The sequence below is a fragment of the Oncorhynchus keta genome, chromosome 27 (genome assembly GCF_023373465.1).
Source record: "Oncorhynchus keta strain PuntledgeMale-10-30-2019 chromosome 27, Oket_V2, whole genome shotgun sequence".
Taxonomy (NCBI): Eukaryota; Metazoa; Chordata; class Actinopteri; order Salmoniformes; family Salmonidae; genus Oncorhynchus; species Oncorhynchus keta.
Genome location: NC_068447.1, coordinates 40,269,941 through 40,342,029, shown reverse-complemented (window position 1 = coordinate 40,342,029; position 72,089 = coordinate 40,269,941). Strand labels below are relative to the sequence as shown.

The following is a 72,089-nucleotide window of genomic DNA, read 5'->3' as shown; positions in this document are numbered from 1 at the left end:
CCTACGTTTGACCTAGATCCATACGGCTCTTAGTCGCCCTAGGAAGACAGGTTGCCTCCCACGTTAACAATGTTTCTGACATTGCCCAAGGTCAAGGATTTCCAAGACTTTAGGGCGATTCCACGCCAGAGGGAGTGCACAATATTTTTGGATTGTTCTGGCAATTCTCACATGGGAACTTGCTCTAACATATGACGTATGTTTAGATTCTGAAATACAAATGTTCACATTCATATATTCAACACAAAAAATATGAATATCTCAAAACTAACTTTGAATTTTTGTAATTTTTAGACACATTGTTTGGAACAATATACTCTACAAGAAAATCAAATTTAGAGAGTGGGCTCTCTGCTAATTCTGAGTTTATGATACATTTTATGATTACCACCAATACAGTGAATGGTAAAGAGTCCAAGGGAACTCCCTCTGCTGGTGATTTGCTTAATGTGCAATCCTAAAGGAGGGATGTGATTGGTTAATGACCTATAATGTAAATGGACTTCTGACATACGCTAAATATTTCACTTTAAACATACCTTTTTGTAATGAATATCGCTTGAATTCCTGAGAGCTTCAACGTATTGTTGTTCAATTGTTTATTGGAGAGTGGTCGCTTGCTCTGACTGGCCGGAGTTCAAATCAGTGCCACATCTCTATTTATGCGCTGGTTGAAATTTACACTGCACAAATGTACAGTATGATTGTACATTTATTCAACAGCAGATTACTGTCATAGATTTTAATAGGTGTCTACAAAAAGCCAGGTTAGTCAATGAGAAGGTAGAAACCACAGCACACTGGTGATCTTGGTTGCGCCACAAACAATTTAATAGATCTCACAGTAGGTACAGTATATACACCTGTCCACTCTCCTTCCCCTCAAATACAACTGGAGAACACTGATGCTCAAACCCAAAACTTGTGACCAGCTGGCCCACATTGAGAAGCTCTTAGGAACCTGGTCAACCTGGTGATTGTTGTTGTACAGTTCATAACCTTTGGTCCTTTCCAGACAGCTCCAAGCCTCATTACCTCATCGCCTCATCCTAGCGGAAATCGCATACTGTCTCTTTCTCCATCTCTGTGGGAATTGAGGATGTCTCTCTCCAACAAAGCAAAATGGTGATGCATTGTCCTGGAGGGAAGGTTAGTGACCGGAGCACATGAGAAAACAAACTCAAGAGGCTCCTATTAAAATATTAAAAAATGACTGTTCAAAGGCGTAGCTCCAGGTTAACGGCTGACGTAAATGTACTTGACATTCTTTAATGTCTCATGGTCCTGTCAGTGTGAGCAGCATACACATCTTGGGTTCGGTCTGTTTATAACTTAATTCCCATATATCCACTGTTGATGTTTACAGTCCAGACTGCATGACAATTGTGTGAATAATTCCTATTTTTGACTGGCAACGTTTTTATCTGGCAACTCTGTCAGAAGCATCTAGCAATCTATTCATTCATAGTAACATAGTAATAACATATGCACATCTACAAATGCTTTCCTCAGAGCAATGAAGTGATGTGACCTTTGCAGCAACATTAACCAGCCTAATACACGACCTGTTATGCTAACAATGTCACGCCTTGGTCATTGTATTTTGTGTTTTCGTTATATTATTTGGTCAGGCCAGGGTGTGACATGGGTTTATGTTATTGTATTTTCGTATTGGGGTTTGTAGTATTTGGGATCGCGGCTGATTAGGGGTGTTGTATAGGCTTGGCTGCCTGAGGCGGTTCTCAATCAGAGTCAGGTGATTCTTGTTGTCTCTGATTGGGAACCGTATTTAGGTAGCCTGGTTTCGCTTTGTATTTCGTGGGTGATTGTTCCTGTCTCTGTGTAGTTTCACCAGATAGGCTGTAATAGGTTTCACGTTCCGTTTGTTGTTTTGTATTTTGTATATTACGTTATTTTCATGTATCGTCATTTCATTCATTAAAGTACATGAGTAACAACCACGCTGCATTTCGGTCCGACTCTCTTTTGACAAACGAAGAACGCCGTTACAAACGAGGAGTACAGATCTATTACAATACACAGTCACTCTTCCAGGACTCCATTTTAATTCCCATGCACCCCCAAAACAAACAAAATGCACATCCAAATCTTATTCAAAGCAAACAAAAGGCAGCCAGATTTGCAATTCAAATGTAATTTCATTGCGGGTGCCAGTGTTGTTGTTGATAGGGGACGGCATAGTGTTTCAGTTGGAGTACCTTTTTAATTGGGAATCTGGCTTTCAGAATAATTGAAACAAAGCAGTACTGATGGGATGATGTGATGAAGAAATACTGCTACCAACTAAAAGTATTCTACCTCAGAACAAATGTCACATGTGAAGATGTATGTTGTCCATTTAGGCTGGATATAATCATATTAGACAACTATAGATTATTTAAACACTTTTTTTTAAAGGTTTTTGATAACACTAAATGATTGACATAAAAAAAAACTCACGTGAAAAGAACGTATGTGGTTTTCAGACACGTGTGAAACTTTTTTCTTTCATTCTATTTTAACATGAGTCAGACACTTGTTTTTTTTGGACACGTTTTATGTTTCACAGTTGACATGTTTTTCCCTCATGAATAAAAAAAAATCCCCATATGTAAAAAAACAAATCCACAGATTTATTTCGACCACTTCCAGCTACATCTGGTGTCCCATCCAGGGACCGACCAGGACTGTTCCCGCGTAGCTTCAGACTGGAAACAAGGCAGTGAAGTAAAATGGCCTGGGTAACAATAATCAAAGATATGGAACATTCAACACATTATCACAGTTTATTGTGAAATAGACACAAATTACTTATTTGAAATTCATCACATGCACATGAAAAAGTCCATGTATGTTTATGTATGTTATACGATTTTCATCATAACACAGTTTGTGTGTATTGCACCATTTCTTTCTTCATAATGCATTTGTGTAAATGACACAAATTCCAATTTGTGTGGCTAACGTTAGCTTGGCTAGGTAGGTGGCTAACGTTAGCTAGGCTAGCTAGGTGGCTAACGTTAGCTAGGCTAGCTTGGTGGCTAACATTAGCTGTGAATTGTTAGATACTACTGCACCGTTGGAGATAGGAATACAAGCATTTTGCTACACCCGCAATAACATCCGCCAAATATGTGTATGTGACCAGTGTTCGTTTACATTTACTTAATTTAAAAACAAGCGATTATTTTGGGTTCTGATGAGGTACGACAGTTGAACTAAGCTCATGGGGCATTTATATGTTATATTCGTCATATAATTCATTTATAAGTCCAAAAATGTATGTAGCAACTAAGGATTTCCCCTGTAACAGGCAGTGCCCTTCATACAGTAGAACTATGTCCCCATTTGAACGTGATACATTAACCTGCCCCGCCCCCACCAAAGAAAATTGTCCACTGTTCCGTGAATGTCCCAAAAATTAATTCCCTTGTCCTGCATTTGGGCTTTTTAGATGTGGTCACACTAATTCTACCGGTGGAAACATTGCTACTGCAACATGTTAAAGGTAGACTCAGCGAAATGACGTTGCCACGAGCAGAAACGGCAGATATTGAGATGAGTGAGATGTAAGACTTCCCTCTCACACAGTATCTGTGCACGTACACTGGTTCACTTCACAATGTTACAGCGTGTTAGCCATGGGACCAAAACAGTGGAGAAGTTGAGCCTTGCGCAGTGGAGAAGTTGAACCTTGCACCTACTAAGTATGCTGTTGACTTTCTGCATCTACTGTACGTTATATTGCTGAGTCTACCTCTCATGTGCGTGCACTTCCACATGTAAAACTGCCTATCCAATTTTCACATGTGAACGTTCTTAACATGTGAAACTGAAAATGTCACCTGTGAAACTGCAATTCACATGTGAGGTGCAAACATGTTATTTTCGTCATGTAAAAAGATTGTGTTACCATGTGAACTCTAAATGTAATACATGTGAAAACATGGTTTCATTTTAGCTCAAATTGTGAAAACAGCTATTTCACATGTGTAGGGTATGAGTGTAGGATACTGTATGAGTGATGCCTGAGGAGGTTTTAGTATGTAGGCTATCTTTTGTCACAGTAGAGAAAATCCAGTACACATTTTGTACACTTTTCCTGAAGACATTTGTAGTCACATGGTACGTAAAACGCTTATTTTCCCTACCTTATAAATAGTGCCTTTGGGCACATGTTATCTAGACATTGTAAAGTCTTACAGAAGGTAAAATACAAATAAACAAGAACAATTCACTGGCAATTAAATCAATCCACCCCTAATTAGAGAACCCTTTCATGCTAACAAAAGAGATATAAATATATACTTTTTTAGTTTGAAGCAGTTTCTATGGATACCATATTGTTGCTATGTGACAGAGTTGAGACATGAAGTGGGGAGACTGTGTTTTCCATGTATGGTGTACATCTTGTATCTTTACAGTTGAGTAGGTTTCAATCAATTGACAATTTTTTATTGATTTCAATCAGAATCATGTGAATTTCAAGAACACTGTTTTGTTTTTTAAATGGTATAACATTTGCTGAATTTGCCATGCAAAAGCTACATGGAGGTTTTGATACAAGACTATCATTCACCATCACTGGCAAGTCAATTAATTTACCCATGTACTGATATAGGCTAATAGGTAGTGTGACGATAGGTACAAATCTACTATATATGCTGTGAACCACAACTAAAGACTATAGAGCCCCACTGTGGAGGTGTCATAATACCCCTGTCATAACAGGTAACTGGTTCCGATCATTTTTCCCATAGGAGATTTTAGAAACACTTAAAATAAGGGCTGTGTTTCATGTAGGCTTACTGGCGTGACGTTTTGATAACCATGTAATCTTTCTCGGACAAGGTGACTTTTATTAATACATTCAACTCTCATATTTGAAAATGCTTATTAGCATCAAACTATACTCCTGCACTACATCTCTAGCTGACACTTGAGCTAACAGAATTGTACATTTAAAGACATTTTGCCAATGTATTAATTACTACATTTAGCTAAAATTAGATAATTAATCCAAAGGTTCTTACCTTTGCCTCAATTCAGCAGTTTTGTCCAGATCATAGTGGCATTTGTAGTTCTGTAGGATAGCCGCATTAGCAGCTAATTTGCATTTAATTTGTCGGGGGTAAATACAGGCGAATATATTTATATATTTTATATACTTTTTCATGTGCATGTGATGAATATATTTGTCCGAGAGAGATTTGCATGGTTATCAAAACGTCACGCCAGGGTAAGCCTACACAAAACACATTTTAAGTGTTTCTAATCCCCTATGGGAAAAATGAATTGTGGAAGAACGATTGGAACCATTTCCCTGTTCGACCGCTGGGTTTCATGGGTATTATGACTCATTCTGTGGTACTCTATTTAGACATTACATACAATTATAGTAAGTTATTTGTCATGAAGTTAGTAACATTAGCTACGATGAAAGTAATTTTTCACAATATCTGAGACAAATCTATATAGATCGAAATACTTGAATATATGAATTTGTTACAATGAACCTGTCACGGTCGTCGTATGAAGCGGACCAAAGCGCAGCGTGGTATGTGTTCATGATGATTTTTTAATTAAAGAAAGCACTGAACACTGAATACAAACTCTACAAAACAATAAACAAATAATGACCGTGAAGCTATAATGAGAACTGTGCTGACACAAGCAACTAACCTAGACAATCACCCACCAACAAACAGTGAAACCCAGGCTACCTAAGTATGATTCTCAATCAGAGACAACTAATGACACCTGCCTCTGATTGAGAACCATACTAGGCCAAAACATAGAAATCCCAAAATCATAGAAAAACAAACAGACTCACACCCTGACCATACTAAATAATGACAAAAACAACAGAAATAAAGGTCAGAACGTGACAGAACCATTGGTTCAGTTAGAGTATATATGTAATATTTTCTGAGAATGGAGCTGGCATGGGTAAAACTCAGCAGTCATGTTGATTTCTATTATGTAAAATAGCATGTCCCTCCCCAAAGCAATCAATGCAAGTTTCTGGCCATGGAACATAATACAATCTTCGCTCCAAAATCATGTAGTAAATGTTTTATTGTGTTGAGGCTCAGTTCGTTTAGCTTCATTGACCTGCATGTTATGGTTCAAGGGACCATGGACCAGGATAATGGTAACATAGCAATCAATGAATCTATTTATGATACAGTGTAACATCTTACATTAATTTGATAAACTGGGTAATGTAAATGATAACGATCTCCAACAGAGAGTGAATTATTGGAGATTTGACTATGTTCTGTGGTTGATGGAATAACAGAAGCCATGGCCATCATTAAAACTTGATATACTGTATATCTCATGATGAGGAAGGTTATTCACACCATGCACATTCACACACTATCAGCAACAGCCAGTCTCTCACAGTGCAAATTGCATTTTTTGGGGCATGGAAGATGAAACCAAACAGGAGGCCTTTGGTGACTGGCTCCTTTCAACTCGGCACAAGTATGTTTTTATTTTTAATAAAGTCAGGATCAGAGAAAATATAGATTCTCAATGCAGAGCCACCTTGGCATTAGTCGTGGTTCATGTAAATGAGGAAAGCCCATTGAGTCAAAATATCAAGAATGTACAAACCAAAGAGAGAAAATGTGAAAATGCATGCAATAGTATCTGCTTTTTCACCTCAGGTGTTGCACTCAACTTAGAATTTAAATCTCTTGAGGGGAAAACATCTTGATTATTCAGTTTTCGAGCTGACAATTTCTTTAAGATGGCCATACTATAGATAATTTATCTACTTTATTTGGAATTTTAGTACCCCTTGAAGGAATAAAAAAATATATAAAAAAAAATAATTTGATAACATATTTATTTGGGCCTTTACTACCAAAGCCCAAAGAAACACATTGAATAACACATTCATAAATGGCAAAAATGACAGTTAATAAAATAAATCACACGAAACAAGGTTCTGTCTGTCCTAAATCTAGGAGATATATATATAAATATATATATATATACAGTACCAGTCAAACCTACAATACTCATTCAAGGGTTTCTGTCATTTTGCTATTTTCTACATGTAGAATAATGGTGGCTATTTTGAAGAATCTAAAATAATTTGTATCTGTTTAACACTTCCATATGTGTTATTTCATAGTTTTGATGTCTTCACTAGTATTCTACAATGTAGAAAATAGTAAAAAATAAAGAGTAACCCTTGAATGAGTAGCGGTGTCCAAAGTTTTGACTAGTACTATATATATATATATTTATTTATGCATTTTTACACATATTTAGGGCTAGGAAAAAACTGCCTTCACACTTCCATTTGCTTTTCAAACCGTAGAGAAAAACAGAGAACACCATCGTGTTCGTGGTAATCTTCCCTTTCCACAGTGGGGTCCCATTAGTTTGTGGCCCACCATTCTGACGCTACCAAACAGCAGTTGGCACATCGACGGTACCAACTTCAGACAAGTCTTCTGACACTTATGGTGGTTGTAGAGCAAAAATGTGTCTCCTCTTTACATAGAGCTGTGGTCATAATAGTTTTGTGGGTCAAAAATCCGTCTTCTTTTGTGAGAAGACCAATTTTTGGTGATGGCTCGTGGTCTGACAGACAACGCTCTAGCTCTTTCACCTTTCATCGCAGATGTGGAAGTGCAACACTGGCAGATGCGGTGGATTCAGACGCTTCCAACGCAAAAAAAATGAATTTCTCACTTAAAATTACGGATTTTGATGGGGATTTTTGGTTTTGTAACTTATATTGATGCACCAGTGTGTCAATCGACTCTACAGGGTTAAACTAATTACCTGCAACTCTATACATTAAGCCTTGGCTTATTACGTGTTCATTTGATATCTGGGGGTGGGCCTGACCTCTAGGGGATTGTGGGCCCCAGTAGGAAAACCAAAGGAAATGGAAATGTTGTCCCATTAGGCCTACATGGCGTTCTCTCACTAATTGGACAGCCAATAACACATTTGTCAACACATTTAATTTTGTTCAGAATCAGTCAAGTGAAAAATGAAAAATTGTCAAACCATCCGCTATCAACCACTAATGAATCTTCCTTTTTGGTGTTCAGCTAACAGCATCTGGGTATGCATATAAATTGTATATTTTAATAATGCATGGAGTTCAATATACTACATTGCATGGTGATTTCACAGAAAGGAGAAGAAGACTAAGTATGTGGGCGGTAGACAATGGCCATCATTACCGGTTAGCTGGGAAGCACGTGGCTGGAATAGAAGATACAGTCAGTCTCTGTTGTTGTCACCTTAATTTCCTGGACAGACTGACTTCTCCCTCCCACAGGCCTGAGTGCATCTGAAATCTGAGAGCCTGACAGGATGTGGCAAAGTTTATATAATGTAATACTGGGCACTTTGGGCTGTCACAGATGTAGGACCTTAATTTGATCACCCAGTTGCAGGAGACATTTCCTGCAATGCAACTTGAGGTTCAAAAATGTGTAATTTCCAATTAGAAATTTCAGACTTCATTTTCCATTATGAAAGATGTATCAACCCTTACAAAAATGTATATTAACTTTAATTGTCACACCCTGATTGTCACGCCATGTTTTGTTTTCTATGTTTCTTTATTTCTATGTTTTGGGCGGGTATGGTTCTCAATCAGGGACAGCTGTCTATTGTTGTCTCTGATTGGGAATCATACTTAGGTAGCCATTTTTCCCTCCTTTCAGTGTGGGCAGTTAACTTTGTTAGAGGCATCATAGCCCTGGTAAGCGTCACGGTAGTTTTGTATGGTTTCTGTTGGCGACATTCTAATAAAAAGGAAAATGTACGCTCACCACACTGCACTTTGGTCCACTTCTTACGACGCCCGTGACATTAATGCACATAATAATTCACATTTCCTGTTCATGCAGAATTATATTCTTGCTTAAGAATCTGGCTCAAATTAAGATCCCACATCTGTATTCATGCCGACGCCACTTTCCTTATTACAGTGCATGCCAGAATTACTGTGCACTACTTGGAGGATGACAAAACTCATTGGCAAACAGACACATTTATTCACCACACTTCCGTTTCCCCTGCACCGCCTCTATGGCATCTGGTAATCAATTACAAATATAATTTTAAAAAGCAACAAACTCAAGTAGCCACAAATATTTGCCGTGGGTCCTCAGATCCTCAAACGGTTCTACAGCTGCACCATCGAGAGCATCACTGGTTGCATCACTGCCTGGTATGGCAACTACTCGGCCTCCGACCGCAAGGCACTACAGAGGGTAGTGTGTACGGCCCAGTACATCACTGGACCAAGCTTCCTGCCATCCAGGACCTCTATACCAGGCGGTGTCAGAGGAAGGCCCTAAAAATTGTCAAAGACTCCAGCCACCCTAATCATAGACTGTTCTCTCTACTATCACATGGCAAGCAGTACCGGAGCGCCAAGTCTAGGTCCAAGAGGCTTCTAAACAGCTTCTACCCCCAAGCCATAAGACTCCTGAACATCTAATCAAATGGCCACCCAGACTATTTGCATTGCCCCCCCACCCCCCATTTACGCCGCTGGTACTCTCTGTTATTATCTATGCATAGTTACTTTAATAACTCAATCTACATGTACATATTACCTGAATTACCTCGACTAACCGGTGCCCCCGCACATTGACTCTGTACCGGTACCCCCTGTATATAGTCTCACTATTGTTATTTTACCTCTGCTCTTTAACTACTTGTTACTTTTATTTCTTATTCTTATTTGTATTTTTTAAACTGCATTGTTGGTTGGGGGCTTGTAAGTAAGTGTTTCACTGTAAAACCTGTTGTATTCAGCATATGTGATTAATAAAATTTGATTTACATTTACATTTACATTTAAGTCATTTAGCAGACGCTCTTATCCAGAGCGACTTACAAATTGGTGCATTCACCTTATGACATCGAGTGGAACAGCCACTTTACAATAGTGCATCTAAATATTTTAAGGGGGGTGAGAAGGATTACTTTAACCTATCCTAGGTATTCCTTAAAGAGGTGGGGTTTCAGGTGTCTCCGGAAGGTGGTGATTGACTCCGCTGTCCTGGCTTTCGTGAGGGAGTGTGTTCCACCATTGGGGAGCCAGAGCAGCGAACAGTTTTGACTGGGCTGAGCGGGAACTGTACTTCCTCAGTGGTAGGGAGGCGAGCAGGCCAGAGGTGGATGAACGCAGTGCCCTTGTTTGGGTGTAGGGCCTGATCAGAGCCTGGAGGTACTGAGGTGCCGTTCCCCTCACAGCTCCGTAGGCAAGCACCATGGTCTTGTAGCGGATGCGAGCTTCAACTGGAAGCCAGTGGAGAGAGCGGAGGAGCGGGGTGACGTGAGAGAACTTGGGAAGGTTGAACACCAGACGGGCTGCGGCATTCTGGATGAGTTGTAGGGGTTTAATGGCACAGGCAGGGAGCCCAGCCAACAGCGAGTTGCAGTAATCCAGACGGGAGATGACAAGTGCCTGGATTAGGACCTGCGCCGCTTCCTGTGTGAGGCAGGGTCGTACTCTGCGGATGTTGTAGAGCATGAACCTACAGGAACGGGCCACCGCCTTGATGTTAGTTGAGAACGACAGGGTGTTGTCCAGGATCACGCCAAGGTTCTTAGCGCTCTGGGAGGAGGACACAATGGAGTTGTCAACCGTGATGGCGAGATCATGGAATGGGCAGTCCTTCCCCGGGAGGAAGAGCAGCTCCGTCTTGCCGAGGTTCAGCTTGAGGTGGTGATCCGTCATCCACACTGATATGTCTGCCAGACATGCAGAGATGCGATTCGCCACCTGGTCATCAGAAGGGGGAAAGGAGAAGATTAATTGTGTGTCATCTGCATAGCAATGATAGGAGAGACCATGTGAGGTTATGACAGAGCCAAGTGACTTGGTGTATAGCGAGAATAGGAGAGGGCCTAGAACAGAGCCCTGGGGGACACCAGTGGTGAGAGCGCGTGGTGAGGAGACAGATTCTCGCCACGCCACCTGGTAGGAGCGACCTGTCAGGTAGGACGCAATCCAAGCGTGGGCCGCGCCGGAGATGCCCAACTCGGAGAGGGTGGAGAGGAGGATCTGATGGTTCACAGTATCGAAGGCAGCCGATAGGTCTAGAAGGATGAGAGCAGAGGAGAGAGAGTTAGCTTTAGCAGTGCGGAGCGCCTCCGTGATACAGAGAAGAGCAGTCTCAGTTGAATGACTAGTCTTGAAACCTGACTGATTTGGATCAAGAAGGTCATTCTGAGAGAGATAGGGGGAGAGCTGGCCGAGGACGGCACGTTCAAGAGTTTTGGAGAGAAAAGAAAGAAGGGATACTGGTCTGTAGTTGTTGACATCGGAGGGATCGAGTGTAGGTTTTTTCAGAAGGGGTGCAACTCTCGCTCTCTTGAAGACGGAAGGGACGTAGCCAGCAATCAGGGATGAGTTGATGAGCGAGGTGAGGTAAGGGAGAAGGTCTCCGGAAATGGTCTGGAGAAGAGAGGAGGGGATAGGGTCAAGCGGGCAGGTTGTTGGGCGGCCGGCCATCACAAGACGCAAGATTTCATCTGGAGAGAGAGGGGAGAAAGAGGTCAGAGCACAGGGTAGGGCAGTGTGAGCAGAACCAGCGGTGTCGTTTGACTTAGCAAACGAGGATCGGATGTCGTCGACCTTCTTTTCAAAATGGTTGACGAAGTCATCTGCAGAGAGGGAGGAGGGGGAGGGGGGGGAGGAGGATTCAGGAGGGAATTTGATTTGATACCAATCATTAGCTAGCAGCCAGCAGGGGAATAATACATCAGGCTTTGGTTTGCACTGTGTAGTAAAATCTAGCTGTGCTTTCTCTTCCTTTCTTGCTTTCTCATCCCTCTCTTCATCTCCGTTAGAAACCATATAGGTCATCTTCTCTGGTTAAAAGCCAACAGTCACAACTCATCCCTGACCACTGACTGCGTCTCCTCTGACTTCAAAATGTCCAGAGTCGCTCCATTCGTCAAGAAACCAACACTCGACTCATCTGACGTCAAAAACGATAGACCTGTACCCCTTCTTTCTTTTCTTTCCAAAACAATTGTGCATGCTGTCTCTGATCAACTCTCTCGTTATCTCTCTCAGAACGATCTTCTTGACCCTAACCAGTCAGGCTTCAAGACGGGTCACTCAACTGAGACTGCACTTCTCTGTGTCATGGAGGCTCTCCTTATTGCCAAAGCTGTCTCTCTCTCCTTTGTTCTCATCCTCCTAGATCTGTCCGAAGGCATTCAACACCGTGAACCATCAGACCCTCTTCTCCAGCCTCTCAGGACTGGGCATCTCAGGCTCTTGGACTGCACCCTACCTGGGAGGCCGCTCCTACCAAGTGACGTGGAGATCTGCTCCTTCCACAGTGTTGCCCTCCCACAGGGAAACATAATTTGTGTCATCCAACTGAGCACAGACGTCAGTCTCCCCCCGTATTTAATTCTGGATTAGAGCGTCTGCTAAATTAAAAAAATGTCAATGTTGTGTTTTCAGTGGACCCTATTACAAATTCCAAAAGGAGTGAGGGGCTAGAGAGCTGACATGCAACCGTGTGTTTTACTGCAGAGCAACATGCCCACAACAAACAGTGGAACCCAAGGAGTGTTAGACTGATACTCAGGAGGTATAGCATGAGTACTACTGATCTTAGTTGAGGGACCTATGGTACTGGGAGAATCATGTTATTATAGTTTATAGGGCTATATATTGCACCAGCGAGCTAAAAGGTCATCCCTTAAACTCACAAAAATAATCATTATCTCAAGGCAGAGCCGTGCTGTGAGACATTGTGCAGGAGAATCCATCTCTGGTGTATGATGTAGCTGACAAAATGATGTCATGAACAAAATGCTCAGTTTATTCTCATCGGCAATGGGTCTCAATCTGCTGGTCTTAATCTGCTGGAAATATTGTATTGTACATAAAACTACACACTGCAGGGAAAGGACCCTTGAAAACTGTAGCTTCTGAGATCTGAGAAGCATAACGCAACATTGAAATTCAATTGTTATAGCCGCATTTCCCACACTAAACAGCCAGAAAGTTCCAGTCTAACTGCTCCTAGGCCATTCAAGTGGCAGAAAAGTAGACTGCAGCAGTGCTATGAAGCATTATGTAAAACATGGAACTCTTAACTACAACAAGAGCAGGGGACTACAATATATAGATGACCTATCTCCAATTGAAGCTAGGTGGGCGGCAGGCATATTTACAGTGGGAGGACTATTGTTCCATCTGCGGCAATGAGGGAATGAGACTGAATGGTAATAATAATGAACCATTCTAACAGCATACATACCTGGTACAGCTGTAAACTGTGGCCATACTGTAGATAGACAAATGGAAGAGCACATGGGATAAATTGTGTGGCATTGTGCATTGTAGTTAGGCCTAGGCTACTCTTCCCACGTGTTAATTTCTGCATGTGGAGATTGCACATACAGTACAGTACTCTGAAGGATTGTTGTGTTTGAATAGGCCTACTTATTTTGACGAACAGATTATGCAGTGGAATTGTATGTTCTCATACAATCTTCATCATTTCTGTTGTCAAAATGTTCACGCTAATTGCATTTTGCAAATTGCAGAATTCAATTCAGACCGATAGAAGTGCTGGCACTATGCAAACAAAGACAAAACAAGACAAGAGAATATTACACTGAGACATGACACAAATAATGTCACCTGGTAATCCTTTTACTATGCTTATTCCATAGAAGTGAATGGCCTCTGTGCTGATAGCCATACTGCACAAGTTCACATTACCCTCAACTCAGCATGTTCCGAATAGGGTTCCTTTTTGCTCCTCCTTGTATTCTACACTAGTAGTCGCTGTAACACAGGGTATAATCACGCCACGCTACTCCCTTTGGAATTGCATTTGACTAGTCTGTCAGTGAAAAACAAAAATGTACTCTCACTTTTTATCTAGATTTATGGAAAGTTTCAGAGGCTATTTGTAGAAAAGGCATAATCTGCATTTGAAGGTTCCATTGAAGCAATATTCTACATGATGAATGTTAGAAGTCTTCTTAACCCTCAAGCTACCAACGTATTTTTACATACAGCACCAGTCAAAAGTTTGGACGCACCGACTCATTCAAGGGTTTATCTTTATTTTTTACTATTTTCTACATTGTAGAATAACAGTGAAGACACCAAATCTGTGAAATAACACATGGAATCATGTAGTAACCAAAGAAGTGTTAAACAAATCAAAATATATTTTATGTTTGATATTCTTGGAAGTTCCCACCCTTTGCTTTGATGACAGCTTTGCACTCTATTGACATATGTGTTATTTGAATGAGTAGGTGTGTCCGTACTGTACTTTTATTACCAACTATTGGAAAAAGCAACAATCAGAGCGAAATATCAACTTATTTCTTATCAAAATATCATTAGACATGTAATTAATGGTATCTGAAAAGAAATATCAAAATAGAAAATCTTCATTTTATTTGATATAATGTGCATTTGTTTTCTCTATGTTCAATAAACATTAGTATTAAAATCTAATTTACTATCATTTGATTATAGTATCATTTAGTTTTCAGAATTCTTCAGAAATAAAAAATGTTGTCATATTTATGTGGTAAAAACAACTGCCATTTAAAGGGGCAGTAGACCAGAATTTGAAATATGCTTAATTTCATTGACAAAAAGTGATTCAATTCACTTCAAAAAGTGAAACTGAGTTTTCTTTATTTACTTTCCCACAGCCAGCATTAGCATCACTGTTAGTGAAACAATGGGAGTGGTACTGTAGGGGCTATCCCACTGGGCTAAAACTGGTTGTTTCCACATAATTTCAACCCAAAAAATCTATTTGATGATGTTGAATCAATGGGGAAACCTGATTGGATTTGCAAAAAGTAATCAACGTAAGGTTATTTAGTCTTTTTTCACCCGACTTCTACCTACATTTTTTTGTTGATTTCACATTGAATTCACGTAAGTTGACAACTCAACCAATTGTAAATCCAAACTAGATGTTGAACTGACGTCTGTGCTCAGTGGGAAGACAGCATGTTTAAAAAGCATACCCAAATCCTTTAAGTTACAGTATATAACATTTTCAAGAATCTTTATGATAATACACAACAATACAGCACCATGTGTACATTCAGAGGGTAGCTGGTTTATGTACTACAGTTTTACCAAGTATTCATACCAATGACAGACTTTTATGAGCTGTTTTGACATTCACATATAGAGTGGGTTCCGAATTTATTGACACCCTTGATAAAAATGAGCAAAATTGACTGTACAAAATAAATATTTCAATACTGAGCTATGCTAAATGAAATGGGGAAATTATAATTTTTTATACTAATACAATTTCTCAGAGAAAGAGAGTTGTTTAAGAAGTAATATTATTTTTTCACAATTATTGACACCCCTGTTTACAACACCTTTCAATACCCTACCTTGCAGGAATAACAGCATTAAGTATATTTCTATAAGTTGAATAAATAAGTTGGAGAACACATTGGGAGGGTTCTTAAAGACCATTCCTCCATACATAATCATTCCAGATCCTTGATGTCCTTTGTCTGTACTTATGGACTGCCCTCTTCAATTTAAACCACAGGTTTTCAATGGGTTTCAAGTCCGTAGACTGAGATGGTCATTGCAAAAGTTGATTTTGTGGCCAATTTACAATTTCTTTGTAGATGTTGATGTGTGTTTGGGGTTATTGTCTTGCTGGAAGATCTACTTGCAGCCAAGTTTCAGTCTTTGGGCTATAAGCTATTATGACCCCATTCCTGAATGCTGGAACATGGTCATGTCTTCTGTTCCCCCTCTATGATGCTCACAGGACACGCAGGACACATTAGTAGGGAGTTTTCAGGAAGCTAACACAAGACTTTAAATCTCCAGCAAGTTTACTCATCAAAAGAGTGTGGACCTCGGGCCTCCTGAGAGGCGCAGTGGTCTAAGGCCACTAGAGGTCCTGGTTCGAGGCCAGACTCTGTTGCTGTGACCGGGAGACCAACTGGGCGGCGCCCAATTAGCCCAGCGTCGTCTGGGTTAGGGCAGGGCTTGGCTGACGGGGATGTTCCTGTCCCACTGTGCACTAGTGACTCCTGTGTTGGACCAGGTGCAATGCACGCTGACATGGATGCCAGGTTTCCTCCGACACATTTGTGCGGCTGGCTTCCGGGTTAAGTGGGCAGTGTGGCTTTGCTGGGTTCTGTTTTGGAGGATGCACGGCTCTCGACCTTCGCCTCTCTTAAGTCCGTAGTTGCAGCGATGGGACAAGACTGTAACTACCAATTAGATAGCACCAAAAACAGGGGGGAGTGTGGATGTCAGGTACATTTCAGCCTCCTTTGACCTTAAACTCTTACTCATACTCCAGACAATGTAGTTTTTCAGGTCTCTACATTGTCTGGCGCATAGCAGACCTGGGTAAGAAGTCCATGAGTCAAACTAACACATCTTCAGGTCTCAGGAAAGGTTGCTCATCACATGCATGGATCACCAAACCACCTCTGTTGCACTCTCATTAAATAGGGTGCACAAATCCTTCTGCTTCTGTTTGCCACAGAAAGTGTTGTTGTTGTGCAGTAGGCCTCAGAAGGGAACACCCATGTTCCAGAGAGTCCAAGCTTTCAGGAATGGGGTAATAATAGCTTGTAGCCCAAACGGTTCAAACGCTAGAGCCAAATTCATAGGAAGAAAATCAATTCAATACTGTATGCCACACTGGCTTCAGAAACTGCCAGAAAATGATTTAAGAAAGAGAGTGTTTGATTCTATCTGTACTTTTCTACCATTCCTTATTCAAAAAGTACCAGGATGTTGTCTCTGGTTTTGAATGTTGAATTTAGAATTTAGGGAACTGAATCTGAGAAGTTGAATATATGTGAACTTTGGTGAACTTGAAATGATCGTTTGTAAACTTGATACACAGACAATGAATCCAATATTTGCCATATTGAAATAAAATATATATAGATATTGAATTTGAATATTAAAACTGAATGCAATATTAATTCAATTCAGTTTCAAATGGTGAAATATAAGTGATTATGATTTCAATGATTCAATTTGTGTATTACAAATTCAATAATATTGAATTTAATTTCAATATCTTAATACAAATAAAACATGTTTTTATTCAAATACAGCTTCTGTTGGCACTGAAATTGCTCTATGCTATAACACTAAACAATGATTTAGATTGAAGAGGTTGATTGACAGTCATGAAATATGCCTCTGGCGTCAGAATGACCTCAGTCGGTAGCTTGAGGGTTAATAACGTTTTTAAAAATTAAACATGATTCGACATCCTATTGGTAAACTCTCATGGGATGTTCATTGATGGGCTGCCACGGAGACCTGACAGCAGACAATCCCATATTAAAATGTAAGTAAATAATTAATGAAAATGCATGAGATTTTGACATGACAATGTAGGCGAATGCATAAGGGATCATTTATGTATTTCTACATAAGCCTATGTCAATTAAATCAGATGTGGAGGCTAACTTACTTATCCACAGTTTAGTGTTGTATTTGTACACATCTTACCTACCTACATGTGTTACCTATGCCCGTAAGCCCTGCAGGAAACTAACATCTATGAATGAGAACACCATGCAGGTCTTTGAGAAGTGTGTCTGCTACTGGATAATTCCAACATTTTTCAACACCCACAGGCCATCACTGTTGGTAAAGGGCCCTGACATTTTTATAGAAGGAAATTCTGGCCTCTGAGTAGTAACATACCTGACCAGTCTCAAGCTCCGATAGGCACAGAAAAGGTACTATTGATGGCCAATGACAATCGTATAAATGTCTGTTTTACATGAGTTATCTTAATTACTTAAATTTAAATGAGATTTACTGTACACCCCCCAAAATTAAGGTTCTTAAATGGTTGTTTCTTAGCTCTTAAGGTTACTCGGAAAACTCATAACCGATAAAGAACCTTTGAGTTTACTGTGGGGTTTATGGTGTGGCATTTATGGTTCTTCAGAATGTTAAAAGGTTCTTGAAATGTATGGCAGCCTCCAGATGTGTCCCTTTCATAGCACACAACAAATTGGCCAGTGTTAATTAACTAGTGTTGATTTTTCAGTTTAACATTTCTAGTGTTGATTCAAGAGTTAAATTAACACTGTAATGAGTGGTGTAAAATAACCCAAGTGTTGGTGTTAATATTCAGAGTTTAACCAAAACCATACCCATTATTATCAGATTTCCTAGCGTGCTTTATTGCAGGTAGATTTTTAAAATGGTTTCAATATGGAGTGGCCGGTAGCCTAGTGGTTAGAGTGTTGGGCCAGTAATTGCCAGGTTGCTAGATCGAGTCCCTGACCTGACAAGGTAAACATCTGTCATTCTACCCCTCAACAAGGCAGTTAACCCACTGTTCATAGGCTGTCATTATAAATAAGAATTTGTTCTTAACTGACTTACCTGGTTAAATAAAAATATCAATGTTTTTGCATGTACATTGATTAATCTTATGCTACTCTAATATAAATTACATACATTTTTCTAAACTATTCCAATCTGTTACTTGGACTTATGGCACCCGTTACTGAAATGGTTGTTCGAGTTCAGATGTTTAATGTAGTCTCATAACTTAGTCTTCTCAACCCTAGCAGTCATGCAGGTTGCAGGTCAATAAAATTTCTAAATGTTAGATATCCCAACTCTGGCTAGATTCCAATAGGAATTACACATCACCTTGCAAGCCAGCATAATGTGACTTACAGGGCTGATGTGGCCTGTAAACTATGAGTTTCAGGCCACTGTATTAGAGTAAAACTAGGCCCTCCACAGGACTAGAAATGAATGAATGTAACAACCATGTCTCTGTCACAAGTAAACACAGACACGGGTGGTACTGGTAACTCTAAAATTAACTTGAAAGGCACCCTGGAAAATATGCAAATAAGGCTTGAAACACTACAGCAGGGCTATTCAATTACGCTCCTGGAGGCCCAAAACATTTCTGGTTTTGGATTTTTGTCAGGTTCTTCAAAGAACCATCCCATTTTTGGCTCTTCAGAGAACCTTAAATGGTTCCCCTATGGCATCACTCTCAAGAAACTTCTTTGGTTGCAATCAGGGACAGAGTTTTCTATTTGATTTGAACTGAACTGGACATTGATAATGGTTGTGTATTATCAATTTGGCATAACTAAGGCTAACCCAATACAGTCTGCTGAGTCTAGTGATGACATCAGAGTGTAATGAATGAAATTCCATTCGCATTAAGGCTCGTTATTTTGTTCTGGGTCAATCTCACACAGTCAATCAGTACTACAGCCGTCTGACCTCATTAGTACCTCATTTGGAGAGGAAGGGCACATGAGTCATGGGCCACAGCATATCTCTAAGAGTGGGGTGAAAAACGCTAATCTAGCGTTCCATCTAGCCCACGTGCTGTGTTTTTTCACCCATGCTATGAGGTCATATGCAGAGACTTCCTGAACACAGGGTTCATTCACAGAGTCCTCCAGTACTCCCAGTCACCAGAATTAGGCTCCAAACATGCTGTCTCCTGGCAACATGGCTTACAGGGCTATAGTCAACTCTCTTGTTGTTATTTGTTTGAAGGAGGGGTGGGGTTGTGGGGTTGTGGGGTTGTAAGTGGGAGTGTGTGTATGTGTGTGTGTGTTGTCACTGAGTATGTCTGTAATAGATGAAGCCGTGGTAAAAATGAACATGAGGAGAGGATAACAGAAAAGGTCACCCCATTGATGTGCCAGGCCGGGTGGAGAAGTATGGGGTTATGTAGCATGAGTCAGTGACTGTTAGGTTCTCCTTCACAAAAAAACACAAACAGTCTAACGACAGACGTCAGTGACAATATTACCTTGCCAACAACCAATGGAGGAAGCAAAAATAAGGAAAATCATCAATTAACTTCAGGATAAGGATAACTTGGAAGTACTAAAATGTACCTACTGTACATGTCAAATTAACTGCAGAAAAGCCTTACACAAAAATGACAAGAACAGTAGTTTCATTTCTTTATGTTTTATTGCTATTTTAAAAATACAACTTTTGCTTCTGGAAAAATAGATATGAATATTACAGAGTTTTAAGGAACATACATACATCAGATATTGAACAGAAAACGTAAAATATTGATTATTAAGCTAAATTAATTCTATGGGGGAAATTATTGCCTGCACTCAAATTGCAGAGATTTGTTAAAAACTGTGTAAAACATCTGAAACATAAATATAACCTGTTTCTCAAATACAAACTTAATATCAACATCACTTATATTAATATGGGGGCAGTATTTTGATGTTTGGATGAAAACGTACCCAAATGAAACTGCCTATTTCTCAGGACCAGAAGATAGAATATGCATATAATTGGTTAGGTTAGGATAGAAAACACTCTAAAGTTTCCAAAACTGTTAAAATATTGTCTGTGAGTATAACAGAACTGATATTGCAGGCTAAAACCTGAGGAAAATCGAACCAGGAAGTGCCGAAGAGAAACTCATCTCCCTGTTCCATTGCATGCCTTCCCTCCATTTAAAGGGATATCCTTTCTTTGTGGCTTCCACATGGTGTGAACAGTCTTTAGACATAGTTTCAGCCTTTTATTCTGAAAAATGAGCGAGAACGATCACATCGCGTCAGTGGATGGCTGGGTGCCAGCAGAGTTTTGCATGCACAACAGCTTGGAGCAGTCATTTTCTCTCTCTCTCCTATTGAAAAAGCTATGGTCCGGTTGAAATATTATTGATTATTTATTGTAAAAACAACCTGAGGATTGATTATAAAAAACGTTTGACATGTTTCTATAAACTTTACGGATAATATTTGGAATTTTCGTCTGCCCGTCATGACCTGCACGAGCCTGTGGATTTCTGAACAAAACGTGCCAAACCAAATGGAGGTTTTTGGATATAAAAATAATCTTTATCGAACAAAAGCAACATTTATATATTGTGTAACTGGGAGTCTTGTGAGTACTCTTGTGAGTACAAACATCCAAAGATCATCAAAGGTAAGCAATTCATTTTATTGCTTTTCTGACTTTTCTGACAATCTACTTTGCTGCTAGCTGTTTGTAATGTTTTGTCTGCTGAGAGAGATGTCCTAACATAAACGCTTGGATAGCTTTTGCTGTAAAGTTTTTTTTAAATCTGACACGCCAGGTGGATTAACAACAAGCTAAGCTGTGTTTTGCTATATTGCACTTGTGATTTCATGAAAATTAAATATTTGTATTAATTTAATTTGAATTTGGCACTATGCAATTCAGCGGATGTTGACGAAAATGATCCCGCTAACGGGATGGGTGCGCCAAGAAGTTAAGACAGCTGGCTTGCAAAAGTATTCACCCCCTTGGCATTTCTCCTATTTTGTTTCCATATATCCTGGAATTAAAATAGATTTTTGTGTGTTTGAATAATTTGATTTACACAACATGCCTACCACTTGAAGATGCAAAATATTTTTTCTTGTGAAAAAAACCCAAGAAACAAGACAAAAAAACAAAGTCAATACTTTGTAGAGCCATCTGTGCAGCTATTACAGCTGCAAGTCTCTTGGGGTATGTCTCTATAAGCATGGAACATCTAGCCAATGGGATTTTTGCCCATTCTTCAAGGCAAAACTGCTTCAGCTCCTTCAAGTTGGATGGGTTCCATTGGTGTACAACAATCTTTTAAGTCATACCACAGATTCTCAATTGGATTGAGGTCTGGGCTTTGACTAGGCCATTCCAAGACATTTAAATGGTTCCCCTTGAACCACTCAAGTGTTGCTTTAGCAGTATGCTTAGGGTTGGTGTCCTGCTGGAAGGTGAATCTCCGTCCCAGTCTCAAATCTCTGGAAGACTGAAACAGATTTCCCTGTATTTAGCACCACCCATCATTCCTTCAATTCTGACCAGTTTCCCAGTCCCTGCCGATGAAAAACATCCCCACAGTATAATGCTGCAACCTCCATGCTTCACTGTGGGGATGGTTATCTCAGGGTGATGAGAGGTGTTGGGTTTGCGCCAGACATAGCGTTTTCCTTGATAGCGAAAAAGCTACATTTTAGTCTCATTTTAGTCTCATCTGACTTTTTGGCGAACACCAAACATGTTTGCTTATTTCTTTCTTTAAGTAATGGCTTTTTTTCTGGCCACTCTTCCGTAAAGCCCAGCTCTTTGGAGTGTACGGCTTAAAGTGGTCCTATGGACAGATACTCCAATCTCCGCTGTGAAGCTTTGCAGCTCCTTCAGGGTTATCTTTGGTCTCTTTGCTGCCTCTCTGATTAATGCCCTCCTTGCCTGGTCCGTGAGTTTGGTGGGCGGCCATCTCTTGGCAGGTTTGTTGTGGTGACATATTCTTTCCATTTTTTAATAATGGATTTAATGGTGCTCCGTGGAATGTTCAAAGTTTCAGATATTTTTTTAGAACCCAACCCTGATCTGTACTTCTCCCCAACTTTGTCCCTGACCTGTTTGGAGAGCTCCTTGGTCTTCGTGGTGCTGCTTGGTGGTGTTGCAGACTCTGGGACCATTCAGAGCAGGTGTATATATACTGAGATCATGTGACAGATCATGTGACACTTAGATTGCACACAGGTGGACTTTATTTCATTAATTATGCGACTTCTGAAGGTAATTGGTTGCACCATATCTTATTTAGGGGGCTTCATAGCAAAGGGGTGAATGCATATGCACGCACCACTCGTCCGTTTAGAATCTTTTGAAACAAGTTATTTTTTTCATTTCCGTTCACCAATTTGGACTATTTTGTGTATGTCCATTACACGAAATCCAAATAAACATCCATTTAAATTACAGGTTGTAACGCAATGTTTTGTTTAGGAAAAACAACAAGGAGGATGAATACTTTTTGCAAGGCACTGTATATGGCTTTTTGTATATTACTAAGACACTGGATTAACAAAACAAAAGAAAAAGCAAGAAAACAACTGATGCAGTTCATAAAACATATTTTCTACCATACTCTATAACTTTGAAATGAAAAAACAGGCTTAACAGAAGCATTTATGCAGTTGTAAGCAATGAACTATTTACAGATAAAGGGGAAAACTATTTCGTAAAGTATACATTCAGGATATTTCAAACATACTGTATGCTGTACATTGAGAGAATGGCTCGTACAGGCAGATTCAGTCTCTGGGTTGTTAACTTTTAAATCTCAGTACAAACAGCAATGGCATGAATGACTGGACACTGTTCAGGTTTACACGTTTTAAACTATATATAATCTAAGTAAAGCATATTTTATTTGGAATCTTCTTAAAAATGTTAACATATTGCACTGGATACGTAACAAAAGTCCCTTTCTACACCAATGTAAGCTATCCCTTTTTACACAATATAAAATAACTTTGAGCACTTGGGAAAATGTTAATATATAAAGTCAGGTCCATAATTATTGGCACCCTTGATAAAGATGAGCAAAAAAGACTGTGTAAAATAAATAATATAAATATTGAGCTGTATTGTATGCCCCCCAAAAATGTCAAATTATATTATTTTATACTAATACAATTTCTCAGAGAAATATATTTCATTAAATATTCAACCAACTGTGCAATAAGATTGGGGTCAACATGATTGGCACCCCTGTTTTCAATACTCTAGCACCCTCCCCTTGTGAAGATAAACGACACTGAGCCTTTTTCTAAAAACAAAATACGAGATTGGAGAACACGTTTGGAGGGATCTTAGACCATTCTTCAGTACAGAATATAGATTTCATCTGGACTGGCCTCTTCAATTAAAAGCATAGGTTTTCAATTGGGTTCATGTCTGTAGATTTCGTGGTCAATTAACCATTTCTTTGTGGATTTTTGTTAGTGCTTGGACTTAAAGTCTTGCTGGAGGATCTACTTGCGGTCAAGTTCCAACCTCCAATGAGAGGCAACCAGGTTTTTTGGGGCTAAAATGTCCTGGTACTTGGTAAAGTTCATGATGCAGTTTGTTGAACTTTAACAAGGTCCCCATTACCAGTGGAAGCAAAACCACCCTATAACATCAAAGATCCACCACCTGATTTTACAGTAGATATGAGGTTCTTTTCTGCATATGTTTTTCAACGCCAAACCCACCACTGGTGTCCGTGTCCAAAGAGCTCTATTTCCTGTCTTCTGACCAGAGCACCGGTTCCAATCCAAGTGCCAATGCCGTTTATCAAACTTCAGTCCAGACTTGAACCCCATTGAAAACCAGTGGTTTGAATTGAAGAGGGCAGTCCATAAGAGCAAACAAATCATATCAAGGATCTGAAAAAATTATATATGGAGCTCTAAGATCTTTTTTTTTTTTTAAGACTGTCATTATCCTCCCAATGGGAGTGTGCTAGAGTATTTAAAACAGGGGTGCCAATAATTTTGACCCGTCTTTAAAAAAAAAAAAAAAGGATTACTTGTTAAACAAAATCTCTTTCTCTGAGCAATTGTCTTATTATAAAATAATATAACTTCCAAATTTTAGAGCTCAGTATTTGTATTATTTATTTTATAATGTCTTTTTGGTCAGCTTTATCAACAAGGTCAATAATTATGGACCTGACTGTACATGCAGGAAATCCTATTGATTTCATGTTTGATTGTACATCAAAATACACATATAATGACAATGACACTGAATAAAGAAATCACAGCTCATCTTGGAAATGTGGGAATATCTTGGAAATGTAAGGCAGAGTATGTACAGGTATGAATACTTGGGATGTTATTGCATATGCAGACAATAATAAGCACTACATATATTGTATATTGCTGATTGTCATTGCGGGAAGAAAAAAAATGTATTACACAAAAAACTATAGAAATAGGTAGGCTATAATATATGTTTTACACATATTATGTGCATTTTTCTCTCTGTATGAACTAAAAATGCCAAAGATTTTGATAAATGTTACAATCAAATAGGCAACTAATAAGTTGGGCACCCATGAGGCTGTATCACAACCGTCCGTGACTGGGAGTCCCAGGGGGCGGCGCACAATTGGCCCAGATTCGTCCGGGTTTGGCCGGTGTAGGCTGTCATTGTAAATGAGAATTTGTTCTTAACTGACTTGCCTAGTTAAATAAAAGTTAAATAAAATAAGAATAATAATAACAAAAATGAGCAAGCATACAGTGCCATCAGAAAGTATTCACAACCCTTTTCCACATTTTGTTGTGTTAAAGCCCAAATTTAAAATGTATTAAATTTAGATTTTGTGTCACTGGCCTACACACAATAACCCATAATATCAAAGTGGAATTATGTTTTTAGATTTTCTTTTTTTTTTACAAATTAATAAAATATGAAAAGCTGAAATGTCTTGAGTCAATAAGTATTAAACCCCTTTGTATTGGCAAGCCTAAATACGTTCAAAAGTTTTAAGAAATATGCTTAACAAGTCACATAATAAGTTGCATGGACTCACTCTGTGTGCAATAATAATGTTTAACATGATTTTTGAATGGCTACCTCACACACACAATTATCTGTAAGGTCCCTCAGTCGAGCAGTGTTTCAAACACAGATTCAACCACAAAGACCTGGGAGGTTTTCCAATGCCTCACAAAGAAGGGCAGCTATTGGTCTCATGTTCCTAGGCCGTCATTGAAAATAAGAATTTGTTCTTAACTGACTTGCCTAGTTAAATAAAGGTTAAACATTTTTTTAAATGAGGCCAATGGTGACTTTAAAACAGCTGTGATAGGAGAAAACGGAGGATATATCAACAACATTGTAGTTACTGCTCAATACTAACCTAATTGACAGAGTGAAAAGAAGGAAGCCTGTGCAGAATAATAAATATTCCAAAACATGCATCCTGTTTGCAACAAGGCATTAAAGTAATACTGCAACAAATGTGGCAAAGCAATTCACTTTTTGTCCTGAATACAAAGTGTTGTTTGGTGCAAATCCAATACAACACATTACTGAGCACCACTCTCCATATTTTCAAGCATAGTGGTGGCTGCATTATGTTATGGGTATGCTTGTAATCGTTAAGGACTAGGGAGTTTTTCAGGATAAAAAAACAAGGGAATGGAGCTAAGCACCGGCAAAATCCTAGAGGAAAACCTGGTTGAGACTGCTTTCCACCAGACACTGGGAGATAAATTTACCTTTCAGCAGGCAAATGTTGCACAATCCAGGTATGAAAGAATTACCCAGAAAGATTCACAGCTGTAATCGCTGCCAAAGGTGACTCTACAAAGTATTGACTCAGGGGGTGTGAATACTTGTCAATCAAATATTTCTGCATTTCATTTTCAATACATTTGCAAACATTTCTTATAACATGTTTTCACTTTGTCATTATGGGTATTGTGTGTAGATAGGCAAGATTGTTTTTTAATCCATTTTGAATTCCGGCTGTAACGTAACAACAAATTGTGGAATAAGTCAAGGGTTATGAATTCTTTCTGAAGGCACTGAAAGACTATTGTAGTCAAATGTATTGTAGGCATACACTCAAAAACCATCCTGCTTAGACATCTTTATAGCCTGCTAATTTTGTAACTGGGAACAATACGTTATTACATTTCCCACTAATTATTTCCTGTGTAAGGATTTGCATGTAACTATTTGAATATAAGCCCTTTGAGGCTAATTCAATATTCAATAATTCATAGAGAAATGTACAATACTTTTTCTCTAAGCAGTTCAAAATAATAACCTGTATTAAAAACACTGGCCTCTTCGGCAAATCAAGTGCTTATACTGTAATATACATTTTAGTTACATTAAGTTCATCACGACTCAAACATAATGAGGAAAAAAACATTAAATATTGAAATAAAGACAACACACCATGTAAGAATACACATACACAACGATTCCCCTACTAAACAGTGCACATAACTTTGAAAAGCAAGAATATGGGGAGATGAACATTCCATCAAATATTTTGGGGGTTATTAGGATGGCAGTGTGCAATGTGTCTCCTTTAGAGTAGAAAGATGAGATGATCAAAGTAAGCTCAAGAAGAATTTCGGTCATTACATTTCATAACACAATACACATATCATAGTGCAATGCTGACATGTTGGCATATTTTATGCATGGTGTCATTAGTAGAAGTGTCAACAAGATTAGAGGGTGAAAGTTCCTTGAAAAGGTTTGCATAAGGTTTTAACACCAAGTATTGCCACAGCTACTGCCATGATTGTGACTTGCTTGAATTAATGAATTTTCACCCTCTCTTCTACATAATACAAAAAAACAAGGCACAATCTAGTTTACGATGATCCTAAAAATTAAGACGATTTTCTTTGGTAGAATGTTCTTTGGTATTGGGTAAAAGGCACTGAATTTTTAGCTGAGAAACAGTTATTTGAAGGAAAAGGACTGAACAGCCAAAATGCTGGTAGCTGATAGTTGATAGTTGTTATGGAGATGGACAGTTGGGCACACAGGGAAGAAGAAGAAGTTCCCGTGGCGACGCAGAGCGAGCTGCAGCTGTCCACTTCCTGTTTGCTGTCGTCTATGTCTGAACTCTGGCCTGCACGCCAGTCAGATCCTTCCTTATGATCTCGTTTACTACAGGGAGGAGAAGAGAAACAAGTACTGGGCGTTAGTTAGTCAGAGCATAAAATGTGTTTGATTTAATACTGTACTGTCATATGATCTTCCCAGGCAGCATTTCACAGCTCCAGAGAGGGCAATTTTCACTTCTGGCCTTTTCATATTTCCTTTCTCTTACAACAAATGCTCATAAAAAGGTACATTACATCGTAGAAAAGGGCATAACATCTTGACAAAAACATACTGATCCGACAGTAAAACATCAAGGGACACAACACCAAGAACTGCTGATTACTGTCCAGGTTGGCTGTAGTAGTGATAACAGAATATGCCGCAACAGTTCATGAGCTGCATTGGCACAGAGTGTCCACTAGGAGGAGGGCCTCAGTATTCGATTCTACCGCTCTTTTACTCCCCCATTACTTCCTGTTGTTCTGCTGACAGCCAGGTGACACACAGCACAGGGGGAATAAATGGAAACTTTCACAGCTTCAGCGTTCTAAAAATAGACTCAGTCAAGGTGTGTGGAGTGCTTACACACACCATGTCGTGTGTAAGGTGGGGGAAACACATTTTACACACATTGTGATGTGATGAAACCTGTCTAAAGTTCATGTCTGGGAGCTCTGCGATAAGGGTAAATAAAGATGTATTAAAAACAGATCACCACCATTAAAAGGCCCAGTGCAGTCAAAAACATGATTTTCAACACAATTTGGAATTATACTGTGCAATTGTGAAAATAATGATAATGCCCTTTTAGTGCAGGAGCTGTTTGAAAAGACCACCTGAAATTTCAACCTGTTTTGGTTTGATGGAGTTTAGTCACTAGGTGGTAAATGAGTTAATTGACCAATAAGTAGGAGTTCCAAACTTCTCTGCCAATAACAGCTACTGTAGTTTTCAGTTTTCCCCTCCCCACTCAGACCACTCCCAGACAATTCTAGAACAGTTCTTGCTCGAGAAATTGCTCTTTGCTAAGAAGCTATTTTTGTTTATTTTTGACCATTTTAATTGAAAACAATCACAGTAAGGTACTTAATTGTTACCCATAAATTATCTGATATTAAGATAAAAACGGCTGCGTTGGACCTTTAAGTAATTCAGATATATTACCATTTGAAAAAGTCTACAAACAATGATTGTAAGCTTTCTCATTTAGCTTTATATGATCAGTTTGTATGGGGACCATTACAACATATTTATAGGCCTATCGTGAAATGTAAAAAATTATACCTATACTGCAAGGTGTCAAACTGAATACTGTATTGTATTCATAAACCACAGCCAGATGGTTATATGAAAACGAAGAGTGATTGTATAACATCACGAAACCAATAAGATTGCTACTGTAGCAGTAGCTTACACTACAACAGCATGTAATCACACTTTGATTCACATTGACAATAGGGAAAACCTGTAGTAAGCTCAGAGGAATGTCCAGTATGATGAGCATGTAGTGTGTCCGGATAGGCCACATCCTCTGTACTGCAGTCTATCTGTCTTTATCAGTAACTAACAACTCCAACAGCTCTGGAAGAACACTGTGTATACTGGCACTATGACATAAGAGCCTGGCGCCATGGCTTCTTGTTGTGACTTTTAGGGAACATTTTAAGGCATGCCCAAAATGGAGGAATAATAGTGTGAAATTGGTTGACAATGACATCAATTGAGCCAAAATGCCTTTAATTCTAACATGTTTTGAACATTCACAGGGAGGTTGGGTCTCAGTTAATACAGTAGTTTCACTGATATGAAACATCCTAAAATATATGAAAATATGATCCATCTTTTTTAAGAGGAAACCTTTTCACTTAAAAGGGATGAATGGGGCAAGTTAGTAAGCAGTACCACCCGGGTTTTAGGGGAACTCAATATCCAACAGGCTTTTAGGAGGCCTTTTTAAAGCATTGACCTATATAGTGGGAAAATGGAAAGGGTGCTGCCATTAAACAGCAAGTTAAGCGAAAACAGACACTGTCAACCAACCCACACACAGACACACTCATCCCTGGCTGAGCAGTGGTGTGTACCAATGTAACTCCCTCAGAGACACACAACAGCCCTTACATGCTGACCACACCGCTCGCGTCGCAAAATACGTTTACGCATACATGTTATTCAATCATTGCACCCACATTTCTCGCGCGCACCAACGAGCGGTCGTGGTAATACTATGAAAATTAGAAGCCAATCGCCATATAAAGTCCAAAGAAGAAAAAGCCTGGAAGGATGAGAGATGACCAGAAATGATTCGGGTTGACCGTTTTACGTGTGGATTAATTGTCGGAGTAGAGGACCTTGTGCATTTCAGGTAAAACAACAACTCAACATTTATATCCAAGGACAAATTCGCTAGCAACTGCAAGCTAGATAAATAGGAGCAATTAGCTAGCAACAGCTAGCTAGATAAATAGGACAAATTAGCTAGCAACTGCAACCTCGCTGGTTAAATTGCCATAAATTGTTTGTTTTTCGACCTGTCCACAAATTAATATAAGTAGTTCTGAGTTTGTTTTGATATTTCAACCTGCGTGTTGTGATCGCGCTTGGTGTGGGGGGACAAAATCAATTTGCGCAAGCGCGCGTCCGGTCTGGGCATGGTGTTTCTCTAAATAATTCTCAGTGAAACTGGTTGCAAAGTATGCACTAATACTGGAACCCTGGTTGTGTAGTTACAATTCAGATAAAACAGGTACAGTTAAGGTAAAACATGATTCTGTAGTTTTCAATAACCTTCGCTTGTTATTGCAAGTCACTGAGTTATCTATCAGATATGCATTTTTTTGCCTGACAAACAATTCAGAAGCTGATCTAAAACAGCCTGCCAGCAGAGCAAACTGTAGGCCCACTTCTATCATTAAGAGTAGCTGCTAGACTATCCTCCTCCCAGTCCTCTCGGCTCCTTCTGTCTCTGATCATCTGAAAGAGAAAATAAATAAACCATGGCTGTTTACAGCAGCTCAACACTAAGCACACTTTATGGAGCAGAGCAGAGCTGCGCCTGAAACAGGGAGGGCAAACCAACTAGAGCGGCCAAACCGGACCGGTTGCTCCATCCAGCTCTCTCTGCTGTCGTCAGAACCTCAACGTCCATGTTTATTTTATCCTCTGGTGGAATTCCCTTTGACACCTAATGCCTTAAAGAAACCTTCAACTACTCAACAGTGCCACAGGATTCTCCTGAGTATAAAAAAAGAGGGATTAGAGAGGCGAGTCGTGCTCCAGAGCAAGGCAGGCTGGGAAGTTATACAGTAGAGAGCTTTAACTGAGCCTCATGAAGGGTTGGCACGGTCTGGCCATTTAAGGCTGGCCCAGGGAACACTCAGACTTGACCATACAATAGATGAGTGTCTGGCTTTAGAGTCCTGCACCAATAAACATGTTTGTTTACCAACCAGGGGTGGGAGAGAGACACACGCAGTACAGTAGCTGACTCAGTCACTTCACACTGCCTCCTATGAGGTGGTGGTGTGAGTGAGTGAGTGCTAAAGTAAACTTCTCAGAATACAGTACTCTTTAACCCAGTTGAGTTTCTTAACTCTGGTTCTCTGAGTGACCATGGGCATGTTGCTATTGTTGTCGTTGATCTGTTCGCTCATAAGTGGGACGTAAGGGACCTAAAACTAAATCTGTGCTCGGCATGCTGTTATTGTGTGCTTTTTCTCTGAATAGTAGCTCTCTCTCCTTTCACCTGCTGGAATATTTTCACCTGCGCCACTGCCTCTGGGGTTAATTCCAGTCCGTTTCACTACAACTATAGCATGAGTGGGCATGGAAAGATGCAGGTGCAGGAGTGCATCCTGACTCACTTTCTAAGTCATAGACAACACCTTCACAGTAGAAGACAGTGTTAGCCTATATATGAGCAAAGACACGAGCTTCTAGAAGAGGTCTTTAGAGTACAGTATGTGAAGCCCATTCCATGTTTTAGTTTTACTCATAGTGAAATGCATTGCTTTCTTCTATTGCCCTTTATCTCGGTCACACCACAGAGAGCAGCACGACCAAGATGATATAGTTCTATAATCGAAACCACAGAATCATGACGCTCCAGAGTTAAAAACCTTTTCGAAATGAGCAAGGTGTAAAAGAGAGATCTGAGTGACTAATTTGAGAATCTTATTTCTCTGAAAACATCTTTGTGAAGTTCAAATAAATGAATGTTTAGGGCATAAACCACACCTTGACATCTAAGTAGTGAAAGACAATGGGACTTTCTGCATTCCCCATCTTCCTGTGCTTTGTTTGAAGAAAGGGTTTGAAGGTGGAGCGGGGGTGTGTAACTACAAGTGGCACTGGGGAGGTGGATTCACACCCTACAACTGAAGGCTGTGTTTAAGAAAATGTATTCTACTGATGCTCTCTCAAACTGCACCTATAACCAACACACTATCACAGGTTATCATGAAATACAGTAGACACAAATGACTTATTCAAAATTCTTGACAGACACACACACAAAAAAATGGTGTCCACCATACAATTTTCTATACTATATTATGTTTTTGTGTTTTCTTTTTCATAACGCATTCGTGTCCAGTACATGATTTTCTTCATAACGAATTGCATTTTTTTGGTTAGCGAGGTTAGTGAAGTGACTAACCTTACCTAGGCTAGGGATTAAGGTTAGAGTTAGGCGTTAAGGTTAGGGTTAGGTAAAATGTTAGCAAAGTAGTTAAAAAGTAGAAATAAGATAAACCTGAGATATAGCTTCATCCAACTGGCAAATCTCATCTTGACCACAACACACACATTTTCTACATTGATGAAACCGCGCCAATTAATGAAACAGTTCCAATATATTGAAGTACCATACATTGAAGAGCCATACGGACCAGGGTTGCTTCCTTACGGGGCTACAGCACATTACACCCCTATGGGCTAAACTGTTCAAGATAGATTGTCAGTCCCATATGGGCTTCAACACAATTCCTTGTTTGCTTGTTTTTTATTCTTCCTCCTATGTTTAAGGTAATTTAGAGTATATTGCTAACAATAGTGAGGATATGTGGCTGTTTAGGCTTGTATTTTCAGTTGCAATATTTCATTTTTTTTTTATCTGCTAACTTAAATGTAAAGGTCTGAAGAGGTTAATTATTAGCTATTTTATGTTTTACTTTACTTATGTTTTGCAATACCTTAAGACCCCCCAACATATATGCTGTTTAAGACATGTTATAGATAAGGGGAGGGAAGGGGGGAATGGTTCACTGGGTGGGTTTCTCTGTGGGTCCTGCTTTTTGTTTCACATCCATGGGCTTTTTTTTAACACTTAAGATAATAATTACAACATTAATACTACTTTTTTTTAAACAATGGCAACGCTAGCTCTTCTCTCTTGACATTTTAAAGGCCTAAACTCACATATTAAAAGTGATAATATGATATTCTAAGAAGAAACCATATTGATATAGCAATGTTCAAAGAAACACACCTGCCCCAAAAGAACACACAGAAAAGAGAATCATTTGTGATTCGTTTCATGAAACTAGGCATATGTCCCATGTCACTTCTTCACAGGAGAGGCATTTGAAAATGTTTATTTATTTTTTAAATGTGTTGTTTGTTGTTGTCTGAAATGCCTTCTGGAACATGTGAACTTTCATGTGCCCTAATAACAAATGTGTATGCCATGTGCAAATATGAATGAAAATGTAAAATTACGAGCCTAGTTGGTTAAGCCACAGAAAAAGTCAGGAGCCTTCCCGCTAGACATGATTGGCTGAGATAATGGATGGGCTGGACATGCCAAGAGATGAATTTGGATTGGTCTGCCATGTCGCATGCTTCTGTCTATAACATGTTATGGCTCCCCCATAACATGTTATGGCTCCCCCATAACATGAGCTGCTTAGTATGTGTAGGTAATCCTTTCTAAAGTGGCTTTTTTGAAAGCTATCACAAAGAACTGCAAAAGTGTTGATAAGGCTCTCCATTGTCTGGAGGACTGCATTTTGAAATCAATGGAATGCCCGGTGGAAGCAGAATATGATAGCTAAGGAGATAAAGAAAATTCTGGCATTTGTTGGCAAATGCGGGGGGAGTCGAAAAGAGAACACAGAAGGCTGTTGTAATAGCTGTTGTATAAAAATATCTGGATTACATCTTCAAACTAAGGGTAACCATGGCATCCGTGACAGAGAGGGAGAAGCGTTCATCCATGTCTACGGGTAAGAGAGTCTAGCTAGATACATTTTTCAGATACTATACATTTCAAAATTTTGTCAGAAAGTCGTTTGCATGTTAAAGTTTATGAAACAGGTTCTAAAATTCTTATATAGAATAGCCTGCTTTTATTTCGATACACTCACACTCACAACCGTAAACTATTTTCTGTAATTACGTAGAATGTATGCACACATGACTGTAAGTCGCTTTGGATAAAAGCGTCTGCTAAATGGCATATATTATTTATTATTATTATTAATTAGCTCGCCATTGACTTGTAAATAATAACATTGTTGTGAGTTTATTTTCCTGTAATAATGAATACAAATTAGGTCACGTTTAGACGCTGTCAGCTACAATTGAAGTCGGAAGTTTACATACACTTATGTTGGAGTCATTAAAACTAGTTTTTCAACCACTTCACAAATTTCTTGAAACTAGGCACTATTTTTTATTTTTGGAAAAATAACGTTCCCAAAGAAAACGGCTTATTTCTCAGGACCAGATGCTAGAATATGCATATAACTGACAGCTTATGATAGAAATCACTTTAAATCTTCCAAAACTCTCAAAATATTGTCTGTGAGAATAACAGAACTGATATTGCAGGCGAAACCCTGAGGAAAATACAATCAGGAAGTGTCTCTTATTTTGAAACCGTTGTATTCCTATGCATCCCTATTGGCCATTGAAAGGGAGATCAACCAGATTCCTTTTTCTATATATTCCACAAGGTGTCTACAGCCTTTAGACGTAGTTTCACACCTTTATGTTGAAGAATGAGTGTAAACGACTACATTGCGTAAGTGGCCAGCTGAGGGCTCTCAGAGTGATTCTTGTGTAAAAGACAGAGGTAGACATTTTTCCTCTCGCTCCTACTGAAAAGCCAATCCCGGTTGATATATTATCGAATAGATATTTGAAAAACACCTTGAGGATTGATTATAAAAAACGTTTGCCATGTTTCTGTTGATATTATGGATATAATTTCGGGGTTGTTGTGACCACTATTTTCGGTGGATTTCTCAAAATAACGTGACCAACAAACGGAGGTATTTTGGGTATAAAAATAATCTTTATGGAACAAAAGGAACATTTGCTGTCTAACTGGGAGTCTCGTCAGTGAAAACAACCGAAGATCAAAGGTAAACGGTTAATTTGATTGCTTTTCTGATTTTCGTGACCAAGCTGCTAGCTGGACATAATGCTATGCTAGGCTATCGATAAACTTACACAAACGCTTGTCTTGCTTTGGCTGTAAAGCATAATTTCAGAATCTGAGATGACAGGGTGATTAACAAAAGGCTAAGCTGTGTTTCTCTATATTTCACTTGTGATTTCATGAATATGAATATTTTTTAGTAATATTTTTGGACCGTTGCGCTATGCTAGTTGATGTAGTTGATGACAATTCTCCCGGATCTGGGATGGGTAGTTCCAAGAGTTAACCTCTTGGAACTACTTAATCTCTATGATATGGAATCCCAATCGTTTTCCATTTTAAATAAATATTTCCTTCTTTAGATAAAACCATTGACAGAAAAGCTTAAATCAATTAAATCTGACCTCAGTAGATGGAATAATATCCCAGTTGCTTTAACCAGCAGAATTTCTGAATTTTTGTAGTTCAATGCTTCCCATCGCTCCCCCATTTGGCCAGTCAAAAGTTTAAGGACACCTACTCATTCAAGGGTTATTCTTTATTTTTACTATTTTCTACCTTGTTATCAAAACTACGAAATAACACATATGGAATCATGTAGTAACCAAAAAAAGTGTTAAACAAATCTAAATATATTTTATACTTGAGATTCTTCAAATAGCCACCCTTTGCCTTGATGACAGTTTTGCACAATTGGCATTCTCTCAACCAGCTCCATGAGGAATGCCTTTCCAACTGTCTTGAAGGAGTTCCCACATATGCTGAGCACTTGTTGGCTGCTTTTCTTTCACTCTGCGGTCCGACTCATCCAAAACCATCTCAATTGGGTTGAGGTCAGGTGATTGTGGAGGCCAGGTCATCTGATGCAGCACTCCATTATTCTCCTTAGCCCTTACACAGCCTGGAGGTGTGTTGGGTCATTGTCCTGTTGAAAAACAAGTGATAGTCCCACCAAACCAGGTGGGATGGCGTATCTCTGCAGAATGCTGTGGTAGGCATGCTGGTTAAGTGTGCCTTGAATTCTAAATAAATCACAGACAGTGTCACCATCAAAGCACCCCCACACCCTAACACCTCCTCCTCCATGCTTTACGATGGCAAATACACATGCACAGATCATCCATTCACCCACACCACATCTTCACAAAGACATGGCGGTCGGAACCAAAACTCTCCAATTTGTACTCCAGACCAAAGGACACATTTCCACTAGCCAATGTCCATTGCTCGTGTTTCTTGGCCCAAGCAAGTCTCTTATTCTTATTGGTGTCTTTTAGTAGTGGTTTCTTTGCAGCAATTTGACCATGAAGGTCTGATTCACGCCGTCTCGTCTGAACAGTTTAATGAGATTTTTAGGGAGATTGTTCTAGTAGCTACCAGAATAAAAGTCCAGAACAGAAGGAAGATAGAGAGAGAGAGATATTGGTAGGGAGCTCTCAGATCAACACCTTGCAAACACAGTCCACCCAGTATGACTCTCCCAGTATGACTCTCCCAGTTACTCTGTGTTAAATCAGAAACAGTAAACGCTGTTGCTGTTTACAGAGGGAAACCCTGTTAGGCCATCTAAAACAAAATTCCACTCGTCCACTGCTGGACCCTTTTCTCAGTTTCATTTTTTCCATCCAAACTCAGCCCTTTCCTTTTTCCTGCTGCTGTTGCCTCCCGACTCCCACCCTAAGCGCTATCTTATGGAGATCAGACCGGATTTTCTGGAGGAGAGCAGCTGCAAATAGGATTTTCTTGTGCCAGATTGGCAGAATCTTGGGCCAGGGATGGAAAAAAGCAAATCCTCCAGTGTGTTCTCCACAGAATTGAGGGGTGTGGGGCCAAGGGAAACCCCAGCCAAGTATAACAAACAAAGAGGCTTTCCCGGGCTCTCTGAAGCAGCCCATTCCACTGTTTGACAATGGTTACCATGGAACTTGTTTTTCAGATCATAACAGTGTCAACACATCCAGGCGGTCGGTCAGGAGAGCTGGCTGCTTAATTTTTTCATTTTTTTCTGTTGTTTTATTTAAAAAAATTGAAAGAGAGAGAAAAAAAGAGAAGTCTCATTTCCTGGTCTGTAGTAATGCCAGAGAAATCGCCCTCTCTCTCTCTCTCTCTCTCTCTCTCTCTCTCTCTCTCTCTATTTCTTACTGGGTTGTGCTGAACTGAACAACATGGTGATCCTTCAAACTACAGATCACCAGGGTTACAACACTTCCACATGGTCTAGGACATGACCTGTCACTGACGAGGACTAGCTACCTCCCCAACCAAAGAGAGGTTTAAAGGGACAACATCATTATCAGGTCTGGTGATCACACTGCAACAACATGTAGTTTGGATGTGGTCTGTTATTCTGATCTCACAGGGTGATAATGGGGCTGACATGGGTAAGTATAAATTGAGTGGAAAACTAAGTTGAACATATGTAACTACATCTCCTGGACTGGCAACTTGGGAAGGATTGTTGTTAAAGTGCACATGTGATTAGTGAATAATTTATGTTTGTCTATCATTTGAACAGGATTGGTCAGTTACGTGAACCAATCTATCGTTTTGGTTGAAACTATTTTTTAAAGAAACACTGACATTTAATAGTCAAATCATAATGTAAATGCAGGTCAGCTGCGTCTAATATTTTTGGCCATTTTCTGTTGTTTTGTGGTAGAAAACTGAGCGCGTCAAGCATAACACGTCAACCCTGCTACCCGTACATAGATACAGTACCAGTCAAAAGTTTGGACACACCTACTCATTCAAGGGTTTTTCTTTATTTTTACTATTTTCTACATTGTAGAAAATTAGTGTAGACATCAAAACTATGAAATCACACATGAAATCATGTAGTAACCAAAAAATTGTGAAACAAATCTAAACATATTTTATATACTTCAAAGTAGCCACCCTTGATGACAATTTTGCACACTCTTGGCATTCTCTCAACCAACTTCACCTGGAATGCTTTTCCAACAGTCTAGGAGTTCCCACATATGCTAAGCACTTGTTGGCTGCTTTTCCATCACTCTGCACAACTCATCCCAAACCATCTCTATTGGGTTGAGGTCAGGTGATTGTGGATGCCAGGTCATCTGATGCAGTACTCCATCACGCTCCTTCTTGGTCAAAAGGCCTTACACAGGCTGGAGGTGTGTTGTGTCATTGTCCTGATGAAAAACTAATTATAGTCCCACTAAGCACAAACCAGATGGGATGGCAAATCGCTGCAGAATGCTGTGGTAGCCATGCTGGTTAAATGTGCCTTGAATTCTAAATAAATCACAGACAGTGTCACCAGCAAAGCACCCCCACAACATCACACCTCCTCCTCCATGCCTCACAGTGGGAACCACACATGCGGAGATCATCAGTTCATCTACTCTGCGTCTCACAAAGACACGGGGGTTGGAACCCAAAATCTCAAATTTGGACTCATCAGACCAAAGGACAGATTTCCACCAGTCTAATGTCCATTGTTCGTGTTTCTTGGCACAAGCAACTCTCTTCTTATTATTGGCGTCCTTTAGTAGTGGCTTCTTTGCAGTAATTTGACCATGAAGGTCTGATTCACGCCGTCTCTTCTGAACAGTTGAAGTTGAGATGGATAGGTTACTTTAACTCTGTGAAGCATTTATTTGGGTTGCAATTTCTGAGGCTGGTAACTCTAATGAACTTATCCTCTGCAGCAGAGGTACCTCTGGGTCTTCCTTTCATGTGGTGGTCCACATGAGAGCCAGTTTCATCATAGCGCTTGATGGTTTTAGCGACTGCACTTGAAGAACCTTTCAAAGTTCTTGAAATGTTCCGGATTGACTGACCTTCATGTCTTAAAGTAATGATGGACTGTCATTTCTCTTTACTTATTTGAGCTATTCTTGCCATAATATGGACATGGTCTTTTCCCAAATAGGGCTATCTTCTGAATACCAGCATTACCTTGTCACAACACAATTGATTGGCTCAAACACATTAAGAAGGAAATAAATTCCACAAATTAACTTTTAACAAGACACAACTGTTAATTGAAATGCATTCCAGGTGACTACCTCATGAAGCTCGTTGAGGGAATGACAAGTGTGCAAAGCTGTCATCAAGGCAAAGGGTGGCTACTTTGAAGAATCTTTGTTTAACACTTTTTTGGTTACTACAGGATTCCATATGTGACTCGTTTCAGGAAACTAGGCGTATATCGTGGGTCACTACTTCACAGGAGAACTTTTTTAAAATCAAAATGTGTTTTTTTTTGGCAGAAATGCCTTCTGGAACATGTGAACTTTCATGTGCCTTAATAACAGACGTGTATGCCATCTGTAAATACAAATAAAATTGTTAAATTACGAGCCTATTTGGTTTAGCCAAAAAGTGAGCAACCTTCCCGCTAGCCATGATTGGCTGAGATAATGAGTGGGATGGACATGCTGACAGATGAGTTCGGATTGGTCTGCCACATAGCACACTTCGGTCTATTTGAGCTGGTCAGTATGTGTAGGTAGTCATGTCTGACGCGGCTTAAAACTAAATGTATTGTGTAGTACGTGTAATAAGTGTTATTCAGTGGAATTAGTGGAATCAGTGGAATTAGAGTATGATAGCTAAGGAGAAGGAGAAAACACCTGTCTCCGGATTACATCTTCAATCTAAGGGCAACCATGGCATCCATGAAAGGGAGAAGCATGCATCTATGATGTATACTGGTAGACGTTTCTAATTTTGACAGAAAGTCGTTTTCATTTCAAGTTAAAGTGTACTGTTAGCTAACCAGCTAATGTCAGCTGGCTGGGTCGCTAGCTAACGTTACATGTATGATCTTATTATTCGTATCTAAGAGCCATTTGCTTTGCTAGTTATAGCCTAATGTTAGCTAGCAAACATTGAACCTGGTTGGTTAACTACCTGCAGATTCAAGCAGGGTAGTAACGTCTTGATATGTGATTATGGTTCATTGTTTACCTAGCTAGCTAGCTACATGTCCTACCAAAAGACTCTGCTATGCAAGTAACCATTTCAATAGAATGTCACAGCGACAACTGTTGATAGACGTAGCTGGTAAATTCGCTCTGGTTATCTACTCCGATTTCAGAGCACTCTCGTCTGAGTATGCCAGAGTGCAAAATAACTGACAAATTTACGAACACTCAACACCCATTGAATATGGACGTGTCAGAAAATGTTGGAAAAAAGCGTAAATTGTTGCCAGCAGCACAGTTACAGTCACCAACACTCTGGTTAACCTCTTCAACCTATGGGGGCGCTATGTCATTATTGGATTAAAAAACGTGCCCGTTTTAAGCGCAATATTTTGTCACGAAAAGATGCTTGACTATGCATATAATTGGCAGCTCTGGAAAGAAAACACTCTGACGTTTCCAAAACTGCAAATATATTATCTGTGAGTGCCCCAGAACTGATGCAACAGGCGAAACCAAGATGAACCTTCAAACGGGAAATTAGCAGGATTTTTGACGCTCTGTTTTTCATTGTCTCCTTATATGGCTGTGAAAGCGCCACGAATTAGCCTGCCCTTTCTATTGTTTCTCCAAGTTGTTTGCAGCATTATGACGTATTTGTAGGCATATCATTGGAAGATTGGCCATAAGAGACTACATTTACCAGGGGTCCGCCCAGTGTCCTTTGTTGAAATTGTTGCGTAATCTCCAAGCTGCTCGCATTCATCCATGTGATTGAGACAGAGAGGAGACTTCCAGGAATGATATATCATGAAGAGATATGTGAAAAACACCTTGAGGATTGATTCTAAACAACATTTACCATGTTTCAGTCGATATTATGGAGTTAATGTGGAAGAAAGGTTGACGTTTGGATGAATGAATTATTATTATTTTTTGGTAGCCAAACATGACGCAGAAAACGGACCGATTTCTCCTGCACAAATAATCTTTCAGGAAAACTGAACATTTGCTATCTAACTGAGAGTCTTCTCATTGAAAACATCCGAAGTTCTTCAAAGGTAAATGATTTATTGAATGTTTTTGCTGGTTTTTGTGAAAATGTTGCCTGCTAATGCTAACGCTAAATGCTAATGCTAAATGCTAACGCTAAATGCTAAATGCTAGTTTGCTATGGTTGAGAAGCTCTGGATAAGAGCGTCTGCTAAATGACTTAAATGTAATGTAATGTAATGTAATATTTTTGAAAATCTGAGATGACAGTGTTGTTAACAAAAGGCTAAGCTTGAGAGCTAGCATATTGATTTCATTTCATTTGCGATTTTCATGAATAGTTAACGTTGCGTTATGGTAATGGGCTTGAGGCTGTAGTCATGATCCCGGATCCGGGTTGGCTCGACGCAAGAAGTTAAACATAAAAACATCCAGCTCTGCTTGGGTGAGTAAAATGGTCAGTGAGCTGTTCTCTCATTTGTGTTTGGAAGTAGCAAGCAAGGTAGTTTGGGTGCTTGACTGTTGTTGTTATGATTGAATGCTCAGATCAACCCTTAACCTCTTGAAGCTAGGGGGAACTATTTTTATGTTTGGAAAAATAACGTTCCCAAAGTAAATGGCCTATTTCTCAGGACCAGATGTTAGAATATTCATATAATTGACAGATTGGGATAGAAAACACTCTAAAGTTTCCAAAACTGTCAAAATATTGTCTGTGAGTATAACAGAACTGATATTGCAGGCGAAACCCTGAGAAAATCAAACCAGGAAGTGGCTTCTATTTTGAAAACTCTATGTTCCATAGTCTCCCATTGCTCCATTTCAAGGGATATCAACCAGATTCCTTTTCCCATCGCTTCCTCAAGGTGCCAACAGTCTTCAGACATAGTTTCAGGCTTTTATTTTGAAAAATGAGCCAGAACGATAACATCGCGTCAAGTGGTCACATGAGGTTTGCTCACGCAACAGATTTTTTAATATGTATTGCTTTTCCCTCTCCTACTGTGAAATACATTTGTGGTTGATATATGATCAATTATATATTTTAAAAACAACCTGAAGATTGATTATAAAAAACGTTTGACATGTTTCTGTGGACATTACAGATATTATTTGGAATTCTCTTTCCTGTGGATTTCTGAGCATAATGCGCCAAACAAACGGAGGTATTTTGGATATAAAAATAATCTTTATGGAACAAAAGGAACATTTGTTGTGTAACTGTGTGTCTCGTGAGTGAAAACATCCGAAGATCAAAGGTAAACAATGAATTTGATTGCTTTTCTGATTTTCGTGACCAAGCTACCTGATGCTAAGTGTACTTAATGTTTTGTCATGTGATAGATAAACTTACACAAACGCTTGGATTGCTTTCGCTGTAAAGCATAATTTCAAAATCTGAAATGACAGGTGGATTAACAAAAGGCTAAACTGTGTTTTGCAATATTGCACTTGTGATTTCATGAACATGAATATTTTTAGTAATATTATTTGACTGAGGTGCAATTATCCTGCTTAAGGGATGGGTAGCGTCAAGAAGTTAAAGAGCTGGTTGGGGCTAAAGCTTAAGAGGGTGTGAACGATGCTGAACGGTTGTAGACAAAGAAGCGCTCTCCAGTGGGTACCAAACATTCAAAGGCCATTTTCTCCAAAGCGAAGTTACAAGTTTATCAACTTTCAAAGCAGAATTACTTTCCCATTGTTCCTCAAATTAGGTGTATAATATACCATTTGGTAGCTCTGTGTATCTGCTTTTATCCAAAAGATACCATTTAAAATATTGCTAAATAAGACCGAATCGAGGCAGTCGGTCACATATGTGCATTTCATAGTTTTGATGTCTTCACTATTATTCTACAATGTAGAAACTAGTAAAAAATTAAGAAAAACCCTGGACTGAGTAGGTGTGTCCAAACTTTTGACTGGTACTGTAGACTAGAAATGTTTTAACACATTTTTTTTGTGAACCTCCCTGTTGCACACAACAAGCTTCCTTCAACCCTGTTACAGTCAACCCTGTTACAGTCAACCCTGTTACAGTCAACCCTGTTACAGTCAACCCTGTTACGGTCAAACCTGATTCTATAATTGGCCCATTCTATAGTATTTTTATTTAATAATTTTTTATGCTACAGAAGTGATGTATCATTTCAGCCAGTAGTTTTAAAAGTAGCGGTCACGAGCCAAAGCGTGTCTCAGAAAAGTGTGCACAATTGTGTACAACTTCACTCACTTCATATCATATGTTACAGCCTGCAAAATAAATATATACACTACCATTCAAAAGTTTGGGGTCACTTAGAAATGTCCTTGTTTTTGAAAGAAAAGCACATTTTATCCATTAAAATAACATCAAATTGATCAGAAATACAGTGTGTGTTAATGTTGTAAATGACTATTGTAGCTGGAAACGGCTACAATAGGCGTACAGAGACACATTATCAGCAACCATCACTCCTGTGTTCTAATGGCACGTTGTGTTAGCTAATCCAAGTTTGGCCAGCTGAAAACTGTTGTTCTGATTAAAGAAGCAATAAAACTGGCCTTCTTTAGACTAGTTCTATCTGGAGCATCAGCATTTGTTGGTTCGATTACAGGCCAGAAACAAAGAACTTTCTTATGAATCTCGTCAGTCTATTCTTGTTCTGAGAAATGAAGGCTATTCCATGCGAGATATTGCCAAGAAACTGGAGATCTCATACAATGCTGTGTACTACTCCCTTCACAGAACAGCGCAGACTGGCTCTAACCAGAATATCTAGTTTGAGAAACAGACACCTCACAAGTCCTCAACTGGCAGCTTCATTAAATAGTACCCTCAAAATACCAGTCTCAATGTCAACAGTGAAGAGGTGACTCTTGGACAATAAAAATAAAAGATTAAGATTAAGATGGGGAAAAGAACACAGACACTGGACAGAGGAACTCTGCCTAGAAGGCAAATAACAAAATCGCATGGATGTTACACCACCATGCATCATTCAAGAGCATTAATTATATTGATGTATAAAAGCCTGGCACTAACTTACACTCACCGTCATCAAGGTACATTTGATCCAGGTTCTCCTCCTTGACTGTGACCCGTCCTCCAGGGAGGCTGGCTCTCTGCTCCTCTCCAGGGGGGCATCTCTGGGCCTCCATCCCACCAGGGGAAGACCTGCCCTTGGGCACCGCCTTGGGCACATAGGGCTGCTGCTGGATCACTGTGGTTGGGTAATGTTGGGGGGAGTGGGCCGAGATAGGGGAGTGAGCTTGGGCTCCAGACTGCTGAGGGTAGCCATCACAGTAGATGATGTGCTGATGGTTGTCAGGCTGGAGAGGTGGAGGGTCGCTTCCCCGGAGCAGGTGTTGGTTGTTGGGGGAGAACTGGATAATGGAGGGGTGCTGGCCCTGGCCCCCTCCATGCTGCTGCTGCTGGGCCCCCAGCGGGGACGACTGAGCTGGGGAGCCCGTGTGAACCAGGACGGAGCGGTGTGGGTCGGGCATCACCCGCATCTCCCCAGTTTGCTGGTAGAGCCCTCCGGGACTGCCGCTCAGACTCTTTCCCCCACGGGAGTACACAATGGCTGGGCTCTGCTGCTGGAAGCAGGTGTCTGGGACGGGGGTGGGGAGGCCGGAGCGGACCTGCTGGCAGGAGGCCATGCTGGAGACCAGGCCGTTGTCTGGGTGGATGATCCCACGGGACCCAGGGCTGTGGTGGTAGTAGGACTGGGGGGACACACTCATAATCTGGGTCATGGAGAAAGGATAGTCATCCACAGGCTCTGTTTTAATGGACGGGACTGTGGGAGAGACGGAAGACAACAGAGATATGAGTGGGGGTTAAGTCATACTGCTTAAAGTAACTATAATCTACTACACCAATCATATATCTTAGTGACATATTAATGACATGGAATAACATGTGACTTGATATCATTCCTACATAATTGTATTGCTCTTTCACAAAAGCACCTAAAATAACACATAGTTCACTCAGACCATCACAGTCATATGATGGGTATTGCCTCCTTATTGCTGATGCTTATGGTTCCATACCTGCCAGTGGAGTGAATGTGAAGTGCTGAGGCTGGCTGCGCTTCCTCTTTCCGTTGATGACATAGAAGTTCACTTTGGCGGAATTGCAAATCGACAGGTCGCGATAGGAGGGTATTTCAACAAACAGCAGACTCTGTTAAAATGACATAATTTAAATTTCATATCAATCTGTCACATTATTATTAGAAATTGTATTCAGAGTATAACCACTGTAGATGTGTAAACAATGAAATTGGTGACAAAGTATGACATTATTATTTAAAAAAACGTTATTTAAACAAACGAACAGACAATTCCTACATTATAATCAGTGGACTGTTTTGACCACTTTTTCAGACATCGAGAAGTGGGCCATCTGTAAAAGTACTGATACTTACGGGCTGACATTTATCTTTGTCTACAGTTGCCTCCATCTCCCAAATCTGCTGTCCATCTGCAGAGACAGAGAAGGGAATGGTTGTTTCAGGTCATATACATATTTCAGGGTGAATTACAACACCCTGTTGGACACAGCAAAAACAGGAACACAGTACAGGGAGAGGTTATCTAAAACCAGAAAATGTGTGCAATTGCTACTCTGCTTTTGATTAATTGCAAACATGCTAAGTTGCAAACCAATTAAAAATGAATTCTAACCAGTAAAAATGTATATCTCAGATGTTTCCATGTGTTTATAGTGAACTCATGAGCTCTATTGTCTCTTTGGCAGGTTGAGCCAGCGTGGTAGAGGATTCTCCGCTTTGTCTCAGAACACAATGCCTGGTTTCAACCTTCACATCATTGTCTGCCTGCCACTAACCCATTAAAACGCAAGAGGAGTTAGGAGACTCTTTGTGTCACAGATTATATATCTACTCTCACCACTTCCTCTTTCACCATTCTGCTCACCTACAGCCAGAGACAGCTACAGATTTATCATGAAGTAAAACCATTATCTGAACCTATATTTCCCATAATATATTGTAAGAAATCATACATAAAATCACATATTTACTCTGTGTCAAGCAATATTGGAATTATTTTAGAGGTTAAGAAAAGTCTAATCTAAAAATGCACCCTGGCGGAGAGCTTTGGTCCAATGGCTGATGGTTGATGCACTGGTGATCAAAAATAGGCCAAACCTGTCTGGGTATGAAGGGATTCTTAACTATGAAGTTGTTCATGTTCTTAACTCCATCCTTTCAAAACAGACATGTGAAAAGATTCTGGGGAGGAGCATGCACATCTCCAATATATCCCCATTGTTCCTCTTTAGTGCATTTAACAATAACATTCAAGTAAAAGTTTTGGGTGGAGAGTTGACACAATTCCAAGTTTGGAAGGTATAAACCACCCTCAGACTTAGGGTCATGTAAAACGTTCATATTTATTCTATGCGTTTCATTTGCCCATATAAATTCTTATGGCCGAGTATACTTTTTTAAATAATGTATTCGGTGGGGTAATAGGTATTACCAAATATAAATATAAAAACTTTGTTAAAAGCATGCCATTCTAAAGAGTTTTATTTAAATTTCTGGGAAGATTGCTCCATTTAATTATCATTATATATTTGTTATTACTTATTAAGCATACGAAGTATTTAATATTTTTTGTGGTCCACTTAAAGGATTGCTGTAGATCACGAGTTATTATTTTTCCTATTACCATTATTTCAGTTTTTTCACGTTCATTTTATATCCTGATATTTGAATATTCTTAACAAGGGGGGCATTGAGTTTTCAAAATTAGTCATTGTATATCAACAGATCGGTGGCAAATAAGTTTAGTTGATATTAATGTTTACCAATACTGATACCTGTTACGTTTGGGTCCTGTACAAACAGGAGGGGGGAGAAAGGACATCCCTGTCTCGTGCCCCTTTCTAAAGCAATTTCAGCAGATTATGTATTATTTAAAAAATAAATTGCTTTAGGATATTTATATAATATTTTTTATGAAATTTATTATTTCAGTTGGAAAGTTGAATGCTTCCAAAGATTGGAATAGAAAAGGCCATACAAGAAGGTCTAAAGCCTTTTAGGCATCAACAGCCATAAGTGATATATCTACATCTTGTTTTTTTGCATATTGTATTATAGTGAATACATTTTTAATAAACCCTGTTTGTATCAAGTCTGGTAAGACTTTGCCATTCTGTTACTTATGAGTTTTGTTATTATGTAAAGGTAATTTAATTCAGATTTCTATAGATTTTCATGGACGCTTTTAAAATTGTAATTAATTGGATTGTTGTTTCTAATTAAAGCATTTGTATCCTTATCTTTTAAAATGAGAAATGGTTTGGCGTGTATTCGTTTTGTGAGGGCTGTTTAACAGGTTTATTATCCATGAAATAGTATGCTTAATTTGAGTGTAACCTACAGTTGTTGGCTCTCTTCAAATGTAAAATATCATATTTTTGCTTAAAGGAAAATTCCACCCAAAAGCTATGTTTTGGTATTTGTTTCATTAGACCGTTGTTGACATAGTCCCAAAACGTTTTGCTTGTCAGCTATCAAGTTTTCAAGATGAGCAAATTTCAAAATACAGAAAGCATCCCTGTATGATAAATGTACTACTATATGCCATTTAGCAGACGCTTTTATCCAAAGCGACTTACAGTCATGTGTGCATACATTCTACGTATGGGTGGTCCCGGGAATCGAACCCACTACCCTGGCGTTACAAGCGCCATGCTCTACCAACTGGGCTACAGAAGGACCACAATATGATGCAAAACGGAGAATCATATGATGCAAAATGCATCATACAGGGATGATTTCTGTGTTTTGATAGTTACATATCTTTTGAGACTGTTAACAATGGAATAATGAAACAAATACCAAAATATAATTTTTCGGTGGAGTTTTCCTTTAAATTCAGAGATGTTACTTTCCTCTTTGCCTTGTGAAGATTTTTTTATGGCCCTTTCCCAAGACAGAAAAATAAATAATGAACTCAGATTGAATTTTTGCAGAGTTTAAGATTATAATTCCGGGTCTTGAAGATGCACTGTAGGGCATTACTTGATACCTCAAGGTTAGGTCTTGCTCAATAACGTAACATTAATGTGTTGAACATTTTTGATGTGCTGGGTAAATGACAGCACAGGTATTGTTGCTGCTATCTGCATTTAGCTGTGTCATTTAATGTTATTACATCATATTGCAGTCATTTACAGTTAACTGGAAAAAGAGTATAGGTCAACAACTCAGGTGTTGGAAATTATGCTGATGATGACTTCTTGTCATTGATGATCATAAAAGCAAGATAACAAACTGACAACATGTCACCTCGAAACACACAAATAACCCCAAATGTTTTTTTGTTATAATCAACATTTTAGACATTATAACTAGATTTGCTCTCTATTAAAAATAAACAGCTTAAGCATTTTCTCAAAAAGGAAAGAAATACAGTATTTAGCAGTCGGATATCTGTTTAATGCTATGTAGGAAACCTTTATGTCAGACTGCAAATTAAACGCATATGGCTGAAATGAGTCAGAAGGAGAAAGGGGGATTCCATATGTCTTGCCAAGTTTTCTTTATTTTCTTTTTCTCTCCGTTTTATGATCAACTCGCTCCGTTTCAGTACAGAGTAACGACAGGTGATGACTGTTGCTTTCTTGGCGTTTTACATTTGTTTGCGTTTTGTTCCAAAACTACTCTACGGGACACCCCTTGTCTTTTCTTTTTTCTCTGGTAATTAGGAATGGAGGCAGCCAGAAAGAGTTGAAGAGGCCCAGCTTGGCTTGACTGTGGGAATCCTCTGTAACACTTTATGTTAAGGGTCCATGATAAACCATTTATAAGACATTTACAAACCGTTTGCTCACCATTTATTAATCATTACACCCTCATTTTTGTGAGAATTGACATTAGTCACTCAAAACATGTAATAGCACTCACTTTAGATTAGGGACTGCAAAAATACTTTACGAATGATTAGTAAATGGTTCATGTGGGAGTAACGATTTATTAATGCCTTATAAATGGTTTATTACGGACCTTCAAATAATGTCTTATGGAACACTCCTCTCCTCCCCTCGTGGAGCCACGTCCATGAGATCGAGCTAGAGGAGCCCCAGCCGAAGCCAGCTGTGTGTGTGTGTGTGTGCACAGTGTGTGTGCACGTGCATGCATGCGTGTGTCTCCTAGAGCCAGAGAAGGCCAGAGCCAGTTGTGTCCCATTCAAAGAGATTTCACAGCCTTACTGATCCAGAACTCTGGGTCACATGGAGAACCTCTCCAAAACAATGGCAATCCCTCTTCTACGTAGATCTACTTGTTTTTATTTGCGTCTCCAATACTATCCATTAGTGCAGTGTGTCGTAACCCGACAGCAGGAAAGCCTTGATTAAAAAAAAACCTGGACAGACAAGGTCCAAGTTCTAGCTGAAGCAGCCCCCTAGAGAGCCCACGTATCATAGCTCCCCAAACTCGGCCCCCGGAAAGCCCATGCCTCAAAGCTCCCCATACTCAGCCTTCAGACAGGCCATGGATGTAATGAGTCACAGCCATTATGCTAACAGACTAGTAACAGATAAAGCATCTAAACACTAGGCTACTCTTCTGCTGTTTCATGCAGTCCAGAGACATCTGAGGGCTATTAACAACAACAACAACTGAAGGACCATAAATAAAAACCTAGATCTGATTTATGGAAGGTTATAAACAAAGATTGGATGGCCAAGCTATATATAACAAAAACATAACATAACAGCTAACCAGGAATAAATAGTTACATTAGAATAGTCCCTAGGTTGTGCATCTGGCTTTATAAGAGCTGGCGTTATGGTTAGTGTTTGGGTGACGAATGCCAAGGTAAACCAAGTAGCTGCCGTAAGTGCTGTAGATGGATCAATGAGGACCACTCTTCTCTCTGGACTCAGTATTGAGGATATTGAGGTGCAACGAGGTGACATAAATTATATATCCCTCACTACACAGGCAGTCTGTATTGAGGCGACAGAGAGCGGGACAACAAAGACTGTACTGAAAACTGTGACTGACAACTATAACAAAGTACATCTCCTCAACATACAATCCTGTAAGCTGTCAATGAAGCACATTAACAATCTGCACAATATACTAATACTTTAGTAAGCTTGTTAAATAATCGTGTGAAGTTCTAAAATAAACCCACAATAAAAACCTATCTTGCTGTGATAAGCTCCTTATCCTAAAAGAGTTGGCACCGTTTAGCATCAGAAGGAATTGGAATGTCATGCAAATATCTGAGTGGTGGGTGAGGAGGAAAGGTCAGGATTCAAATGACAGACAGAAAGTATGGTGGCCTTTGTCACTATTACGCAATCACATTGATTAATACAGCAATATCTGAGACTATCTTGTAATGGTGATTCTGCCATTCCAATGTACAAGTTAAATAATTGTGTCACAAGGCCTATGACTGGATAGAGCAGACCAATAAGAATGCAGTAATACACACACTAGTAAATGCGCACCTTAGGTTGAATTCTGGTACTGCGATGTGACAAGTAAGCCTAGTATCACCTTTTTTCCCCCCTAATGTACTGCGGCGGGGGGCTGCCTTAATCGGCGCCCAGGGAGCAGTTGTTGTTGATGGTTAACTGCCTTGCTCACCTTGCCGGCTCGGGGATTTGAACCAGCAATCTTTCGGGTTACTGGACTAACGCTTTTAACCGCTAGGTCATATTCCGCTTGGTCCTATTCCTTAACAGAGGTCCTATTCCATGCACAACAAAATAAACAGCATAATGATAACATAACACATGGATAACAGGCGAGGAAGGAGAGGGCACAGGAGAGTGAGGCTGCTGCCTTATCTGATGGATCATGCAAATTATTCATAGGTAAAATGCAGCATGGGGGTGCTGTGGCACTAGTGAGCGAAATTTGCGGAGGCATGATCAACCAGAGTAATAATAATAATAATATAGGGCTGTGAAGTAAATTGCCTCTAAATGGGCATGGGAAATAACTGTCTACATCTGATTATCATGGCTGGTTTATGAGGGTAAACACTTGTAAATAGTGAATAAATACCCATTTATTCCTATGTAAAGTTTTCCACATTCCCACAGTTTTCCAATGGAAAATTCCCAAAACGTTTTCAATACTACTGGCACGTATTGTATGAGTGTTTTTTTTTTCTCAGCAGAATCTAACAACGGTCAGAAGAATACCGGCAAACATTTCACTCTAGTAAAATAACCGTAACATTTTTAACAGATGAGGTGGGACATCATATAGAATATGGTCCATGCCACCATCATCCACTTCCACCCCCAGAGGTGTTGACTCATATTGAGTAATACTCACCACGGGTTTTCTCCATAAAGATGACCTTGGAGTCGGAGCTGAAGTTTTGTCCCGTCAGAATCATCTGCTGACCTCCCAGGACAGAACAGCTGTCCATGTCTTGTTTATCCACCATGGGCAACTCATGGGCGGAACGCTGGGCTGTGAGATGGAAGAGAGAACATGACGTTACACACTGTGGTACTGACAGGCCGTGTTGGCGTAGTGGGTAGAGCTGTAGAACAGGAGACAGAGCATGGCATTACTTTGACAATGTTACACACTCTGTGGTAGGTCATTTTGGGATAGTCTGTTTGATCTCTGGTTGATGTTTGCTTTGAAGTCACAAGGTAATTGTTGACTGACTACAATGAGACTAGTACCGGCTAATTAAAAAATATATATTTCCTCATTGTGCACTTTAAATATTTGTCTGAATATTAGATTTGTGTAGACATTAACATGAGGCAATTACTTGGTATATATGAATGAAGAGATCTTGTTTGAATTTGAGGTTCTAGTGTCAATTGCGGCTACACGCCACAGGCCTGGACAAACAGAGCACATCATGGAAGTGGGACTCTGTCCAGTGGAAACATATGACAGCGTGTGGTAGCCTACAGTACAGAAAGGGGTTGAGGGAGGAGGGGGAAGGAACATGGAGGGTGGACCTCTCCAACACTATCATCATTACGCAATGGAGCGTATGTTGGAGTATGTTCAATAAACCCTGTGACCTGTCCATGATGTAGACACTGATTGGCTGCTGTACTGTATTCTCTCCCGGTACTGTAGATTTCCAGGACTGATAGCTTAATCAAGCAGTGGCACTGAAGTTGCAGCCACAGAGACAGTGGTAACCATAGAAGTATAATTTGCTAGAACGGAAAGCTCCACAGACCATGGCAATTCAACTGGAACACCTATGGGTGCACTCAATATGGCCACCAGTTCACCCATTACAGACCCAGTGACTTGAAAGGGAATATCCATTCTAGTAATTATATTTCTATGGAGGCAGCCATGTTTAGGGAACCAATACCTGACTATAGAAAATCAGGGCTTGACTCTCTGCTCCTCTCTTTTAGTGACTGACCTTATTATTGGGGATCGACTGTCAGCAATGCCAGCATAAGGGGTTGCCTTCCTTTTAGCCCGGATCATGTTTACTACTAGAGAGTGTGTGGCAATTAAATCTAAAAACATGTTGTACACATGATGAGATTGAGACCAAATGAATGGAAGTTACTTACTCAAGCTTATCATCACGTCCCGCTTGAAAGACTGAAAACCTATCTCCAGTGAGGTGTGTGAAGTGTAGACAAACAGTTGTGACCTTCGGACAGCCTACTATACTGTGAGTCAACACAGAGGATAATACCTGGAAGCTAGTCTCTTCAAACACACACACCACTGACACAGTTTAGTTTGCTTATTGGCCATTTTAACAGATGTGTTGGGGGTGTTCTTTTACTTGACTGGTTTTAAGTGATGCCAGGTTTGCTGGGGAGCATGACTGCATATTTTTCTTTCGCTCATCAGACAATAATGTTCTGACACTCCGGAGTGAGATTGCATCCGAGTGTTGGACAGCACCCACTACATAATTTTGCACAGCACAGTGACGTGCAATCAGGGTAGGCAGTGCTTACCCTGTGATAATCTAATTTAGAAAACAAAAACTGTTATGAAAAGCCAAATAAAAGACACAAATATATTTTTAAAAATTGTTATCTAATGTTTTTTTCTTAATGATTATGGTGGTTTTTATGCTCAAAAACGGGGAAAAAATGTGCTGAAACTGCATCAAAACCTCAGGAACTGCGCCAGGGTGTTCATGCCTTTCTTTCTAGCCATTCAAATCCATTCAAATAGTTGATGCTGCGGCCATTCCTGACTCCAGTCCCTGTTAATGGATGGGGTCAGTACATGCGTCGCTGCTTCGCCTAGCTTGAAAGTAGCTTCATTTATTGCATTGAGCTCGGTTTCATATTTTGAGCATTAGTATGGCCTAAACATGTTGTGTGGTTATTGCCTGGGGTAAGCTACATCATTTGGCGCTCACGTCCCTTGAACTGATCAAACTCGAAGCTAGCTAGCAAAAACAACCGGACAAATGGACTATACTGCACCTCAAATAATATTCCAAGTTGGAATAATGTAAGGCTCTGTTTGGAGGGTTCGAAAGACAGGAACGCCAACCATAATGAAAGTTTCGACCAGACAGAGGCAGCATACCTCTACAAGACATGACAGGCAACCACCATATCCCTTACTGCTAACTGTCGGGCAGGCGAACAGCGAGTACAGGACTGTCCACTTGTCTGAAACGTCGCAATGACTTCCACATCGCTGCCACTGCAGGGTTGTACTGTTGAATCGTGTGAATAGGCAGCATTCCTTTGAATGCATTTGATTTATCAAGCTAGAATTTCATTGTGACAAGACACATTTTCAGTCATTTCAATTGTTGATGTGGAAATTTCGTTAGAATCTTCCCAGCAAACCAGGAACATTCCCAGAACATTATGTACGATTCCTATTAAGTTCTAGTTAGGATTTTATCTAACAAAAGGACATGTTTTAAGTAAAATATCCTTGGGAATGTTCTCCTAACGCTCACTAAAATGTCGTGCACAACATCTGTAACAACCATCACAGAACATTCCCCAAATGTTCTCATTAGGTTCCAGGTAATGTAATAACACAATGTTCCGGTAATGTTCTTAGAACATACTGGCACAACTAAATGTTCTGCAAATGTTGATGGATATGTTATTCAAAACACCCATAACAACAAGCAGGGAATATTCCTACAATGGTCTCATGAAGATATTCTGTAAGGTGATCCATGATGATCCATCATTTTTCTAAAAACATACTTCCGTGATAATGCATAATAATGTTCTGCTAATATTGATGTGTAATGTAACAGTATTATATGAAATCGTCAAACTTTTAAACAAACGGCATTTCAATCCTCTTACATCATTATATTTTATTAGGGTATTGTCCTAACATAGCTATAGCTATTTTAAAGAATGGTATTTAAGTAGATTTAAACATACAAACTGCCATCTTCAAGCCTTGTAGGCTACTTAGTCTGCTGCGCCAACAGGATCCTAATGTTTCTAGTAGATTTCCCTTAAATTATGATGCAAACTACAGCTATTATGATCCAAACTATATGTCTTGGTACATTTACATTTTAGTATTTTAGCAGATGTTGTTATCCTGAGCAACTTACAGGAGCTATTAGGGTTGGTGCACTCGATGAGCTCAAGGGCACATCAACAGATGTTTCACCTATTCGGCTTGGAGATTCAAACCAGCAGCCTTTCGATTAACTGCTAAGCTACCTGCCGCACTGTACATACATATGCACATCTACACTCAGAACATTTTCATTTTTCAGGACTCTATCTTTCAAAGAAAATTTGTAAAAATCCAAATAACTTCATAGATCTTCATTGTAAATGGTTTAAACACTGTTTCCCATGCTTGTTCAATGAACCATAAACAATTAATGAACATGCACCTGCGGAACGGTCGCTAAGACACTAACAGCTTATAGACGGTAGGCAATTAAGGTCACAGTTATAAAAACCTAGGACACTAAAGAGGCCTTTCTACTGACTCTGATAAACCCCAAAAGAAAGATGCCCAGGGTCCCTGCTCATCTGCGTGAACGTGCCTTAGGCATGCTTCAACGAGGCATGAGGACTGCAGATGTGGCCAGAGCAATAAATTGCAATGTCTGTACTGTGAGATGCCTAAGACAACACTACAGGGAGACAGGATGGACAGCTGATCGTCCTCGCAGGATCGGTATATCCAAACATCACACCTGCGTGAGTTACACCAGGAATGCACAATCCCTCCATCAGTGCTCAGACTGTCCGCAATAGGCTGAGAGAGGCTGGACTGAGGGCTTGTAGGCCTGTTGTAAGGCAGATCTTCACCAGACATCACCGGCAACAATGTTGCCTATGGGCACAAACCCACCGTCGCTGGACCAGACAGGACTGGCAAAAAGTGCTCTTCACTGACGAGTCAAAGATTTGTCTCACCAGGGGTGATGGTCTGATTTGCGTTTATAGTCGAAGAAATGAGTGTTACACCGAGGCCTGTACTCTGGAGCAGGATCGATTTGGAGGTGGAGGGTCCATCATGGTCTGGGGCGATGTGTTACAGCATCATTGGATTGAGCTTGTTGTCATTGCAGGCAATCTCAACGCTTTGCGTTTCAGGGAAGACATCCTCCTCCCTCATGTGGTCTTCTTCCTGCAGGCTCATCCTGACATGACCCTCCAGCATGACAATGCCACCAGCCATACTGCTCATTCTGTGCATGATTTCCTGCAAGACAGGAATGTCAGTGTTCTGCCATGGCCAGCGAAGAGCCCAGATCTCAATCCTATTGAGCACATCTGGGACCTGTTGGATCAGAGGGTGAGGGCTAGGGCCATTCCCCCCCAGAAATGTCCGGGAACATGCAGGTGCCTTGGTGGAAGAGTGGGTTAACATCTCACAGCAAGAACTGGCAAATCTGGTGCAGTCCACGAGGAGGAGATGCACTGCAGTACTTAATGTAGCTGGTGGACACACCAGATACTGACTGTTACTTTTGATTTTGACCCCCCCTTTGTTCAGGGACACATTTTTCAATTTCTGTTAGTCACATGTCTGTGGAACTTGTTCAGTGTATGTCTCAGTTGTTGAATCTTGTTATGTTCATTCTAATAGTTACACATGTTAAGATTGCTGAAAATGAACGCAGTTGACAGTGAGAGGAAGTTTATTTTTTTTGCTGAGTTTATATACCCCTCACTCCAATCTGCCAGGCAACATTTTTACATGATTTCTGAAATCAAGTTTGTAGTGAAAATAAAAGTCAAATCATCCCAACTTTACAGTATGTAAAGAAGATTGGTGGAGTAAGAAAGAATAGAGGATACGTATTGGTATCGTCTGCTAGCCACGGCCCACTAGCTTTCTGAACACCGTGCCTCCCGCTCGCCTAGCATAGTAGCGACTACTGAACGGCTCCCGGACTCACCTATTGCTGCTCATTGGACCCTATGATCACTCGGCTACACATACCTCTCTCTTACGTCAATATGCCTTGTCTTCTGCTGTTTCGGTTAGTTATTGTTTTATTTCACTTTAGAGCCCCTAGTCCTGCTCAACATGCCTTAGGTAGCTCTTTTGTCACACACCCCAAACATGGGGAGACCTCATCTGGTTTAGCTGGTGTCTCCAGAGATGCAAGCTCTCTCATCGTCACTTAATGCATAGGTTTACCCCCACTGTACTCACATCCTACCATACCCTTGTCTGTACATTATGCCCTGAATCTATTCTACCATGCCCAGAAATCTGCCCCTTTTATTCTCATGTTCCCAACGCACTAGACGAGCAGTTCTTATAGCCTTTAGTCATACCCTTATCCTCTGGTGATGTAGAGGTTAATCCAGGCCCTGTAGCCCCCAGCATCACACCTATTCCCCAGGCGCTCTCATTTGTTGACTTCTGTAACCATAAAAGCCTTGGTTTCATGCACGTTAACCTCAGAAGCCTCCTCCCTCAGTGTGTTTTATTCACTGCTTTAGCACACTCCGCCAACCCTGATGTCCTAGCCGTGTCTGAATCATGGCTTAGGAAGACCACCAAAAATTCAGAAATGTCCAACATTTTCCGTCAAGATAGAAATGCCAAAGGTTGCGGAGTTGCAATCTACTGCAGTGATAGCCTGCAGAATTCTGTTATACTACCCAGGTCTATGCACAAACAGTTAGAGCTTCTCCTTTTAAAAATACACCTTTCCAGAAATATCTCACTGTTTGCACTTGTTATAGACCCCCCTCAGCCCGCAGCTGTGGATGCTACATTGGTATATTGCTGAGCTGAGTTAAGCAGTGTGTTATTTTGTCAGATGATTTGAAATATCCTGCCATTGGAGGTTATCGCTTGGCTACATTGGTATTTACATTTCATGAAAATTTCAGTTAATAGTCTATGTCACTCTGGTTGTTGGAGCTGTCTGTTGTATGGTGAACTTGGGCTTCATTGTTTATTTGCGAGTAAATCTGGCTTTGATAGCCAGTGCCTACAAAACCACCAACCTCTACGCACGTCACTGGCATAGCATACACTGACTGGTACATGGACTTCATGTTCCCTGGACATGTTAGCCTACACGTAAGTAATGTTTTGCTTTTAACTAGGATTCAGACACACACAAGCACACAAACACACACACTCGCATAAACACACACCCAACAAACACACACCTAAAAGAGTTGAGGTTTGTGAGCTGCTAGCCTTATCATAAAAGAGTCTTTGTACATCAATGTGCCTGGACTATCAGCTCTACTCTGAGTTTAGCCATGTTTATTCATTATGTGTGTTACCTCTGGTTAACATCAGTGCAATGAAAACAGGGAAGAGAAAACATACACGGAAATGCACTGCATTGTGTAACATCAAAATACACTATAACCACATGTTAAACCTAAATCACATTATAAATCAGGTACTTTGGGTCCTGGATGCTGATTGCCTGAAACAGCATTTCAGCTATGTGTATATCCGACATTATATATAATAATAATAATAATATTACATTATTATTATATTATATTATGGGTATGAAGCTAAAATACTTGTTTACTGATCTATTTAGGTTGGCATCCAGTTTATAATGGCAATAATGCACCACATGGGTTTGTGGTATGGCCATTATACCACACCCCCTCAGGCCTTATTGAATTAATTATAGCACATTATAGCACATCAATAGAAGGCTAAAGAAGGGAAAGACCACATAGAACCACAGACTATATGTTTATCACACTAAAGAGCACGGGTAATATGTCTGCCTTTGAAAATAGGTATTCTGGCCTCAATGGGACCTGGTTAAATACATTTTAAATAAATAACTATGAATAACTATGAATGTACTTACAGCACTCAATAGGATGGGAGGCGGTTTGCAGTGAGATGTGTTGCCCATTAGGTTGGGGTATATGCACACGGAACACTAGACGCACACGAGTGTTCTTTCGTCCGATGTCCGTCTCGCCCTTCCTCAGCTCAATATCAGCATTCCTGAGCTTCAGGATCCCAGCACAGTCGATTCTGTGAGATAGGAGGATTAACTACTGTAAGCCCTGTACAGATACCCATGTGTTGCATTATGATCACAACTGATGTGGTTAATGAGATCAGATCTAGGTTCAATTAGTATGAGTTTTATTTCAAAAACTTGATTGAGCATGTCTGGCACAGCCTCCCAAGTGGTACGGTGGTCTAAGGCACTGTGCAACCAGGCTCTGTCGCAGCCTGGTGCGGTGCACAATTGGCCCAGCGTCGTCCGGGTTAGGGGAGGGTTTGGCCGGCAGGGATGCCCTTGTCCCACCGTGCACTAGCGACTCCTGTGGCAGACTGGGAGCAGTGCATGCTGACATAGCCAGGTGTACGGTGTTTCCTCCGAAACATTGGTGATGCTGGCTTCCGGATTAAGTGGGCATTGTGTCAAAAAGCAGTGTGGCTTGGTTGTGTTTCGGAGGATGCACGGCTCTCGACCTTCGCCTCTCCTGAGTCCTTACGGGAGTTGCAGCGATGAGACAAGACTTTAACTATCAATTGGATACCACAAAATTGGGGAGAGAAAAAGAGCATGCCTGGAACCAATGGAATATTCCCATCAGTTTAAATTTTTCCCACTTATCTGGTGGCATTGGAGACAGGCTCAGTAAACAGGCTCAACAAGTTTGAAAGAAAACAAATACTGTTTGAACCAGTCTTCAAAGGACACTGCTTTGTATAGGTGGTGTTTCACATGAATCCATACTCTAACTTCTCTCACATTGCTTTCATGTCGTTCTTGGGCTCCAGAGGGATCTCCAGGACTTTGGTGGAGTTGATGATCTTCTCGTAGCTGGTGGTGGTAACCGTCTTGCCCGTGATGCGGTGAACCTGGTAGAAAGCGTGGGGCTTCAGGATCCTCTCATCTGCGGTCCCGATGAAGATCTGCAGGCCCAGTGGCTCCTTTCCCCTGTAGCCATGCAACTGGAAGAAACTCTAATAAATATATATTTTTTTACATGAAGTCAAGATGTTCACACTTTTCATAATGGGTAGTTTTTCAAGTTCCTATTCTGCCTGTTCTGACCCCCCCTAATAATTTCTCATTATTTGCCTATATGGTCATTAAATGTAATTTCAGCAAGATATGACACCCACCATCTCAGATGCTCCTGAAATGGTTTCTGTAGTTAAAAAATAAATAACATAAGCATTCCTGCAACATTATTTTGTTGAAATTTTAATTTTATAGGATTCAACTACTATTCAATAAACATAAAACCCAACATCTGATTTGAACCAAACCTCTTAACAATTATCAAGACCTGAGGAATCCAAATAAATGGTCAAGTCACCCATGGACCCCCCCAAAGCAACACTCTAAGCCCACCCAAATGTCCAATATCAGTTCTTTATGGTTTTAGCAAGTAGTATGAAGCCGCGGATTGGAGTATTGTTTATTCATACTATGTAATGTATTCTCAGTGAATTTGTGGATGTTTTTTCCCCCTGTTCAGATAAATTAGCCATTGAAGTAGCTCGCATATTTCCCGATAAATGAGTAAAAATGCCAGGTTTTTCCCAATAGATTATGTTGTTCCTTCTACTGCCACACCATTTTATCAAATGTTGCTGGTTTCTTGTGTTTACTAAATGGGTCACATCATTTATGTAGCAACCTTGAGTAGAAAACCAATAGCTTTTGCTCATGATGTAAATAAATGGTGTGGTCATCTTCACAATTTATGCCAGACCTCCATGAATTGTTGGACCTTTTAGGAGAGTTGGATGAGGCATTCGTTGCTAAGAGAAGGACACATTTGATTGCTTTCATGGAGGACTGGCTTGACTTGTGAGGACACAATTCATTTTCATCTTGAGCAAAAGTTATTGGTTTTCTACAAACCATTGTTGTGAGCCATTTAATAAACACAAGAGATCAGCAAAAGGGATAATAGGTTGGCAGTAGCAGGAATAGTGGCAAAATCTGGAACTTTCACACTAATTTATGGGGGGAAATGCAAGCTACTTCAATGGCTAATTTCTCTGAACAGGTGAAAAATCCCCACCAAATTCACTGAGAATACATAACATAGTATGATTAAACTGTACTCCAAGCCGCAGCTTCATACTACTTGGTGTGGGAATTGGGGGGTCCATGGGTGGCTTTTGACCATTTAATTGGATTCCTCAATCATTGTTAAGAAGATGTTTGGTAAAAATTGGATATTGGGTACTATATTTATTAAATATTACATGAATGCTATACATTTAAATGTACAATTTGGGGGCAATCAATTGGAGTTCAAATATTTTTCACCAAAATAATGTTGCAGTGATGCTCATATGATTTTTTTCTAACTACAGAAACAAAACCATTTCAGAACAATCTGAGATGGTTGGTTTTGAAATCCACTTTCTTGTGCTTTTTGAGGGTGAATGACTCTTTAACTACATCTTCTTTGACAGTTTCCTGCTAACAGTTTTGGATGAACATAAAGCTAACCCCCTGGTAGGGTAGCCTGGTGGGGTCACATGTGGCTCAGTTGGTAGAGCATGGCGCTTGCAATGCCAGGGTTGCTGGTTCGATTACAATGTGGGACCAGTGCAAAAAATATATGGAAATGTATGCACTCACTATTCTAATTTGTTTTGGATAAGAGTGTCTGCTAAATTACTTAAATGTTGGCTCAGCAGAAACACTCACTGCTGGAAACATTATAGTATCCTCAACCTTGAATATCAGCTAGCAGCTCTTTGTTCTAAAGTAGCTGTCTTTAGAATTCAAAGGAGCTCCATAGGAATCACTATCATTCATTAGCATGCTTATTAGAATATGACTGCCTTAGTTTAGCCACATGTGCCACGGATACTTTCAAGACAAAATAAAGACTAGGTCAACATTAATTCCAGTACTTCTACAGTGGAATGGTTTGGAGAATTGGAGGTAGCCACATAGTAAATACATGTTTATAACATGATGTAAAACTCCTAATCACAATTATTTATCAAAATCATTGCATACAATTGCAAAGTAGCTGTAGGCCAAGTTGTTGCCAATATTCAGATAAATAATCAAAATATGCTTGCAACCTTGTCAGACATCTACACTTTACATAGTTCTCTTAACTCATCACTAAAACCCCGTCTGTCTCACACACACACACATTTTCAAGCTCATGATTTTTCAGAAAGATAATTTTAGTTGCAAGTTCACACATTGTGGTTTTTGCATGCTTCCTTCCGAGGTAGTCTCTGGTCTCTCCACTAATCTGTGTGTGTGTGTGTGTGTGTGTGTATTTTACGACAGGTGAAAAGAGTATAGTGAGGGGGCAGAGTTTGGCTGAAAGAGGCATGGCAGAGATCACATCTCATCTAATTTCCTTGTTGCTCAGACATACAGACAGAGAGAGAGACAGACAGAGAGACAGAGAGACAGAGAGACAGAGTGAGAGACAGAGTGAGAGAGAGACAGACAGACAGACAGACAGACAGACAGACAGACAGACAGACAGACAGACAGACAGACAGAGTGAGAGACAGAGTGAGAGAGACAGAGTGACAGACAGAGTGAGAGACAGAGTGAGAGAGACAGACAGACAGAGTGAGAGACAGAGTGAGAGAGAGAGACAGACAGACAGACAGACAGAGTGAGAGACAGAGGAGAGACAGAGTGAGACAGACAGACAGACAGACAGACAGACAGACAGACAGACAGACAGACAGACAGACAGACAGACAGACAGACAGACAGAGTGAGAGAGAGAGAGAGTGAGAGAGAGACAGACAGACAGACAGACAGAGTGAGAGACAGAGTGAGAGAGAGAGAGACAGACAGAGACAGACAGAGTGAGAGACAGAGACAGACAGAGAGAGAGACACAGACAGACAGAGTGAGAGACACAGACAGACAGAGTGAGAGACACAGACAGACAGACAGACAGACAGACAGACAGACAGACAGACAGACAGACAGACAGACAGACAGACAGACAGACAGACAGACAAACAGTCATGGGGGGGCTGACGAGAGAAAGAGTCACATCCCAGGAACCTGAGTAGCCTACAGCATAGTTTCCTCTTTAAAGTCAAGTGAGAATTACAATATTCACATTTACTGTTGTAGAGCTTTTTCACTGGTGAAACTCCTTACAACTGTCCAATGTAAGCAAAAACTATAGTGACTTGAGTGGTCTTGAACACAGGTAGTTGAGTCTGACACAATGAGTAAAATAGAGGAATTCTATCTGAGAACAGGCCATCTGAGAAGCTGGTTGCTATGGTTGCAGTGAGTGAGTCAGAGCGAGTGGGACTAGGAAAATTAAAGTGGAGGAAGTTCAGAGTCTGGGACTGAGAGGGAGTAGTTTGGCCGCGCCTAGCCAGCCACGTGATCAGACGACACCAGGCACAGCTCACTGACCTCAAAGAGAGCCAGAGAAAATGGAAAGTGAGAAATGCTTAATTTCCACCTGGCCAGGTTCTGGCAATCAACAACAACAAGTAAGCTTTCAAGATGTTGCCATGGAAACATTAAAATATGAACTGAATGTTCTATTTCCTACTTCTTTCCTAAATATATGGACGACGTGGAAATGCCTTCTGTTATGTTCAGCTTAGATTGAACATGTAAAAAAGTGATACTAGCTCTATATAGCAAAACTTAACTTTTTTTCATATGAGTATGCCTGAACTTAAGTTCACCACTCCTGTCTCCAGAGTACACTGGGGGTAATGTGACCTGTGTGTAAATGGGTCAAAAAAAACTGCTTGTGGGTAAAACCTTGGTCCGTGAGAGGCAAAGCAGCAGTGTATTTTCTGCAAGAAGACAAGTGTTCTCATGACACTTTGATTTGAAACAATTAACACAAAAGCTGTTGCTCATAGTAAATGAAGACAAAAACAATAATCTGCAAGGTGTTTACTGTAATAATGGCTGGAATTCAAGTCTGGGAGTTGACTCGATGAAACAGTAGCTGACATGCGTAAGATATCAGTGCACATTATAACTCATTTCAGTGAGTGTGGCAGGATGCTAGGAAGAAGAGAAAGTTAGAAGGAGAGAGACAGGGAGAGATTGACAGGGAAAGATATAAAGAGAAAGGGAGAGATAGAGAAAGGATGAGGTAAATAACATATACTGTAGAACGTACACAGTAACACACAGGAGTAATTTTCCTAAGCCAGGCCCTGGGACAGTAGTAGCATAGCTATGTACTGACTAGAAAATACCATTACACACATCATGCCTTCCTATTAGGGCTGTCCTACACTAAAGGCAGGAAATGTATTATCCTTTTTGGTTCAAGGTAGATTCCTTTCACCAAAGGGTTCTTAAAAAGGTTATTTGAGGGTGCTTCATTGGATGAAAAGATTCTATCAAGAACCAAAAAAAGACTTCCATAAATCAACTTATTTTCTAACAGTGATACAGAGCCATTCCACTGGGGACACACTGATTAAATCAACATGGTTTGCATGTCATTTCAATGAAATGACATTGAACTAAAGTGGAACAGACGTTGAATTGAAGTTTGTGCCCAGTGGGATGCAGCGTACCTGGACAACAGGATGACCACCAGTGGGGGCTTTGACCGCGCCCCTGCTCCCCTCTGTCTCATAGTGGGCTCGGTGGTGGGGCTTGGGCTGCACGTCAACATGGAGCTTGTACTGGTCTGTACGGCTGGGGACAGGCCATTCCAGAGGGGGCAGAGAAGACAATGGGATGCTAAAGGAAATAAGACATGGGGGAAAAGTATTAATTTGTCTTGTGCAATGAGTAAGCACGCTAAATTGTGGTTCCTAATGAGCAATGAAAGCTTGGTCATACAAACATACAAATGAACAACTAAATCAGATTCATAATAAAACTGCATGATGCACCTATACAGGCTTCCTACACCATTCACCTGCAGAGGTTGGGGACCATCTGCTTGGTCCAGATGGGAGGGATCACAAAGAAGGATTCAGCCCCAGTTTTATTCTTAACATCCTGCTCACAGGACACCAGGTAGTTGACCTCCCTGTGGTTCTCTGGGTAGAAGGCATATGCCTGGTTGGCTGTCTTCACTATCTTGGTGGGGACTAGACCAGGCTGGACAGTGCCATAGCCATTCATGGCCTCAGCCAGACTGTTGGAGGTCCCGTAGTGGGCCCCTGCGTTCTTTTGGGGATGCTCCTCGTGGCCCCTATGGGGGGAAGGACTGTTGGAAGGGATCCCGTTGATCAGGCTGGTGTTCCTGTACATGTCGTAGGTGCGTTTGCCCTGTGGGGAAGCGGAGCGGGATCCTGGCCTGAGGGATGGGGAGGGCGAGCGGGGGACGATGCAGCCCTCCTCTGTGCGGGGGGAGGTGCCCGGGGAGGTGCGGGGGGAGCCGGTGTGGATGTTCTGGAAGCGGGGCCAGAGGTCCCCAGCCCCGGTCTGGCCACTACTAGGGGACACGCAGGGAGAGGCCCAGGGGGAGTAGCTCTCTGAGTGCCAGCTGGTGGAGGAGTTGCTGGAGGCTGGGCTCAAGCACTGGGGCTCACGGTAGGCCAGGCTTTCGTGGCCCGGGACGGTCAGGGTGGGACGGGGGCTGATGTTCAGAGTGTGGTTCTGCAGGGAATCTCGTCCGTCGCTGTAGTGCTCACGTGACGGTGTGATCTCGATCCTGGGGCTCAGGGAAATGCCCCCAAGCCTGGAGTGGTCCAGGTAGTTTTTGGCTTCCAGGTGCTCATAGCCAGAGAGGCTCTCTGGGTTGTGCTCACTGCACTTAATGCTGTAGGGGGAAGCCTCCTCCTGGATGTAGGCCAGACCAGATGGAGGGCTGACTCTCTGTGAGGAGAGATTTGGCTCATCTACAGGAGATAGGAAACAAGGAAGAGAAATCATTAGGAAAACACATGAAAGTACAACAAAATACATGATTTATAAAAGGGATTGCCCATAGTCTGTAAAATCATTTCTCACTAAAGATATTCACTTTCCCCCGAAATCACACATCTTACAAAACATACATGTTTTAAATGCACATGTTGAGAGCCACATTGAATTGAAATTCTGTGTTTATTGAATTAATCAATTAATCCAAATTAATCAAAACCATTTCAAATAAACATATTGTTAATCATTTTTATTCAATCCCTTAGATCAGTTTGATTAACAATCATATAAAACAAAAGGCTTAGATTTGGAAATTATTCACAAATCACATCAAAAGGGTCCTCCTTTTGTAACCATTAACCCATTATGTACATAAAACAAATGTCATGATGTTTTGTGGTTGGAAAGTGTGTTCATACAAGCTCTACCAATGCACTGTAATCAACTTAACCAATTGCTTTATTCTTTGAGTTGAGTGGACTTCAGAAGGACAAGAATTTGAGCTAACGTGTTAAAGTTTGTTTAGTCAACAAACTACTCGAAGTGAGCTGAATTTGAACCAGCTTGTTGAGTAAAATTACAACTTCATGTTTGATCAAAACCACTCAAAACCACACCCACTATTATCATATTTCCCAGCATGCCATACTGCAGATTGATTTTCAGAAATGTTTGTTTCAATACCTGTATTTTTGCATGTACATTGATGGGTTGATTAATCTTATGCAACACAAACATAAATAACATACATTTTTTGAAACCAATCCAATCTGTTAATGGTTTGACTTATTGTACCCGTTGCGGAGATGGCCGTTACAGTTAATATGATTTATGTAGCCTCTAACAACTCTTTCCTACCTGGCCAGTCATTCTCAATACATGTTGTGAGTGATTGATATTGTCAAACACATGGTGGCTATGTAATTGGGGAGGATGGGTTCAAAGTAATGGCTTGAATGGAATCAAACACACTGGGCAGAAACTGGTTGAATCAATGTTGTTTCCATGTCATTTCAACCCCAAAATTCTGTGTGATGTTTAATCAACATTGAGAACTGATATTCTATTCCAGCCATTGTTGTGAGCCGTCCTCCCCTCACCAGGCACCTGGGATGAATTGTTGGATATCCTCACTCTGGCTGGATTCCAATACAAAATATACATAACTTTGCAAGCCAGCATAATGTGACTTGCAAAGTGATGTGGCCTGTAAAGTAGTGATGGGAAGTTTGGTTATTTTTATTGACTCTGATCTTTTAAACTCATTTAGTTCTTTGGATTCAGTCATTCCCAGATCATTCAGGACCCACTACCGGTGGGTCCTGGGTGATTCTACAAGCCTCTCGCTCACCATAATTGCCTTACTGGAGCTGTCATTCGTGGCTGAGACTGTGTGCTTCAAACGATGTACATTTGTGATTGCTACTCACTGGGCACACCACGTCATTTCAACGTGGAGAATTGGGTCATATTTGGTTGATACGTTGATCAATGAGATTCCAACCTCAAAAAGACAGTCAAAAGTTTATTGAATTCCCAATGAGTTATCACTATGCTTTCAACCATCTAAAAACACAACCAAATTCCAATGGAAAATCAATGTCTGATTTTTGGTTTAGTTGTTACCTAAATGTGATATCACTGTGCTTTCGATCATTTTTTTAATGGGAATACAATGTCAGATATTTGGTTTATTTTACAACAACTTAATATTTTATCATTGTGCTTCATCTACTAGCACAACCAAATTACCTGGATTGATTATTTAAGTACATGGTGCAAGTTGTCAATGCCATTTGAGATTCTGCTCAGCTTGTTCTATCAATTGTGAAGATCTCCACAGACCTGTGACATTTCCATGCTATCTTTAACATGCACACTTTCTATTATTACATAAGAAGACATTTATTGTTACAGTAACCTCAAAATGTGTCCAGGGATGTGTTACTAATTTTAAAGACAAATAAATACTGTAAGATCGCCTTAACTTTATGCTATTTACTGTATTACAAAAGTAATATTGAATTGTGTTCGGTTGACAACGCAACAAAATATCAACATTTAAAGAAGATGCATCTATTGCTTGGATAGTTCCATCTGAGCCAGCATAGCTTAATCCTATTCTTTAACTTTTATTTTAGGTTGAGATGGAGATCTGAATCAAACTGTATCATTTGTTGAATCATGAATCTAGAGTCAGTAAAAGGATTTGTTAAAAAAAAACAAATAGTTCAAACTGCACATCAGTACTGTAAACCAGTAGGGAAACTTGAAACAGGAGCATTAGACCACTGTGTCAGGATGTACCTAGGCTCTCAATGAACGGCCATTTGCAATGCATTGTCAGATTTTAATTGTCAAGTTAACATATTCACTTAGACACTCACTTGGTGAAGGCTAAAGGACTGAAAGACATCATCTCTGTTGCTGACAAATACAGTCAAGAGTTGTAAGTACAATTCACTCACAAGGCAAAGCACACTGGGAAATATGCAAATAATGTCAAAAAAATTCTGAAGTTGAATTGTATGTTCACTCAACCTAAAATTCTAAGTAAGAATGACCATACATTCTCAAATTGAATTGTATGTTGGTTCAGCTATATGCCCAAATGTTGAGCCAACTCACAATCCTGTTGCAGCTGGTTGCCTTACAAATGAATCAACATCTTATTTTACAGTGTGATTATACAATGTATACAAACATGCATAAGAAATACAGGATCAATCGTATCATTTTTGTCAACGTTTTTATTTATGTTTAGTAATGACTACTAGAACTAGAAGTGGAAGAAAAGTAACATTGTCAAAATTACTTCCTGTATATTTGTTTTCAATGACGCCAATGAATTAAACGTTTTTGAGAGCAGAACATTGTTTAAGAAGTAATTTGTCGTTAAAGTACTATAACGCATATAAAAGTTGAAAAGCGCGTGGGAGACTTGACAAACCATTGGACAAACCTTGATCTTCCCCGGGAAAGTTGTCGCAAGGTGGTTCGTATTCAAACAGGTAGTCAAACTCCAACTCATCTTGGCCGTTCGCTTGACTCAGTTCCTCTTCCAACCCTAAATCACTAGGGTTTTTTCCGTCGTAAAACGAGTTCATCTGTCTTATTTACTCAGTTAAGTTATGAGAAAAACGAAAGGAAATATAGTTTGTAGAATCAATGATATTACGCTGGCTGTTGTCTTTATCCACTAAAGGCCATGCGATGTCAGAGGCGATGGAGGCGGAGAGACTATTTACTTGCTCGATTGAAGCGATGATGCGACCCTGATGCATCAGTAAAACGCTTTGAAAAGAACGATCAGTATCGTAATAGTAGCTAAAGCTTCCTGTTTCAAACTTAAACGCATGGTGAGACAAGGGGTGTCTATTTCACAAAGTAAATATATACGATGCAAGGTGTCAAACGCGGAGTGATCACGCCTCCCTATGATCACTGACAGAACAGTTGCAGGTGCACAACTTCATAGTGACGAGTTGCATCAGTGGTACAGTTGAAGTGCTGCTGCCCCCGGGTGTTTGGCACCAAACAATTACGCATGACATATATAGGCTAGGTATCTTACTATAACTTTTAATTCAAACTGTAAAGATAGTGTGTCCAAGTAGGCTATAGTATACTGTAAGCTACTATTGTGCACAATATCTTTACAGTTTGAATTAAAAGTTACAGTAATTGCAGCATTTTCACCCACCCATGCTGTATCAATGAGTCAATACATAAAATGAACAATTATACATCATTATTATACATAATTATGAATTATCTTTTTTCTGTATTGTTTGGGGGTTTACTGGTATGGTCTATGTTCTAATGAATACATTATTTCATTCATTACTTACTTTTAAACCCTTTATAAACTACACTGAACAAAAATATAAACGCATCATGGAACAATTTCAAAGATTTTACAGAGTTGCAGTTCATATGAGGAAATCAGTCAATTTAAATAAATTAATTAGGCCCTAATCTATGGATTTCACATGACTGTGAATACAGATATGCATCTGTTGGTCACAGATACCTTAAAAAAAGGTAGGGGCATGGATCAGAAAACCAGTCAGTATCTGGTGTGACCACCATTTGCCTCATGCAGCATGACACATCTCCTTCACATAGAGTAGATCAGGCTGTTGATTGTGGCCTGTGGAATGTTGTCCCATTCCTTTTCAATGGCTTTGTGAAGTTACTGGATATTGGCGGGAACTGGAAAACACATGTTGATCCAGAGCATTCCAAACATGCTCAATGGGTTACATGTCTGGTGAGTATGCAGGCCATGGAAGAACTGTGACATTTTCAGCTTCCAGGAATTGTGTACAGCTCCTGGCAACATGGGGCCATACATTATCATGCTGAAACATGAGGTGATGGCGGAGGTTGAATGGCACAACAATGTGCCCCAGGATCTCCTCACGGTACCTCTGTTTATTCAAATTGCCATTGATAAAATGCAATTGTGTTCATTGTCAGTAGTTTATGCCTGCCCATACCATAATCCCACCTCCACCATGGGGCACTCTGTTCACATCAGCGAACCGCTTGCGCACAGGTCGCCATACACCCTTACAAGGACAAGGGGAATTGAAATGGTATTTTATTTGATCCTTAGCACATCGATTCTTCTCTGAGATGCTTTATGAATACGGGCCCTGATATACATTGCATTGAGAGAGCTAGCCTGCTGGTCCCAGGTCAGTTTGTGCTTTGGCATGACAATGAACATATGAGATTGTAAGACAGCACAGACAGATCTAGCTAGGATCAGGCTAGAGAAAAACTGCCAGAAAAATTAGACTCCTTCCTGTCTAAACAAGTGGAACAAGTTTAAGACCATGTGAAGGTATTACATTTGTAAACCCTACTGTATCAGCTATAACAACCATTGTAAAGTTATAGCGTTATAATAACATCTTGTCATAACACCATACAACAATAGGTACATTGTGAAAGTTTAGGCCTACAGCAAAAGTAGGAAATATGTCTGGGAGGGGTCCTAATTGTTTCTAACAGGAATAACTGAACAATCATGTCTTGATAGCAGAAATGTGTCAAAAGTTTTTAAAAAAATAAAGAGCCTACACATTTTTATAATTGATGACCTTAAGGGCCCGATTCAATCAGATCTGCTTTAGCCGAAATCTGCTTAGTTGATGTTTTGACGGTGTGGGAGGAGGAATTACGTAGAGCTGTCAAATCCACAAACTGCTCCGGCATTATATTGCCATGTCTGCACGGAGTAGCATTGAGATAAATCCCGTGCAGCCTTGTTTACAAGTTCGAACACTGAGATGTGATGTGAGATGTAAACCTACACATCGTTTTATTTAATTATTTCCCATTTGAGCGTCATTATTTCTATATAGCCTACATTTTCTCGCCGTGAACTTCCAACGCGAGTGGGATGGGTATGGCTTCGAGACAGCTATTACACGAGCAGCTGCTCACCGATTTGACCGCTCCGTCCAAAGCAGTTCCACCTCTCGACACCCCCAAAACATCAGCTAAGCAAGTTTAATCGTGTCCTTAATCATCCCAAACCAAACTTTTCAATAGCCATACTCATCTTGCCTTGGTATTGTCAACATAGAAGATGAACTCCCCAGGACGCACTGAGCGCGTGCACATATCAATCACAATTCATAATGCTAATATTTTATCATAGCCAATCCCGTAAGGCTTTAGGTAACGGATAACAATGCCTATTATACATCTTATATTGTTAGTATGAATTTTGATACCTTACTGCTCATTATAGCTTGCAGTCATGAATGTTTTATTTTAATAGTTAAACATGTAAATGTAATCTACTACAACCTGAAGGCTCATTTTCATGTGACTACAATGACGTGAAGTCTACCACTACAGTAGCGTAGCCTACCTTACATAGCGCTAGCGTTCCCCTCGCCGCTGTCCAGGGCATGTAGGCAAATAGCGGAATCACCATGGAATAAACTGATCAACTCATGTGCATCAGTTAGATACCCAAACCACTAACTGACAGTCCAGATATGCCACACACGATATACAACTACACAGTCAATATATCATATTTTGTGGATTATACAATGTACAATTATATATGAACACATGTCTAGGACTAGGCTACTCGAAAATCAATAGGGTTGATAAATTACCAGATTATCACTATTCAGCACGCGGCATCCATACCTTGATCCATCGACCTCATGGTGTGGTACTGTGCCAGTCTCCAAGATTCTCTAAACATTTGAAAATAAAGTTTAAAAATCTATATCAAAATGAAAAACTATTCTGCTAGAATAGCAGTAGAAACCCACTTGCATAAAAAAAGGCAATATAAAAATGAAATATTAGACTTCCAATACTCCTTTATAAACTCAAAAACATGGAGCTAAAATAGACTCCAGCAAGCTATGGTTATGGTTTGAACTTCTTTCCTTGCTCTAAGGATTACTTGAGTATCAAGAGCGGCTTCCTTCCCCGCTCTGGGTGTTTATAATGGTCCAATGCTGTAAAATAACGGGATTCCCTCAGTGTTTCCTCCTGTTTATGCGCTTTGCCATGGAAACCTGGAGCGGCTCCATCTCGGAGACTCAGGGCTTTCCTGCAAAGCCCACACTCAGGAATCCATGACGTCTCCGGCTCCTGCGCCAAGGCATTTCTGTGGCTTCTCGCAGACAGTGGCACACAAGAACTTCATTGTAGGGATGTGAAAAAAAATGACTGCAGGACAGGGGCTAAAAAGAATTAAACAGTAGGCCTATGTATACTATATACAGTAGTACATAACTTTTTTAGGCTACAAAGTGTTAATGTTTCCTGGTCACCTTAGTGTAACTTGTGCATTAACTGAGTTTAAAAAAATCAGCAGTAGTTCTAGGTAGAGGTCTTCGCAGGTCAAAATAGTTGGACCTGGACCCGAACAGACTCAAGGGCAATCAGACCCGGGCCCGAACGACCCTACAACAACCAGACCTAGACCCGATCTAGACCAGACCTGATTGGACCCAGTGACATTGTTTTTTAAAAATCAGCCAAGTTGTTCTTCTGGTTAACGTATAGGTCTTTATATGTTGGCTAAGCCTTCTATAAGTCAATAAATTCCTTGTATTAGAATAAAATAAATGTTCTATATTCTAAGCAGTGCTGT

General features: G+C 40.1%; 1 protein-coding gene across 4 annotated transcripts; it reads right to left on the bottom strand.

Moving 5' to 3' along the window:
- Window positions 1-20,693: 20,693 nt before the first annotated feature.
- On the bottom strand, window positions 20,694-71,368 carry LOC118360023 (nuclear factor of activated T-cells, cytoplasmic 2-like). Of its 4 annotated transcripts, none has more exons than XM_035739054.2 (10): window positions 71,129-71,368; window positions 63,996-64,923; window positions 63,646-63,814; window positions 58,871-59,073; window positions 57,968-58,140; window positions 51,022-51,162; window positions 45,109-45,164; window positions 44,732-44,864; window positions 43,723-44,475; window positions 20,694-27,484 (listed from the first exon to the last, which is right to left on the bottom strand). In XM_035739054.2, the coding sequence occupies exons 1-10, from the start codon at window positions 71,184-71,186 to the stop codon at window positions 27,429-27,431; spliced, it is 2,670 nt and encodes an 889-aa protein (XP_035594947.1). In that variant the 5' UTR covers window positions 71,187-71,368; the 3' UTR covers window positions 20,694-27,428. The 4 variants fall into 4 exon arrangements, with proteins under 4 accessions (XP_035594947.1, XP_035594944.1, XP_035594945.1 ...); XM_035739051.2 differs by lacking the exon at window positions 71,129-71,368 and adding an exon at window positions 67,899-68,404; XM_035739052.2 differs by lacking the exon at window positions 71,129-71,368 and adding an exon at window positions 67,899-68,403 and having other exon boundaries at window positions 43,729-44,475.
- Between the last annotated feature and the right edge of the window lie 721 nt (window positions 71,369-72,089).

Coding starts and splice junctions, on each gene's coding strand:
- LOC118360023 (XM_035739051.2), bottom strand. CDS start 68,055: ATGAACTCGTTTTACGACGGAAAAAACCCTAGTGATTTAGGGTTGGAA. Junction 45,165..51,021: donor CTTTATGGAGAAAACCCGTG/GTGAGTATTACT, acceptor CTGTCTCTGCAG/ATGGACAGCAGATTTGGGAG. Junction 44,865..45,108: donor ACAAAGATAAATGTCAGCCC/GTAAGTATCAGT, acceptor TCATTTTAACAG/AGTCTGCTGTTTGTTGAAAT.